The sequence below is a fragment of the Eulemur rufifrons genome, chromosome 29 (assembly GCF_041146395.1).
Source record: "Eulemur rufifrons isolate Redbay chromosome 29, OSU_ERuf_1, whole genome shotgun sequence".
NCBI classification, from domain to species: Eukaryota; Metazoa; Chordata; class Mammalia; order Primates; family Lemuridae; genus Eulemur; species Eulemur rufifrons.
Window position 1 is genome coordinate 23,529,315 of NC_091011.1, and position 60,948 is coordinate 23,590,262.

At 47.1% G+C, this 60,948-nt stretch overlaps 1 protein-coding gene across 1 annotated transcript; it reads right to left on the minus strand.

The window, feature by feature from the left end:
- Positions 1–36,944: 36,944 nt before the first annotated feature.
- On the minus strand, positions 36,945–58,778 carry MTURN (maturin, neural progenitor differentiation regulator homolog). Its single transcript, XM_069462026.1, has 3 exons — positions 58,541–58,778; positions 48,222–48,344; positions 36,945–37,934 (listed from the first exon to the last, which is right to left on the minus strand). The coding sequence occupies exons 1-3, from the start codon at positions 58,700–58,702 to the stop codon at positions 37,824–37,826; spliced, it is 396 nt and encodes a 131-aa protein (XP_069318127.1). The 5' UTR covers positions 58,703–58,778; the 3' UTR covers positions 36,945–37,823.
- Positions 58,779–60,948: the final 2,170 nt, after the last annotated feature.

The window sequence follows — 60,948 nt, forward strand, 5'->3', positions numbered from 1 at the left end:
CTTAGTGTTTTAGCACAACAAATTTTAATTTTCACTCACATCTCAGTCCAATGAGGATGGGGATGTGGTGTGGTAGGAGAGACTGCTCCATAGAGTCACTCAGGGACCCAGGCTCCTTCCCTCTGTGGCTCTGCTACCCTCTAGGGTTTCAGAGTCTCCTCCTCTCTGCATCTAGCCAGCAGGTGAAGGAAGGGAGAGAGTGTGGATGATCGCACGGAAGGCTTAGGAGCCAGACCTGGGAGTGGCATCCAACACTGCCGCCCACATTTCACTAGCCAGGACAACTCACATGAGAACCTAGATACCAGGGGATTAGGAAATGTCGTCTAGCTGTGCCCACAGTGGGAGCACAGCACATGGATATTGGTGGGCACTAGCAGCCTCTGTCTCAAACTCCCAACTAGCTCCTTCTTTTCGATGTTTTAAGTTCATTCTCCCTGAATAGAGTACGTGATGGCCCATTCCTAAATCCATACCAGGTTCCTGGCCAGCCTGTGGTAGCTTCATCACAGGCTCCTGTTCTCAAAGCTGCGCACCTCATGGGGCCAGACAGACGCTGAGTTTTCTGCAGTAGTATGGAAAGTAGCCCCTCCCAGTTCTGCAACACACTGTCACCTGGGGATGGGGGAAACCAAGCAGCATTGTTTGGGCACCTCACCTCCACCCTCCATCTTCCAGTCATACCCCAGTATCACAGGTCACTTTTTAAAAACAACTCCTCCAGCTCCTCCAGTTTTTTTTTTTTTTTTTTTGAAGACAGAGTCTGACTGTGTCGCCCTGGTTAGAGTGCCATGGCATCAGCTTAGCTCACAGCAACCTCAAGCTCCTGGGCTCAAGCGATCCTCCTGCCTCAGCCTCCCGACTAGCTGGGACTACAGGCATGTGCCACCATGCCTGGCTAATTTTTTTTATATATATATATATATATATATATATATATATATATTTTTTTTTTTTTAGTTGTCCAGCTAATTTCTTTCTATTCTTAGTAGAGACGGGGTCTCACTCTTGCTCAGGCTGGTCTCGAACTCCTAACCTCGAGCGATCCTCCTGCCTCAGCCTCCCAGAGACTCCTGCAGTTTTTGTTGTTAATCCTTCTTTCTTAGAAGGGCTCACAAACTGTCCTTGGAAGCAGAGAGGGGCACAGCCCCCCACATCCCCTCTCCTGACCTAGAACTCCCCAACTCTAGGCCCCGCCTCTCCCTCTCAGCCAAAGCAGAAGGCTCCAGGCCTTTCACAGAAATCAGGCATCTCTGGGCTTATCGGCCTCAGCAGGTCGCCACACAAACCAGGACAAGTTTGAAGTTCGTTGTTTAGGTGAGGCAAGGGGCATCTCGTTCATCGTCCGTAACGTCCTGGGTTACGTACAGAGAAGGGAGTGACTGAGTGTGTGAGCACAGTGAAATCACATGAGCTGGATTACAAGGCAGTGGCAGGGCACAGAGCAGCCTGACTGAGCTTTGTGGCCACACAATGATGGATCCGGTATTAGGAGGTGAGAACCGGACAGGCTTGGCACAGGGACTCCGGGGAAAGGGCAGATCCTAGAGGCGTTCCTCGGGCCACGGCAGCAAGCCTGCTGATAGGCGGCGTGTGTTGGCGTCCTTGGCAAAAGGACTTCTGTTGAATCTGAAGTTTTTCGGGCTCTTTTGAAAATACCAGTGTTAATCCAAGTCTGTTACCACCGCGTTTTCGTTTCCTCTTCTCTCTGACGTGTTATATTTCTTGTCACCCACACTAGTCCCAAATGGCTTACCTGCCATTTTGCATACAAGCAACACAAATATTTTTAACCACAGTGAGGTCACATCCTAACATTAGTAATAGGCCTTTTGTTCATTTTGAGTAAAAGAAAAAACTCCCCAATTTTTCACCTAGTTCTTCATTAGGCTTCAATAAAAAAATAATTTGGTTTTCTCCTTTAATATTTATTAAGCATCATATCATACAACCATTTCTCTGAGGGTTCAAAGGATTTTGACGAAACATCCACCCCAACTCTCCCTCCTTTTATCTTTTGCCTTTATTGTCCTTCCGCACTGCTTCCCCCAAAGAAAGTCACCCCACCTGTCAGTCAAAATCCACAGTGGTGCCTTTCTGAAATGGCCGCACGAGTCTTGCCCTCTTGCTCCATGGCAAATCTGTCATCCAATAGCTGGTTATTTTTCTTCACCTGCATAATGAAACTTATGATTTATTACAAATTTGGTCCAAGGCCTAATTTCTGTCCATAAAGCCCTGTCATTCTTGGATGAACTGTGCTGCTAAAGGGCCAAGATTGTAATGAAACACTGGCTTGTTCCCCACGGTGGGATTTAGGAGACATAAGAGACGCTGTCCGCAACAGTGAACAAAGAGGTTTAGAACACGCAGTGTCACCCTCTCTGAGCTGTCGGCGCAGTTTGCCTGCTTTCAGCCACTGTGCTGACATTCCCAAGCCTGGATCCTCACACGCACACTAAACAACTCGTCTTGAGATGCAGCCAATGCCCTTATTTCAGATCTTCCAAAATACCACCTCTTCCAAGAAGTTCACTGAAATTAAGTGGAAATGAAGTAATGATCTTCCTTCCTTATCCGGCTGCCTTGGAACAGTTTCCAACCCCACAGCACCGAAACTAGGGCAGCTACTTAACTTCTTTCATCTCCAGATGGATCCGTGTATCTATAAATGTGTTACTGTCACATTTTCTAGAACATAAATGGCTGAAGACATCAGAAAGCGCTGACCCAGAAGATATTAAAGAGGAGGAACTTTGCCTCATTAAACTTTGGATGTTCTGTAGGGGTCGGTGCACAGTAGGTATTAAATAGTTGGTGGATGAATTAATTTAATAATGAATTGGCTACTGGTGTTTCACCTGGAAAGCCACTGAGGCACTTCATATGGTCTTTTAGGGCACTGAAGTTTGTGCTTGTGTTTCAAAAAAAAAGAAATGACGAAGAAAAAAAACAACTTGGACCTTAAACAAATAGTACTGAGGCCAGAAAAGCTCAGCTGCAGTGAGTAGTGGCAACAATCCAGCCATTGATTTCTTAGTATCTGGAAATGTATAGGGATGATGAGTCGCTGCCTCTTAGTGATTCCAGATTGCTGCTTCTCAGTCACTTACCTTAGAGAAGCTAATATTTCTCCTAACCCCAAACCATGGTGGTCAGAACCACAGAACAACATGCTGTAACAAGAGAGGATGCCACACAACACTTCTCAACGTGTGTCCCACCAGCAACAGTCCTGGGATCTATCAGTGTCAGAGTGTTTGGTGGCCATGCCAATTTAGTCAATATCACATTATAAATAGCCCCATCGGGGCCACGTACGATGCACTGTGGTATATTAGAGACTCTGGGAAGTTGACCTGCTAAATATATTTGACCACAGAATCCTATGTCTAAATAATATCTGTTACTTTTGCACAGAACCCACTTTAAGAAACATTGCTCTGCCCTGAAGGCCACTGATGGCCCTTTTCGTGCACGTGGAGCAGGGATTTGCAACCTGCAATGTGTTTGTGCCAGCAATGGCATGCAGGCCCCTGGCTACCAATACATCTTCCCTTCTCAAGAAAGGTGACCCTGACCATCTGCTGTAGGAGTGTAGACCAGAAGGACCAGAAAGTAGGAAGCTTGACAACGGCTGGCCACTCTCGGGGGGAGCTGCCAAGCCCCAGCTGGGCCTGAGCGTGCACTGGTGCCTAGAGTCACAGCGATGCTCTGTCGGCCAGGGCCAGACCCTCGGCCAGCCACAGGGATGGGCAGCGGCCCTGGAAGCACCTCTGACACTGACATCGGGGAAGATCAGAGACTGGCACATTTCCTGCAAATATTGGATTTACGGGAATATTCGTGGTATTTGCTGTTACTTTGAAATAGGTCCACACCTATTAGACTAGATAGGGAAATGTACACAGTTTTTGCTACAAAATTCAAATAGTCTCAGGAGTTACGCAGGCTTCCAGGGCAAAGCCTGCACCAAACACCAGCGTGTGAAACAGCTTCCCCGACCCCGAGTGCGGAAGCTCCCCCGTCCTGCTCCAGCATGTCCTCCTGCTGTGGTCTGGGGCTGGATGGCATATTTTCTGTTGTGCTTCCCCCCTCCCCTCTGCCCTTCCACCCTGTGTCCTCTCCCCATCAGTCAGCTTGACGCAGTATCCTGGGAAAAGATTTATGGAGTCAGTTCTTGGTTTTTGGTTTCCAAAAGCCTATGCCTCGGGAGCGCGCACAGACAGTGGATTTGGGAGAATACCTGATGAGGGGACAGAAAGTTTACCCCATCCCTGGTCGCTCACGCAGACTGAAGTTTTCCAGGTGGGGAAGGAACGCACAGGAGGAGGAATGGCAGACACCGACAGGTCGTGGGGAGGCGTGCAGCCCCCGCTCCAGACTTGAGACTCGAGACTCGGGGAGGGGTCGGGATGAGGGAAGGACGTGAAGGTCAGAGGGGGCAGCCTGTGCAGAATTGTGGCAGTGGCAAGCTGGCACGGCAGTCTGCAGACTTTTCCGAGTTCTCCATGACAGTGGCTGGATCATGGGTGCCCAAGAGCAGCACCAATCTAGCGCAATGGAAGAGATCAATGGTCACTCAGCAGCAAATCAACAACCACAACAGCAAACAACCACAATCCAGCAGTCCGAAGGGACAGCAGAGACCTCAGCGGGCCCCCAAGAGAAGCTCAGCCTCACAGGATGATTCGCGGGCCCCATGCAGACCTCTGGCCTGGAAACTGGTTCTGGCTTCCTTGCTCCCCACTGTCCCCCGGCCCTGGTCCTGGTCGATGCCAACACGGACTGATGCCCATGGAAGCCAGATGCAACTCCCCCATCCAGAGGAGGAATGTGAAAGAGGGGGGAAATCTTTTTATCTATCCTCATTCTTCTGCAGTAGACACAAAACAAAGTGATATCTCAATAAATTGTCTTGTATTCAAGAAGATATTTTCAGATTCTCTAGAAAGGATATAATCTTCTATAATTATTAGACAGAGAAGCGAGTTCCAAAGTGGAATCTCTCACTCCTTCTGCTCAATGTGGCCCTCTCCATCTTCTCAGCTTCTGCTGGTCCTTCCCTATTCAGCTCAAGTGCCACCTCTTCCAAGACACTTAGCAACATTTAGCAAGAAGAAGAAAAAAAAGGACAATAGCCAATATTTACTGAGCACTTATAGTGTTGTGAGCACTTTGTGTGTTGTATCTCATTTAAACCCCACAACAATTTTACGAGGTTGGTAAAATTATTATCTCTTTTTTATAGATGAGGAAACTGAGGCACAAGAAGATTAAATAAGTTGTCCAAAGTCACACATGAAGCATCAGCACTGGGATTCTGCTTTCAGAGCCCTTGTGTCTGAGTTTGGGTTCTCCAAAAGTAGACCCCAGATAAGAGATAAGGATTTGGGTACAAATGGTCCTAGGTGATCCCAGGAAACCCAGGTGAGGGGGTGGAGGAGTGAGGCTGAGGAAGGAGGAAAGGCAGTAGAAGGTGCATTTGTGGGCAATAGAGCTAAACCTACCAGGCACCTTCTAAAGGGCTGAGAAAAACATACCTTAGAACCGTGCCATCCAGGAATGAGGGAGCCTGGGTGCTGAGACTCTACATGCAGCCCTTCATGTGTTGAAAGTTGGTCCTCAGAGTCCCAACCTCTCAGCACTTCCAGCCTGTCCCAGGCTTGGGCTAAGCACATACCTATGCAGGTGCTTGAGATGTGCTGATCAAGTGCGTGGAAATGGTCCTGTGATGCAGCAGGAGACGTCCAGGGTGGGGCTTAGAGGATGTGAGCTGGGCACCAACAGTGTCAGCTGTACCAGTCACTCACCCACCCACTATGCTCTCCTGCCTTCCTGCCTTCCCTCTATTCTAACGGCATTTAGCACATTATTGTGAATGTACCGTCTGCCTGCCTGCTTAGAATCAATCAGAACTCTTGCTTGTAAGTCAAGAAAACCCCAAGTTCCATTAACCTAAATAAAAAAGTGAGGTTGTTGGTTCATGCAATTATGAAGTTGGACATCCATCCACCTGGGAGGAGGGACAGTTCAAGCTGTGTGATCACACTCTTACTCTGACTCTGTCTCCTCATTTTTTTAGATCCCCTTTCTTCTGCGTTAGCTCTAATTTCAGGTAAGCTTCTTCCATGAAGAGGCAAAGGCAGCTCTTAGCATCTTCCTATCTTGCTATCTCCAATGGTAGGAGCACCTTCCTCTTTGGTCCCATCAAAAGTCCCAGGGAAGGATTTAAATGGCTGAGCTCAGGTCACATGTCCATTTCTAAACCAATCACCATGACCAAGGGTGTATAATACTCTGATTATCCAGGCGTGGTCACGTGCCCATCCTTGGTGCCAGGGAGGTGACATTAGCTCTGATGCAGCCACACTGGTGACAAGCAGGGTTGTCCTCATACAGAGGTAATGGGCAGGCAAAAGTATACATCCACTATGCTTCTCTTCGTGGCCACACTGCAACCTCCTTCAGTGTAAGGACTATGTCTGATCTCACTTCTTTTTTTTTTTTTTGAGACAGAGTCTCACTCTGTTGCCCAAGCTAGAGTGAGTGCCGTGGCGTCAGCCTAGCTCACAGCAACCTCAAACTCCTGAGCTCAAGCGATCCTCCTGTCTCAGCCTCCCGAGTAGCTGGGACTACAGGCATGCGCCACCATGCCCGGCTAATTTTTTCTATATATATTTTTAGCTGTCCATATAATTTCTTTCTATTTTTAGTAGAGGTGGGGTCTCGCTCTTGCTCAGGCTGATCTCGAACTCCTGAGCTCAAACGATCCGCCCACCTCGGCCTCCCAGAGTGCTAGGATTACAGGCGTGAGCCACCGCGCCCGGCCTGATCTCACTTTTAATTCGCAATTCCTTACCCAGGACATGACACAGAGAAAGTGCTTCCTTAACTGTTGTTGAACGAATGAATGAGGCTCAGTAGCATTCTGAAGAAAAATATCTACAGGGTTTCCAAAAGGCTTTATGAAGTTGTTTTCATCCTGAGGTTAGGATTCTTCTAGTGTTTGTCTTACCTGGCACAGGTGTCCTTCAAATTCAGGCCCACTCTGCCTTCAGTCTCCTGCCAGCCCCTGCTCAGGCCCAGCTCTGCCCTCTCCTTGGAGCTCGCTCTCTGCCTGCTTTGCCTGGCTACTCCTATGTGTCCTTTGGGTTTCACCTTGAATGTCTCTTCCTCAGACACATTTTCTATCTCCTCAATTAGGGTAAGTGCCCCTGCTATAGCCTCCCAGGGCACCTCACCCTTTCCCCTCTTCAAACCCATCATTTTATTGTAATGACTTATTCCATCAGGTACCTTCTATGCCACGCTGTAAGCTCACTGACACCAGCCAATTCTCCAACACCAGCTGGGTGTTCCACAATTCAACTCAACTCTGACACCACCGAGAGTTAGTGCAGACCCCACAGGTCAAGGGCTCAGTCCCACAGACTACCCCCACTTCAGATGCCAGCTGCAAGTCCCAGGCCACCCCTATTTCTGACTGACCAGCTATAAATCAGGGGTTCCCACAACCTGTTCCTCCTGTTCGACAATTGCTAGAATGGCTCACACGGCTCAGTTTACTTACATTTACTGATGCTAAGGCCGAGGGAAAACTTCTTTGCCCTCTGAAGTTTCGCTGAAAATCACTGACAAGAGGCAGATTAGTAGGAGAACAGCATATAAATTTATTTGGTCATAGTGTTACATGACATGAGAGTCTTCAGAATGAAGATCCAAAGATACAAGGGAAATTGCCCATTTTTATGCTTAGATTCAACAAAGTATGGACAGCCGTGTAGAAATGTGATTGGACAAAAAGGCTATGATCTAATGCTAACAGACTGAGTGGGGAAACCCAGCGAGGCCTGTCTGTGTAGATTCTTCCTGGCCTCTCTGAGCAGTGTTCCTTCCTTCTGGTGTGGGGCAGGACCCTCTCTGGAATGGGGGTCTTACGACCGACAGTCAAACAAGTAGGTCAGATAATTTCTTCATGGCTAGTTTTTACACCGGAAACTGGAGGGAAAGTTAGTTCAATATTTTTAGCCTTTATGGCTGGCTTTGGGGAAAGGGGTTCTGGTTTCTATGGCCCACCTTGGGGAAGAGGGATTCTCGTTTCTATGGCTAGCCTTGGGGAGAATGAGACTGTGAGACAGGAGGGCAGAAGGTCAGAGGAAAACTTCTGCTTCTAAGACTGCTTCTGAGGTCTTCATTTGGGGTATTGTTTTCTGAGTCCCAACACTGGTTTATTACTATATTAAGGATACAAATGAACAGCCAGATGAAGAGGTACATAGGGCAAGGTCCAGAACAGTCCCAAGTGCAAGAGCTCCTGTCCCATGGACTTGGGGTGTGCCCACCCTCTCAGCACATGGGTGCATCCACCAACCCGGAAGCTCTCTGAATCTCATTGTCCAAGAGTTTTTACAGAGCTCAACCTCCAGCCCCTCTTCTTCCCTCCTGGGAGGTTGGTAGGTGGGCTGAGAGCACCAGCCCTCCAGTCCCTTGGCCTTTCTGGTGACCAGCCCCATCTGTGGTCCCACTCTAAGTCACTTCATTAACATAGACTTGAGTGTGATGGAAGGGGCTCCTTATGAATAATAAAAGGTACACCTACCAGGAAATTCCAAGAATTTGAGGAGCCCTGTGCCAGGAACCAGGGACAGAGACCAAATATATTTCTTATTATACCACAGGAACACACTGACCATGCTCACAGCTGTGTTCTCCTGCCTAGCACAGCACCCGGCACACAGTAGATGTGCAGTCTGTATTTGTGAAATGAATGAATGAGCCAACAAATGCATCCATTTATTTCTTTGAAATGCAGAAGAAGCTCCCCCAAGCCTGGGGCGGCAGAGCTGAGCTCTGACCCTGGAGCCCACTTAACTCATTAAAAACACCTCCTGCCAGTTTTCCAGGAGTGCCTCGGTGGATTTGTAAGAGAAGTGTCTTTGGGTTAGCTTCCTGAATGGCTGTCCTAATGGCTCCCCAGGGAGGCAGCTGTCTTTGGGATAAAGGGGACAAAGGCTGCCTTGTTTCCAGGCCAGCCCAGCAGCTCTCCCTCCTGCTCCTCCTGGGAAAGGCAACCTCAGATGGGGCTTCAAGGAACTCCACGACGGTGGCCACAGGACTCTCCCGAAAAGCAGCCTCCTAGTAAATGAGTCACTGAAAACAGAAACCCAAACCCACCTGGAAAACAAAGTTAAATGGGATTGTACAGTCTCGACATGGAAGAGAGCTGCTTTCTTCCTTTTTTTTTCCCTGAGAAACAGCTTCCCAGAGATACCAGGGTAGAATGGAATCAACACAATTCCAACCAGAGAGTCCCTGTCAGGAGGCTGGGGGATGGGGGGAAAATAACCACATTAATGATTCTGTTCTGTCACTTTCCCATCTGTTGTCTAAATTTAAAAAAATAAATTAAAGATAGGCATATTATTTCTGTTACTGCCAAGACCAAAAAATCATGACTACTAATATAAATGAGAAACCTGGATTTTATTTCACTGATAGTAATGATCAAAGGATTATAAAAACAGGACATAATAGTATTCAAACTAGATAAAATTTGAATATATTTTTCATCAAATAATGTAAAGTAAAATAAATACTAAAAATCTCAAAATTTAAAACTTTCATGTTTTCGAATATGTATTTTTTTCTAAAAATTCAAAATTTATCTTTAAACTTAAGAGGCAAAATGCAAATTATAATACATGAGTGTCTGCTGTGGTCTGAATGTTTGCATCTCTCCAAAATTTACATATTGCAACCCTATCACTAAGGCAATGATATTAGAAGGTGGGGACTTTGGAAGCGGATGAGGTCATGAGGGCTCCCGCGATGGGATTAATGATCTTATAAAAGAGGCGTGAGAAGCTTGCGAGTCCCTTTTGCCCTCCTACATGTGAGGACAGACAAAGGGCTCCATCTATGAGGAACACTGAATCTGCTGGCACCTTGATCTTGGACTTCCCAGCCTCCAGAACTGTGAGTAACAAATTTCTATTGTTTATAAATTACCCAGTCTAAGATATTTATCTTTGTTGTAGCAGCCCAAATGGACAATGTCAAATGTTTAGATTGAAATCATTTAAATAAAATCATTTTAGAAAAATAACACTACTCACAACTCTAGTGTTCAATATCCACCTAGTTGCCAATATTAAAAAAAGTGTCACAATTCATGCATGTTATACCAAGACCTACATAAAAAAAAATCTTAAGTAGCATGAGTTGTTTAATATTGCAAACTGTTTCCCAGTTGCCATGTACATCTGTGTAAATATCATGCCAATCTGTGAGAACCCAAGACCCAGAACCAGGAATTGAAACTCAAAGAGAAGTAAGGCCGCCTGCCTCCACTGGGAACTGATACTTTGTTATGCAAGAATTCACTACATTTATGCTGTCTGAGAGGAGGATTTGACAAAGTAACTGATCTGTCATTTCTGTTTTCCTAGCACTTAGGCTAATGCTCCTCAACACCCCCAGGCCATGCCTGCCCACATGAGCAAAGGCAGAAGTCCCAAACCTTTCCGCATCCAGAGTTAGTCCTTTTGTTTCCAGGACACCAGGCAGATGTGGAGATGGGGGGGGGGGGGGAGCCTGAGGCCTGAGGGGTGCTTATCAGGATAGTGGATATTTAAGGATATGGATCGCACTCTTCCAATGCTAGTTGCCAGATCCTGAGGGATAGAACAGCCATGTGTTCTTTAATACATTTATTTTTGTGTTGTTTGTGATCCTGAACACATCTAAAGCAGGAGTTGGCAAACTTTTTCTGTAAAGGGCCAGATAATACATATTTTTGCCTTTGTGGGCCATGGGGTCTCCTTTGCAACTATTCAACTCTGCTGTTGTAATGCAAAAGCAGCCAAAGAGAGCTCGTAAATGAATGAGTGTGGCTGTGTTGTAATCAAACTTTACTTACCAAAGCAGGATTTGGTCCAGTTGGCTGGCCCTTGTTGTAGCTGTAATGCACAGGGCCCTGGGCAGGGGCCTCTCTTGCAGGCAGTCCTGAATTTTCCATTTTTATAATCCCATGATTTTAAGCATTTCTAAGCCATGAGGTCCCAAAGAAATATAAAACCGTGTGTTTATCACCAAAATTTCACCCAATTTTTCATAGCCGTGATGAGAATGCTGATCCTCATAGTTGTGTGACCTTGGGCAAGTTATTTAACTCCTCTGAGCTTCAGCTTCCTCATTTGTAAATGGGTCGACCAGCTCCATCTAGCTCCCTCCCTGAAAGTCAAAATGATGATGATGATGATGATAACACTTCTCATTCACAAAGCCATTTAACTCTTATAAGAATCTTATGAGGTAGTTAGTATCAACCCCATTTTTACACGTGTAGAAACTGGGAGGCAGGCACAAAGGGCGTTAGGAGTTTGCTGAAGGACTCCCAGCTGGTAACCAGCAGAACCAGGTCTCAAAACAGAGCTCTCCAATCCTAGCATAGGGCCACATTTACTCCAACCACTCAGGGTCTCTATGTAAAATATTAGGCGCTATGTAAAAACAGTGCTTTTTGAAACACTGTTTTATTCATCTTGGACTCTTAACCTTCTGGATGATACATCTCCTAATATTTAAACTTACCATAAGCACTAGACATTCTCTCATGATGCCTGTGACATATTTACGTTATTAAGGAACAACTATTTATACCTATATCTTGGGTTGTGCTGATGGGAACAGAAAACATGCCAACTTTATTAATATCTCCCTGTTCATACAGGGAGCTCATTGCCAGCTCAGCAGTGAGTTTCATAAATACTACTTCCTCTATTATCTTTTCCAAAAAATGGCTCTCACCTGCACAGGTACAACATGTACTTTGAGGAGGACATTCAAGAAACTCTCCTGTGCTTGATGAGGTTCAGTGATTAGATCTGGTGTTACCTCGTTTGTTGTAAATTCCAACTTAAAGTTGAATCTTTTTTGTTTCAAAGAATTAAAATTTGTCAAATAGCTCTTGAAACTGGGCTATTTGACTCTTAAGGTTTAGAAATGTTTTGTATTTTGCTTGTTTTTACACTAAAGGATGTAACAAGAATTATGTCCATCAGTCATTAAAAACTTAATTCTTTCTGACTTCTTCAGTCCTATGAGCTCTATGCTTCCTTATAATTCCACTTAACTGTTTTCTCACAATGTTGCCCTTTCTCACATAGATTAGACAATTTTAATCTCATAAAGCTGTGCTGTCTAACACGGTGGCCACAGATCACACATGGCTATTTTGATTTAAATTAGTTAAATTTGATAAATTAAAAAATTTCTGTACAACAAAGGAAATAATCAATAGAGAAAACAGACAACCTACAGAATGGGAGAAAATATTTGTAAACTATACATTTGAGAAAGGGCTAATATCCAGAATCTTCAAAGAACTCAAACAAATCAGAAAGAAAAAAAACAAATAACCCCATTAAAAAGTGGGCAAAAGACATGAACAGAGTTTTTTCAATAGAAGACATACAAATGGCCAACAGGTATATGAAAAATGCTTAACATCACTAATCATCAGGGAAATGAAAATTAAAACCACAATGAGATACCACCTTACCCCTATCAGAATGGCCATTATTAAAAAATAAAAAAAAAAAAACAACAATAGATTTTGTCATGGATGCAGTGAAAAAAGAGTGCTTATACACTGTTGGTAGGACTGTAAATTAGTACAACCTCTATGGAAGACAGTCTGGAGATTCCTCAGACAACCAAAAGTAGACCTACTATTCAATCACGTAATCCCACTACTGGGTATCTACCCAAAGGAAAAGAAGTCATATCAAAAAGATACCTGTTTATCACAGCACAATTCACAATTGCAAAGTTGTGGAACTAACCTAAGTGCCCATCAATTCATGAGTGGATAAAGAAAATGTGGCATATATATACCAAGGAGTACTACTCAACCATAAAAAGGAATGAAATAATGTCATTTGCAGCAACATGGATGGAACTGGAGAACATTATCCTAAATGAAGTATCTTGGGAATGGAAAAACAAACATCACAAGTTCTCACTAACAAGTGGGAGCTAAACGAGAGGTATCTATGGTCATAAAGTGGTATAATGAACATTGGAAACTGAGAAGGGGGGTAGGGTGAGGGATAAAAACTCACCTACCAGGTACAATATACACTATTCTGGTGACCAGCACACTAAAATCCCTGACTTCGGTACACAATTCATCCATGTAACAAGAATACTTGTACTCTCTAATATTTTGAATAAAAATTATTAAAAATTAATTAATTAATTGAAAAGTCCCTTCCTCTAGCCAAACTTGAAGTACTCACATAGCTACATGCGGCCAGTGGCTATACTGTATTGGGCACCATAGATATAGAAATTTCTATTATCATGGAATGTTCTATAGGACAGCTCTGTATAATGGATTTAGAAATCAATTTTGACAAATTTCATAATCTGGTACAAAATCATTTGAAGACTGTTCATGACCCACCTACCTTACTCTTTTATACTACCCATACCAACACTAAGACCAAGGCCAAGACTGCCAGTAATAACATGTACCACTTGCTAATTATATGTCATAAGCCAAGCACTGAGCGAAGCCCTCAGTGTATATTATCTCGTTGAATCTTTATAATAAGCTTGTGTTATTATTAAGACTTATTCAGAACTTGAGGCCCAGAGTCACATAATAAGAGGCAGATTTGATCCTGAACCCAGGTCTTCCTGGCTCCAGGTCCTAAGCTCTTAAACACTCAGCTGTACCAATTCCTCCTCCTCTTCCTCTTCCTCCACCCCCAACTCTGATGTGGGCCTGGCCAGACAACCTGGGGATAAGACCAAAGCTAAATGCCATTCTGTAGGGGTGCCCTGCCAAAGGCAAGGGCAGATCCGGGCGTGAGTAGGCAGCATGAATTATATTCGTGGGGGTAATTAACCCCATCCAGTTTCGTGCCAAAATGAAAGCTGGTCTTTCATAACAAACTACTGGGACTTTTCACAAACCGTACACTTTTCCACTGGACATAGCCACATAAGAATAATCACTAGTGGGTCTGCTAAGATTGGTGAGTAAAATTTGACATTAACCAAAAGAACAGAATATAGGGACTCATTATTATTATTATTCTCTTCATTTTTTCTTTTTGAAAGCACTTATTTCTTTCTACACATTCCTTGGGCCAGCTACAATTACAGTCTGTCTTTCAAAAATTTTCTCTGGGCCAACTCGGAGAAGACTGGCTGCTGCCACTCGTTAAAAGCAAACAGCCCATATGTCTGCCTGAATGTTGAGTTATTACTTTGAGGCTTAAATTTAGCTTTGTTTTTAACGTAAACAAATCTGCGATTAGACGGTAGAGCTTTGTGTCTCTAGGAGACAGCCTATAGCTTTTCTCTAGCTTGTTGTGAAAACTACATTTTCGCATCAATCATGGATTTTTTCCTACAGTCTTCCTATTCCTTTCTTCCCTTTTTCTTTCTTCTTTCCTTCACATGTGCTGTGGTGTCGATACAGTTTGTCCCCACAAAAACTATTGCTGAAATTTGGTCCCCAGTGTGGCGGTGTTGGGAGGTGGGGCCTCATGGGAGGGGTTTGGGTCACGGGGGCAGATCCCTTATGAATAGGTTGGTGCTGTCCCCGTGGCAGACAGCGAGTTCTCTCTGGTGAGACTGGATTCGTTCTCTCGGGAGTGGATTAAGTTCCCACGAGAGTGGGTTGTTATAAAGCTAGGACGTCCCTTAGATTTTTTCCCCTTCACATGTGTCTGCTTCTCCTTTGACATTTGCATGTTGTGACACAGCAGAAAGCCCTCCCCAGCAGCCCAGAAGGTGCCACACTCTGTATAAATTACCCAGTCTCAAGTATTCTGATTATAGCCACACAAAACAGACTAAGACAGCATGGTTCCTTAACACTTGGCTTTTCAGTGGTCAAGACTTAACCTATCTATTAGTACTTTTTGAATAGGTCATAACTCTGCCACGTAAATCCAACTTGGAACAAGTAAGACTAAGAATTTTCCCCAAAAGGAGTTTTCATGGACAGCTTGCTAAGCCCAGGGTTCAGGGGAAATTTCCTTGGAATCAAAAAGTGCCATGTGATCTTCAGGATCTAATTCAGCCCCCTCAAACCTCCTGTAAAAGCAAAGGAGCAAGATGGCAGAACAGAAGACTGAGCGACCTCCCGCCCTCCCTCCTAGGACCGTGGTTCTCTTGAACCTGAATATGGTGTTTCAGATCCAGTCATTAGACCATTCACTAAATATCCATCTGGCCTACCAGTCACACTGGGTAATTAATGAGCAGTAATGAGTAAGAACACAAGAGCAGACCAATTAAAAAACCTCCACCTATTAGTCATGTTTACAATTTACCAGTTATCACATATCAGCCAAATCCTGTCTACAGTCAAGAATTAAAAAAAATGTCTATTGACAAGGCAAGCTTTTGAGATCATGATGTCAGAATTGGGTTGAACTGCATGAGTCAGAGCGGAAATTCAGTAGGTCAAGAGACAGAGTGAATAATACAAGACAATAAGACTTGGAAGAGTCAGAACCAGAAGGGCTGGGACATAAAAGAATCACGTGGACAAAGCTGAATTTCATGATTTTGCGACTTGGGCAAAACTGTTGCTAGACTTATTAATGTTGAGTACACTGCAAGCTTTGAGGGTCATGGACCCTGTGTATTTTTACTTGCTCCTGCACCAAGCAGAGGTTGTAACCGGCTCTATGAAAAAATTTCAATGACCGCTATGTTTATTTTATAATCTCTTCTCTTAAACACTTTGTGAGTTGTTTCCCAGAAATGGCAGAATTTTTACAAGACAAAGGAGTTGAGATTTTGAAGGCCCGAGAGCAAGATTCCTGATGCCAAGAATCACCATCCCCCATAACCTGCCCCAGTGCACGTGACCTGCCCCAGTGCACGTGACCTGCCCCAGTGCACGTGACCTGCCCCAGTGCACGTGACCTGCCCCAGTGCACGTGACCTGCCCCAGTGCACGTGGCCCCTCCTTAGAAAGCCCATGATCTCTGTTGGTCAGGGAGATGGAGTTGAGACTCTCCCGTTCTCCTAACACGTCTTTTGCATCAGAATCCCTTTCTTCCTAGGCTCTCCTCATTGTCTCAAAAGTTGGGTGTTTGTGCTGGGAGCAACTGGATCTACGCCAACACCCCTTGTGATTTCGATAACACACCCAGCCAATAGCAGGCATTCAGCAAGTGTTTTATAAGCTAGTGAAGTACTGAATAATCAATAAAGTGAAATTTGTCTTCTTGATCAACTTTTATATTCTTTGCCATACGAACTACCTCTCTTGGTCAAAAATCTCCAGCGTAACCTGACATACCTTTCAGACCTTGAGAAGCGGTGGCCTGTGACCCAGGCATTCCTGTTTTGTTTTTCTGTTCTTCATCAAACCTCAACTCTCTCAGAACCCTTTCTCTCAGAGCCAGTTCATTACATTAATTTATTTGTCCTGGGTCAATGAATGCAAATGAGTGGACCTATCCCTTAAAATATGTTTTCATTTGAACATTTTAACATCATGGTTAAGAGCAAGGACTTGGGAGTCAGACCTGGAATCTGCCACTTAATAGCTCTAAGACCTTGAATAAGCTACTTAGACTCTATCAGTTTCCTCATCTGTAAATAAGGGATGTAAATAGAACGATACCTACCTTAGAGAGTAGATGTGAGCATTAAATAAAACTGCCCACGTAGAATGGTTAGTACAGTGTCTGTCGTACAGAGAGCGCACAGTGAAGCAGCAGTTCTCAGAGTGTGTTCCCATGCTCCAGCACGAAAGCATCACTGGTTATGAAAATGAAAATTCTTGGCTCCACCCAAGACCTATTGAATCAGAAACTCTGGGGGTGGGGCCCATCCCTCTGTTTTTAACAAGATTTCTAGGTAATTCTGATGCGAGCTAAAGTTTGAGAACCATAAATGTTAGCTGTAATGATAAAAATAAATCATAATAGCTAGCATTTATTATAATGATGGGTTGATATTATGATTAACTTGACAGGGGCCATATAGAATATCACTTTAGTTCAGTTGTGTTCCAACCAAATTCTGGGAAGCTTGAGGGGTCACAGAGATACATGGAGGCCATTGCAAAATGTGGAGGGGCAGATCACAGAGAAGCTGTCTCCCAGCCCTGCTGTGACAAGTGAGCTCAATCTTGGATCATTCGGATTCAGACTCCACCAACATTCTTTGGGAACTGTGCTGAGCACAGGGCCTTGTGTTGCACATCGTATCAGTCAGTCCTTACAAGGAGTTATTTTTCCTTCTTTTCAGATGAGAAAATGAAAGTGAAAAGAAGTGAAGTAACTTGTCCAGGGTCACCCAGCTAGTGGAGCTGGGACTAGAAGCCAGATCACCTGATTCTGAGATTTGTTCCCACTCTCCAAGAGAATGTCTGCTGGTCATCCAAGTGGCCAACATCGCCACACAGGGCATCACCCCTGGGCTACGGGGCAGCCCTGCAGGGATGTCAGGTCGTGCTCTTGGACCAACGAGCAGCAGCCAGCTGGCTTTTGCTCTGCCACTTGCTCAGCGCCAAGTCCTGGAACGACATATCGGTTCTTTCCAAAGTGAGTTATGGTCACGAGGAATCAGAAAGCCCCCAGATTCCGGAGTTCAGAGGGGCTTTTCCATATTTGCTAAATCAGTCCATCTAGGAAAATGATCTCAATATACTGGATGTGTAGGAGTAGTGAGTACAAGAATCTGAATGCCAACCCCATAATCAGATGTATTACATAGTCTTAAGCAAGTCAAGTTTAGCCCTGTAGGCCTAGGTCAAATGCCTAACTAGATGGCCAAACATATTACTTACCATCCAAAGTGAACTTTGAAACTGAGTTAGAGGATACTGAGAGATATTTAAGCTCCTGGAAAAGTTGCACCAGATAAATAGTCTTGTCATTAACTGCAGTATTACTTATTCATTTATTAACCCATTCCATAAAAGCGCTTAGGATGTGCCAGGCATTGTGCCAGGAATTTGGGGTAAAATGGTGAGAGAGACTGTGTGGTTTCAGCCTTCGCGGAGCCTACAGTTTGGTGGGGGTAGGGAGTCAGTGGGAAGGGTCCGTCCTGTGCTGATTACACAGACGTGCTGTTAAGTATGACGTGTTAGGCACAGGGCTAAGTGCTGCACACAGGTTATTTCCCTTACTCCTCACAATGGTCCTATGAGTTGGAAATAAAGATGTCCATATTACAGAAAAGGAAACTAGGCTCAGAAAGTTCAAGCAACTTGCCAAAGTAAACTTCACCGTTACTAAATGGTGGGATCTGCGTGGTTTTAAGCTGTGCTGTTAGCATCCATGTGACAGGTAGGTATGTATGTGTGCACCCACGTAGAAGGAATCTCTTTTTCAGTGCTTAGGAGGATATCTGGCCTCTAGTGAGTTTTTAATAAATATTTATTAAATAAGTATACCCATCTGGGGTCAAGCTAGAGACAGAAAGTCCCAGAGGAGGAGATGAATGGGGGTCATGGAAACCAGAGTGACCCCTCTGAAGAGTAGGAGCGCTGGAAAGAGAGTCCACTCAGCAGCAGCCTGAGAAACAGGCTTGGGAGCAGAGGGGTGCCTGAGATGGGGAAAGAGGGCTGACATTTGTCATCTCCCCCAGCTGTTGCTGCAGAAGGACATTCTGCTGGTGGGAGCCTGGTCTGTGTCCACTTAAGTGGCTTGGAAGAAGGTGGCTCACACGGAAGGCTGGTGTGGTGGTATCTGGCTCTGTTCCACCCCTCTGACCCACAGTGGCAGTGTTACATCAATGGCAACTTGCTGGGCTGGGCAGAGAGAGATGATGTGCCTGTGGTCTATGGGGTGTAGGACTGGTTCGAAGGTGACAGCCAGTGTTATCAGCATGTCATGTTATCAGCATGTCACCATTTACTCCTCCCTTCATCACATCAGCTACTCAGCTTTAAACCACACTCTGAGAAAAATATGCTAATTTGGAGGGCCCACTTTTTGATTGTTAAAACCAGATTGCTCAACATCTCTGGCTAACAGAGTTTTTAGTAGAAAGAATCACATAAAGAAAGTAATATCAGGCCAGGCTAGGTGGCTCATGCCTGTAATCCTGGCACTCTGGGAGGCTGAGGCAGGAGGATCACTTGAGGTCAGGAGCTCGAGATCAGCTTGAGCAAGAATGAGACCCCGTCTCTACAAAAAAAAAAAAAAAAAAAAAAAATAGAAAAAATTAGCCAGGTGTGGTGGTGCACACCTGTATAGTCTCAGCTACTTGGAAGGAGGATCCCTTGAGCCCAGGAGTTTGAGGTTGCAGTGAGCTATGATAATGCCACTGCACTCTAGCTAGGGTGACACAGTGAGACTGTCTCAAAAAAAAAAAAAAAAAAAAAAAAAAAAAAAAAAGAGAGAGAGAGAAAGAAACAAAAAGAAAGTATCATTGTTCCCTTTTTGTGCAGGCTGTAGCAGGGCACAACCTTTAAGGATCCAGGCACGCATGGAAGGAAGCACCCAAGCACTGGAGGTTGGCCACCTGGAGCTCAAACCCCAGGTGTGACATCCTGTGGTGGGCTGACGCTAAGATGGACCCTGTGATCCCTCCTGCTATTTGCGCCCCGTGCAGCGCCTCCCCTGGGGTGTGGGCTGGCCCAACAACTTGCTTCTAGCCAACAGCATACAGCACAGGTGATGGGATCTCTTCTGAGGCTAGGTTCCCAGAGGCTGTAGCCTCTCTTACCAGCAGACCCTTGGCTGCCTTCAAGCAGCTGCGGTGCACAGGCCCAGGTGGCAGGGAACTGGGGGTGACCACCAGCCAAGAGCTGGCAAGGAAATGAGGCCTCTGGTCTAACTGCTCAAAACGAACTGAATTGTGTGGACAACCACTGAGTACCTCGGAAGCGGATCCTTGCCCAGCTGAGCTTTCGGATGAGACCCCAGCCCTGACTGACACCTTAACTGCATCCTCATGAGAGAGCCTGAAGCAGAGGGTCCAGCTAAGACGTGCCCAGATTCCTGACGCACAGAAACTGTGAGATAATAAATGTGTGCTAAGCTGCTAAATCTGCGGTAATTTGTCACACCACAATAGAAGATGACACTCCCCATCTTAACTCTCAATTTTATCATCTGTTAAAAGGGCAGGGATAATAATAAAAGTGATAATAATATCTGCCTTTGGGGAATTAAATGAGAAACTGTGTAAAAAAATGTACAAATGTTGAAGTCCCCTTACCGAGCAAGGAGGGTGTCTGGTCTCTGCCGGGGCTGGAGATTGAAGACCAGGGCAGGGGGTGGAGTGACTCAGGCATGGGTGGGGTGCTCTGCAGCCACAGAGCCAGCAGCAAAGGGGCCCAGAGACAGGCTGCCAAGCGAAGGCAAAGTTGGGAAACCCGGAGACCACCAACAAAGTTCAGCAAGACAGAGCTGTAGATTCCAAGGAAAAGCAGGGGGCAGTGCTAAGACTAAGGTGGAGAAAGCCCTTGATCAGGCACCAGTGATGCCAATGGATGGGGAAAGTTGGTTAAGACACTACACTTGTGAAGATTCATAGCAGAAATGGATTTGTGTTAAAGGCACAGTGTCTGGGTGCCACCACAATGGCTCTAAGCCCTCACCCTACCTTATTAATGGAACTCTTCTCCCCACCACTCCCAAATCCCAGGGGACTTGTCTTCAAATGTGATTCTCCACCCAGACCTCTTGTCCCAGCTGCAGATTCCTCTATCCTACTCCCTGCTCAGCATCTCTAGAATCTAACCTAGAACTTAGATTCTAATGGGCATCTGAAATTGAACATGCCCAAGTCTGAACTCTTGGTATTTCCTCCAAACTCTGCTCCAGCTGTGGCCTTCCCCAATTCAGTCTTGCTCTGACAGCTTCATAGGAAAATGTGATGATGGATGATAAGAATAATCTTATAATACATTTTGTAAAAGATGCAAAAATACAGATTTAAGTACATAGAATCCAGACAGTCTCTGATTTATGATGGTTTGACTTAATGATTTTTCAACTTTGCAATAGTGCAAAACCAATGCACATCTGTAGAAACCATACTTCGATTTTTGAATGTTGATCTTTTCCCAGGCCAGTGATATGTGGTAGGATACTTTCTGGTCATGCTGGCCAGCAAGCCATAATTCCCAGTCAGCTCTGCAATCACAAAGGTAAACATCCCACACTCTATGGTGTACTGTATTCAATAAATTACATGAGACAGTCAACACATTACTATAAAACAGGCTATGTGTTAGCTGATGTTGCCCAGCCATAGGCTAATGTAAGTGTTCTGAGCACGTTTAAGGTAGAGTAGGCTAAGCGGTGCTGTTCCGTAGGTTAGGTATATTAAACCCATTTTCTACTTATGATAATTTCAATTTATGAAGTCGAGGAGCATCTGTTTATAGAGTAAAAATCTAAAATCTCCCTCTCTCCCTCCTGCTGTCCTCACTCCACTCTCTTCCCCAGAGGTAACCACTGTGCACCATGGAATGTGCAGTCTCCTGGACCTTATAAAAATGAAAATATACATCGCTTTTGATATACATGCTATTGCCCTACCCGTATTGTTCCCTGACATGTTCTTTGCAAGCAACCATGTATATTACAGCTGCTTCCATTTAAGAACCTGCAGGTCTCCCTGCAATCACATGCCGTGGCTTAACCTTTCCACTGTTGATGAATGGTTAGCTTGCTTCCTTTTCTTTCTTTTGTTCTTTTTTTTTTACTGTTCCAAGCAATACTACCATGACCACTTCTCCATAACGTGTGATTATTTCTTCAGGTTAGATTCTTAGAAGTGTGAAGCCAAAGGGATTGCACATAAAAACTTTATGGAGACTGACGAATGATCTTTTAATGTGGCTGAACCCATTTACATCCCCACCCGGAGTGCGTGCCGGCACTTCCGTGCCGACACTGGACACTACCAACCTTCTAACATGTGCTGAGAACAAGCTCTTATTTTAATTTGCCGTTCTCTGATAGCTCGAGAGCTTGACACATTTTCATGTGTTTACTGGCCATTTGTATTTTTCACTCTATGAATTGCCTCTCTGTATCCAGGGTTCATTTTTCTATTGGGTTATTTATCCCAAATTAGTAGTGGAAAATCTGAGGGCTGGAGAAATGAAGGTAACCGGCTTGGACTCCCACAACTAGGAAGGGGCTGGGCTGGGACGTAAGCTTGGCTCGGTGTCTCCCAAGTGCTCACTCAAACACCAGGGCGGTTACGCTGCCTTCTCAGATGTGGCCGGTTAACTGGCCAATGGAAACCTGGCTGCGTGAGCAAACCAGTATCCCTCACCACAGGGGTAGCCCTTCCTGCTGTCACCTGAAACAACCCAGCTGTACGTTGCAGCATTCATGTGCCACCAAAGAGGCCCCGGGAGGTCGGGGAGTCCTGGGGAGGCCGGGCCTGCGGGAACGATGGGCCTTCCCATCAGTCCACCTGGCCAACCACCATGACCGTGGCCCTGCAATGGCCCTGGTGACCCACTCTGCTGCCTTTTGTGATCATACTGCCCCTAAAGACGCAGGCAGCCAGAGCTAAATAACAGCCCATGGCTTGTGGCCATTTCCTTACCAAGCCAACTAGAGCTAGACAATCCCTGCCTTTGGGTGCAATTCATTTTCCAAAACCCAAACCTAAAACTCCAGACTGCTCCCTGGATTTGGCAGCGCTCAGCCGTGAACGTGGAGAGGGAATGAGCAGGCAGCTGCTGCTGTCAACTCCTCTGACATCGTGCCAGGGCCGCCCTACCATTGTTTGTGACAGAACAATGCCTTCTCTGCCAGATAGGTCTGCATGCCCGCCCCTTGGTGTCTGTCAGGGACCCAGCTGGTGACTCCTCAGCAGGCCCGGGCGCGGTGTGCCGGAGGAAGGAATGCCTTCCCTATAAATAGCCGCGTGCGCAGGGCTTCCACGGGCTGGCGGCCTCAGCAGCATCTGCACCCGCTGCATGCACAGCACGGGCCCAGCTGCAGGCGCCGGCGCGAGACAGTCCTGGGAGGCGGCTGGCGCTGCTGGGAGGCAGCTGTTCAAATCCCACAGCCTGGGGCCAGCACAGACCAGCCTCGGCAGCTGCGGTGGTTTCACACGGAGCCCTGGCAGGTCGGAGATTTTGTTTGCCTGGCAAGAAAATGAACCCGGTTCTTTTCAGCACTCCAGACTCGCAGGACCCATCTTGTACAGTGATGCCAGTCGTGTTTTTGCAAACTGGTTATAATGACCGTGACTTGGGGCTCCCTGAAGTCAACACAGACCTGCCGGAAGGAGATAACACAGGTGTCATCTGATCCCAATCAGAACCCAGTTCTGCCACCCAGTGGCCCGGCTCCGGAAAGGGGTCAGGGCACTACGCCGCTCTCTCGAGTCCAAATCCCCATTCCCATCGTCGGAAATAGCAGGAGACGCCACTCAATCTTCCACGGGGTCTGAAGTGGAAGGGTCAAGTCTGTGGTTGGGGTGACCCTGCCTGGTAGCCAAGGCCCGCCGGAGCAGTCACCAGGGAGAAGGGCAGGCCTGCCTGCCAGCCGAGGGAAAGCGAGTCACAGCAGTAACGAGAAGGGGCTGTGAACCCAGGAGTAGGAAGCGAACACCAATTAGAACCAAGTAACTGAGAAAGGGAAGGCAGATGGAAGCAAGAGACAAACAGGGCTCTGAAGACGCAGAGGCTCAAAGGCCAACAGCTGCCACGGAGTCAGAGGCCGCACTGGTGGACGGGCCCCGGGAGGTGCTCAGGAGCCCACCCGCCCACCTTGAGATCATGAAGTTGTGGGCCTGGTGGCAGACGGTGAGGATTCATGGAAGATCCTCATAAAGAGAGTGTTTGAAAGGAGGCCTCATGGTGCCAGGGTTCCTGTGACTCTCAGAACAGGTGACCAGGAGGTTGGATGTGTATGGTCCTAGATGTGGAAACCTAGGTGACTTCAGTGGAGCAATGCCACCCCAGTCTCCCACACAGAGCATTTTTCTGCCCCCAGGCTGTCCCACTGGAAATGGGCAGTGTCTGAGCCTTCCTGGAGACAGTGTATAGGGAGGCGGCCTTGGAGGGCAGCACCAGCCTCCAGAAAGTACTCTCATGCCTGGACAGCACCTACCCCAGGTTGCAAACTGCACAGAAAGCAGAGGGGCCACAGCACGCCTGCTTGCCTTCCCACAAATGTGTCTAGGGCTGTCTGCTTCATGACTTTCAATCTGCTGATGACATGGGGTGGGAGCACAGAGACCCGCACCATCCACCCACGCATGCTCCTATTCCCTGCTATATCCAAGGAGCTCGGAGACCTACCAGCGACATTCCCGCTCCCAGAGGCCTGAGGACAAAGGCAGACTCCCAGGGGCTGTGTCTTGGGTGTTCCAACTCACAGTGCATGAGGGTGGGCTGATCTGAGAGCCAAGCAGACTCCCCCGTCCCTGGGTTGAAGGAGTAACATTGCCTTTTTCTTTCCACATCCCATTCATTCATTCACTCATCAACTCACAAAGGTTTCCTGAAAGCCAGCGCTGCGCTAAGCACTCGGGACCCTGTGAACAGGACTGCCTTCACGCAGCCTACCATCCTGTGGGGCAGAAACAGCAACAGAGAAACACGTGCATGATGACATATTTAGATAATGACGTCTGCCTCTGTCCTCTTCTGCTAATTGTCACCTTGAACTGGCCAACCTGATGCTACACTTGTGTCACGGAAACTGCGGTGAATTTCAGGGAGTCCTCTGATTGCAAAGGGCTTGCCGGTCCTTTCGTATTTTCCTGTTGGGGCCAACAAATGTCCTGAGGGTAGGGTCGTAGTTTTCAGATGTTATAGAACACTGCTGCCAAATATAATTTGGCCTCTGCTCATTATTGTTCCCCAAATGCCATGTCCCAATGGGACATCCTATGATGAGAGACACTAGGCTTTGGAGTCAGGTGCAACTAGCTTCTCCTCCCAGTGCTGTCGCTGTGTGAGCTTAGAAGGGTGACTTTCTTTCCTCCAAGTTTCCAGATGTTAGTGGAGATAACTGTGGCATCTCTACAAGGATTTTTCTCTTTGTGGAAAAGATGTATAAGAATCATGAAGGCATTTTGCACAGCACCTGGCGCCATCACCTCGAGATAAATCTTGGCTTCCTCTCGACACGGTGAATGGTGAATGACCTGCCGAGCTTGGAAGCCGGCTCAACCCCAGGGTTTCTCAAAGTGTGGTCCATGGACCACCTGCATCAGGACCACCTGGGGTGCTTGGAAACACACAGCTTTCTGTGTGCAGCGGGCCCCTGGGGTGTGGCCCAAGAACCTACATGTGTCACAGGCTCTTCAGGTGGTCCTTGGGAGCCTTCACGTTTGAGATTTGCTGGTCCACAGTCTTGACTGGTGGCCTGGGCTGTTACTCTGAGGGTCAAGAAATCACTTTTTAATGGCCAGCTCTAAACCTAATAGTTTTACAGGTATGGAGAGTCACCTTGCCCACAACATCCCACCAAAGTACTTCTCATATGGAAGAGACTTTAAATCACCCAAGACTGTAGCCTTCCTCTGCCCTGGCTAAACCACCTCCACCCAGCACCTGGGGTCACCCAAAGGAATTACCCACCCTATTTCCGAGGATGGCAATTCCCAGCTTATGTCCTTTCTGGACACACTGGTGGGTCAGGAGGGTGGATCTGCTAGGATCTTGCTTGTAGGGGGGGCCCAGGAGCCTCCGTGGGCAGAACTCAGCTGAAGGGAAACATGACAGCCCCACAGACTGGGTTCACAGGTGACAGTGGCGAGGATGTATGAAAAGGTGTTTTGAGTCTGTCATTCAGAGCAAAGCCCAAGGTTTTGGATTTACGTTCCTTTGGTGAGTGGCTGGAATGAAAGAGCTGAAAGTGCATGGCCCTCACTGGTGTGGCACTCTCTGTGGTCCCTGGCAACGGCAGCCTGGACCACGAACCCGGGGCCTCACTGCCTCGCACTGGCAGCCCTGGGTCAACACCGGCGGGCGGCGGCAGCAGAGGGGACTCCGTGGGTGGACGGCCACTGTGCATGTCGGCGGGCACTGGCGCGTGCTGGGGTCCCACAGCATCCGCAGAGGCAGTTGCTAGACAGAGCTGGGAAGGACACCGGGTGCCACAGAAGACGAGCTTGTGAGACATACATGAGTCAGCAGCCCCGGAGAACCACCCCTAGAATATGTGGGAGGAATTGAGGAGGACTGGGAATGCCCAAAGTGTTAGAGAACTGTGAATTTGTGACTATTGATGTAACTCTCTTCTTCCCCTCAGGCTGGTGTGGTTTTGGGAAGATGGGTGACATCAGTAAATGTTCTGAGGCTGGGAAACAGAATTAGTCACCCTGCCCAAGAGGATGAATTCCCTGATTTCTGCCTCCTTGGTGACATCACTGCTCCAAAGAGTAGCACATGACGGTGCCAGATGAAAAGTTCTATTTCTAGAGGATTCATAAAAGTGCCACTATTTTGGCAATGGATTAACAGACCAAGGTCACTGTATTTCCCAGCAGCTGCTCTGCTCAGCTCCACATCAGGAATGCTCTTCCTAGGCGGCAGGGAGGCAGGGGACCTTCAGGGAGATGAATTCTGAGTGGCGAGCAGCACACTCGACGCGGCATTTGTTTTCTTTTATCAGACTTCTATCTGTAGTCACCAGCACTAGCTTCCAGATTGAATTTTTCAAGAGCATGTGGCCAGTTTTGTTTGTGCTCTTCCAGAGTTTAAGAGTATGGGGTGGGAGCGGGGTTGGAAATGCACCCCAGGGAATCCTTTCGTGCACTCAGCAAAGGCTTGGCCAGAGTTCTGAAGACACCAGACTCTACGGACGGACTTGATGAGTTCATTAGCATCGACCTAGCTGACATTTTTGGCTTGCTCTGGATAACAGACTTTTTTTTTTTTTTTTTTCCAAAAGCTTGTAAAGGCTACGTGGAGAAAATTCTTCCCACCCACCATGAAGAGGACACTGGTTTGTTTCCAGAATCAAATCACTCACTACCTCACTTAGCTGTTCCTGTAACCAATGACAGGAGTTATCTAGGAGCAGGCCAGGGCAGGGAATGGAGTCTTTGAAGGAAGGGGGAATCAAAGGAGATCAGGATGGTCTAGCTCTACCACCGAGCACAAGCCCCTCCTCAGCTGCATCACCGTGTTAGCCTGGGGGAGGGACAGGCAGGAGGGTGGGAGAAGACAGGAGAAAGCAGGCAAACCTGAGAACGGCCTGGTGAGGTCTGGTCAACTCTGCTTACACTTGGCCAAAATGGGGACAAAGAATGGTTGAAGCCGGCTCTCGTCCTCCACCCAGAAAACGTGGCCAGGTGGGCACCAGATGCTTCCACCAATTAAACTGGTTGGCAAGGGCCCTGGAGCTGAAATCTCCATAAAACACCAAAGAAACTAATGCAAATTGAAAGATAACTTCATTCATTCTTTTCCCCACTGTTTCATCATCCTCTTCCTCACTCTTCCATGCCTTCCTAATGGGAAGGAAGGAAAGGGACTGCTACAGTTAGTGTCCAGGGTTCTCTCCAGCCCCTGCCAGAGCTGCCACTCATAAGCCAGATGGCCAATGGAACAGGTTACATCACAGTCACTTTTCATACCGGGATTTTTCTGAGTACAGTTCGAAAACCAAGGCCACTGGCAAATATGAAGGCTGTGCTTTTGAAGTAATCATGCTGTCTAGCACAGGATTTGATGATACCTCATACTAAATGCAGATGACGAGCTCTGGATTACAAAGTGCTCCAGGCCAGGCAAGGTGGGAGAGGAGAGGATGGAGGGATGGAGGGGAAGCCGGCCCAGGGCCATGCACCTGACAAGGTGCAGCATCCAAGATGAAATCTCGCTGCAGAGTGAGAGCTGAGGGGAGGCTGTACACTCCATGGCCTTTCAGTTATTAGATTTCCATTTCTGACAACAGGGAATACTGAAGTCAGAAATTTGAAAATTCTGACTTTCCAGACCATTCTAAAGTGGATTCTGCACATGAGTTTATATTTTTTTAGCCCCTGCAGCCCCAAGCTCAAAGTGCTCCGTAATATTTCTGAGTAGCAGAAACTAAAAATCTAAAAGCCCAAACCCATATGGGAAAGCAAAAAAGTCTGACCCAGAAAACCAACGTTTCTTTATCACCATGTGACACCACTGTGCCCTCCTCTCTCCAAAGGCAGCTCAGCTTTATGCTCTGTGGAGTGTGTTTCCAAACCCTTGCTTTTGACTCATCCCTTCCACGCTCCTCTCTCACCGGTGCATCATTCGGAGCACAGAGAGGCGCTGCCCCTGGGCGGTGTCCTCTCCCTGCAGCCACTCACCAGCGAGCCCACACTCCCACCCCAGGGCAGGACCCGGAGGGCCCCAGGCACTAGGGAACTGTGTGAGGACACTCAGAATCTTAGAAGCAAGACAAACAGATTTAGGGCACCAACATTTCGTATGGGACACTGATCTGGGCAGCTTTTCTTTCCCTGCGTTAATGGAGGTAACAGTGGCAGGGATGATCCAACCCAGCAGGTGAGCTCAAAAGCAAAGGGAGTGTGTCTCTGAAATGCAGTTCCCAATTTCTACTCATCCTTCTGCAGAACGTTTAAGACAAGCACGGTGATCACACAGCAGTGGTGATGCCGAGGCTGTGTGCGCTGCTGCCTGGGTGGGGAGGGGAAAGGACAGGGCTGGGAGGCTGCAAATGTACTTGGATGGCTGGGGCGGGGGCTGGAGGGATGTGACTCAATTGCTCTTCCTCAGGTACCAGCGCACAAGGAGAGCTTTCTTCCTGCTCTCAGGCCTTGACAAGAGTGAATTTCTGCTGCTGGTTGTTTCACGGTAAGTTTGGGTAAAATTCCCTTCATTAAGAGGAGGGAGACACTGTCTGTAATGCCCTTGTAAAGGGCTGTTCAGAGGACGAGATCTAGAAAGCAGTGTGCAGAAAAGAAGGAAAACTGGTTGTTTCCTCTGCCTTGCCCCTGCCCAAGGATCCTCTGATTTACAAACCTGTTGCCCCAGTTCTTCCGGCCACTTTCAAAAATCCTTGCAAGTGCATGGAAACTTGAAAAAAAAAAAAAAAAGTAACTATTATCCTCCTAATCCACCCAGAATGTCCAGCGTGATCATGGGCAAGGCGAGGAGCTGGGGAGACGTTCTCTTCATTCCATCCGGTGCTTGGGCAACCACACAGATTAGCAGACTTCGCTACATGAAGTTTAAGGGCCTCCGTAGTGTTGTGTGACAAGAACCAGCGATTTCATTAAGAGTAAGACCAACCCCCATGGCATTCGCTATTCAGAGCAGAGTAGTTCAGAGCTCTCTGAAGCCAAATTGCCTGGGTTTGAATCCTAACTGTGGCACTTATGAACTGTGTGATCTTGTGAGAGTTACTTAACTTCTCTGTGCCTCGGCTGTCTCATCTGTAAAGGAGGATATTAATAGCTACATGATAGGACCATTGGAAGGATTAAATGACTTAAAAGGAACTTAGTACAGTGCCCGGTACTTAGCAAGGACTACATAGAAGTTTGTTAAAGTAAGTGTTTGTAGGTAATGGCACACACAGCTTGGATGTTCACTCAGCTCTGTTGGCTTCTTAACAAAATTATTGAAAGTCATCAGGCTATTCCATACTTGCAAACACAGTCTCCACTAGCCAGGATCACAGACTATCATTTCAAAAGCTAATGAAACTGCTGCTAAGCTGCCAAGTGTTAAGATGTTTTCCAAGTGTTAAGATGTTTTTCTGGGGAGATGGGGCTTCCACTGTGCTTGGGACGTGTTTGTTGTCCTTCCTACTGATAACCCTTCTCAGCAAGTCCTAGGTCCTAGGCTCGTCCAAATCAGTCAGCAAATGACAATCTCCCATACTGTTCGTGTCATGGGTCACGCCTTCCTCAAGTAGACAAGATCACTAAGAACCCCTGCGCGGAAGGGGCAATGGAAAGAGAAGGGAGGGAGGAAAGCCTTTACATGGTCCCCTTCCTGCTCCTCTTGGGGCTAAAGGAAACCCGCGGGCAGCTCTGGGCGGCTTTGTGGACTCCCAAGGCCACTGCTGGTTCTGGATTTGAATTCAGGGTGTCTGTGAAGCCTGTGGCCACCCCTGCATGGTACTCTTGGTGCTTGCACCCTGGGGATCCCCAGGAGTGTCTACCAGTTTTTCGGGCTTCCAACTGAGTCAAATCTGGCCACAGCTGAAGTTGCTCGAATCCTCCCCCACCCCACCCCTAATCTGTACTGGCCTCAGGGAGCCAGATTTTGGTTCTAAGTAGATACCCGCGGTTGCAGTATCGCCATGGCACCGCACCCCGAAGTTCTGTAGGAAGTCGAGGTACAATAAAGCCCATGGGCTAACAAACATTTCAAAAGACGCCGGAATGCAGAGCAGCCTTTGACCCTGCTCCAAGCAAAAATGCAGTGCGCCTCCCGTCCCGTCTTTGGCACTGCCCCAGCCCTTCTCAGTGCAAGCTAAATGCCACACTTGATCGTTGGGTCAGTAAGTCACGTTTATCGAGCTGACATGGTGTGATAACAGGGGTGCGGAACTGCAGACAGGTGGGCGAGCAGGGGAAAGAAACAACCAAGTCAAGTGCTAGGGGTTTATGGATAAGGAAAAGCATTCTAGTCTTCCTCTCCCACACGCAGCCGGGCTCCTCACACCTCCTTCCCCATCCCGGCCGGCTGTGAGCGCCTTCCTTTCCCAAAGCTCCACAAGGACATACCCAGCACACGGAAGCCCTTTCTTTATGTGGTGCTGACCTCTAGAGGCTTCCAATTAAAAAGCATCCCCAAGGACCAGCTTGATTTTACTGGTTTAGAAAACGAGGAGAAAGTATCTCTGCTACTTTAAATGCTCCCTCAAAGGAAATGTCTACCTTGTTCTTTGGCTGCCTAAACACTGCTCGCCCAGATTATTATAAATGTCATTGTTTTCTACTCCAAAAAGGGGAAAAGGTGGGTCAGAGATAGAGAAAGTATTTGTTTTTTGCCTACTACGGTGCTAAGAGGAAAAGTACAGTGCCAGCTTTTACAGGATGCATTTCTTGACTTTCCAAATTACCAGGGGGCCAAGCCTGCCAAACAGAGAAGGGAATGTTTGTCTGCCCCCGATTCAGCAGGGCACCAAGCAAAACTATCCGCCAGACACTCTGGCTCACGTACGGCAAGTTCATTGGTCCAGCCGCCGTGCAGGGTCCAAACACTGGGTGGTGGGCTTTGCTTTGCTCATCTTGGCGAACTTCAAACCATACATGTGCACAACAAACACGGGCCAGTGTGGTATCCCGCTCGGCTCGACTCTGGAAATGTGCCTCACTTCTAAAGAAAATGAGACCGTTTAATTACATGCCGAAGCAAAGCACCCCAAATCTTCCTATTTTCTTGTAGCTTCTGATTCCTTATTATTGATCGATCACAAAGAGAAGGGACGTCTAGGCAGGCAGGAGAAAGCATTCAGGGACGCTGGCACTTGGGCTAATACACATCCACAGCATCAGCAGGGTCTTCATTTCTAAAAGGGGGTCCTAGAGAAATGGGTTCAAAATCAGAGCAGCACAGTTTTGCCAACACCAGCCTCCCAGCCTGGTTTTGTGAGACAGTGTTTCCCCTGTGACCGGACTTCCCGCCCTCCCTACCCACTCCACTCACCAAGACAAGGGACATTCTCACGGAGCTAGTGCCTGAAGGGAGCTTCGGGAAGGAGTCCCCCACTCTGACTTTTACAGATGAGGAAACCAAGACTGGGCAGGGTGGGCAGGCGGAGGGGACACATGTAGGGTCATCCCGTCGGTCAGGGGTGACTCTGGGCTGGAACGTCTCCCCCCAGCCAACTGATTTCAGAAGAATTAACTGCAAAAGGGGAAATGTGGGTATTTCTAACACTAGTCCCTGCGCTTAAAGGGGCCAATCTGCATTTTGTAAACTGCATCTGCGAGAGTGATCCAGTAACAGCATAAGAAAGGAATTCTCACGAGTAAGTGAGGCTTTGTGTGCACCACGCTGCCTGCCGCAGTCGGGATCCTAGACGGGTGCAGTCTGGAATGCGTACGCACAGCCTGCCACTTGAGTAAAATCCCCGCCACTTGAGTAAAATCTCTGACAACAGGCGTGTGGAAAACGAAGAACCACAAATGAAGTTATCTAAAACACACACACAGGCCTCTATGCTGTGCTCATTAAGCCAATCTCAAATCTAATTTAATCTAGGGAGACCCATTCATTTGGAGAAAGAAACTTGCCCTTAATCAAATAATGGAACTTACCACCAACTTCCAGATTTATTTAAAGGCCCTTGTTTAGTGAACAGCAATAGCTAGGAGGAAAGGAGTGGGGAAATGGTGTCATGTCATCACAGAAGGAACAGAGAAGACACATTTCTCATTGGTGCCACAAAGGATTCCTAACTAGGCTAGAAAAAATCGGGTTCTCACACACAAAAGTAAAGTACTGGTTTGAAGGCGGAGTGGAAAATTACTAAATACCAGTTAAAGCATCAGAATGGATATATGAATGCTCGCAAACACATCAGTCATTTCCCTTTGGGCCTATGTCAGTGCTTCCCGTCCCCTCCCTTGGCCCACCATCCCACCATCAGTAAGGCCGATGGTCCTGACTCCTTGTTTCTCATGTACGAATCGCGTTAGGTGTCCTTTAGGGCCACACACTGTGGACAGCAAAAAAGAGGCCAACACCACCAGAGTTTGGAAGGCTCTTTAATAGCAAGCGTATGGTAATTTCATCGAGGGATGAGGCCCTCCCTCTCAGGGGAGGTGGGGTGCAGGAGAGGGTGGGGTTCGATCTAGGATTTACACTGTTTGAAGCATCTAACAAAGGGTGACAATTTTTGGCAACCCATTTCACAGTTTTGTAATTTACAAGAGATTTCTTTGAAAGGAAATATGAAGGCAAAGAAAGCACACATACCCTACACGAAACATTTCTTGCCTAAAAAAACCCCCAACAACTGTTCCTTGCTTTTGCCTCTTGTGTAGATGGCTAAATTTTGCTCTCACACACAAATTAAGACTGCATGGCAGAGAGTTCAGATCTGCCCTTGCGCTGGAGATTTCTACCCCACTCAAAAGCCGACATGGCACAGAGCTGCTCTGCATCCTCACCTGCCTGCAAATCAGAAGGTGCTGGGGGGTGGGGGGTGGGGAATGAATCTGGAGAAACAAAAAAACAAAACAACACACCAGGAGAAGGCAGTTCACAAAGAACTGCCAGCTTTCTCTCTGGTACCAAACAACCTGAATACAGTTCTAAGCAAATGAAATGTTTATTTTTATGTGGCCTGGCACACACTTTTAATTGCCTGTGCCCGTTCAGCCTTATAGTGCTTTAAATGGGGTTTCTAATATGAAATGCTCATAGATACTGTATTTTTGTAATCCAAATTTAAAGAAAAATACAAAAGACAATGTGTTATTTAACAATGTGCCCAGTGAGCAGGAGCTATAGATATTTTACCATGGACACCGCATTACCGTGGACACCACAGGCTACTGGCATTCTGGCAAGGTTTAGAATTACTCTATAAAATCAAAGACTTCAACTTCTTGTGTCATATCTGTTATTACAAAACCAGGATAATTCATTGGGTCTTTATGAAAGAGGATTAGTTTTTAATTAAAAAAAAAATTTAGGCTTCTCTGAAGACTAAGCAATTAGCAATGGCATCTCTTTGGAGTTAAACACTCACTGGAGGGAGGGGGTTTTAGATCCGCTTGAGTTTGAATTGTGCTCTTTCTACAACCTTGAAGCCAGGTGGAGTAGGAGGGCCCTGCCCTCTAGCCTGAGGGGGCATTCCTGACCACAGCCTCCTCCCAGCCACCACTGAGACCCAAACATGGCTCATGGTTTACCTGCCAGGGGATCGGAGCCCCTCTCAGACCTGTCTGCACAGACAGGCTTCTCTGGCTGGCAGCTGGTTTTAAGGAGGGGAAGAACTCCACCGGATTAGCAGGACTCATACTGCCTCCTTGGCTGGGGGGCATTTTTAAAGACACAAAGCCACCGCCAATAAAAGGCTCTGCCTCTCAACAGTCAGTCCCTTCGAGGACAGAAGGCCCCTCGTGAGGGGGCCGTGGAAACAGTGTTCCTGGGTCTCACATGATAACTGTCAGGCTCCGACTCTCTTTTTCTGCCTTACTCCTCTCCCCCACCCCAAATTAAGTCCTGCCTGTTCCTTCGTGCCTCTCTCTGTGGGAAATCAGATTTGTTCACATCAGTTTCCCAACTTGTGAATTTTACCATGCTAGGCATATTCCTAAAATATAAATTCTGATGACGCTTGGGATCACAGCTCCCTTAGGTCCATACACTTTGTGCTCTTATGAAACAGAAACAATATTCAGAGACATATTGTGCTAGAGAATGGTTTCTGTTTACACACGAAAAATGACAGCAACTACTAGAGGAGAGAGGTTTTCATTTAAGTACACTGGAAACCTAATTCTGGTACCAGGACATGGAGAATCCTTATGTAAGAGACTTTTCATGGTCCAGCTGTGGAAAAACAGAATGCACCATGTGCTGCTAAGGGCCTGGGAGTCGTGAGTGGACACCTTATTGCAAATGAATCCATGGTGGTGGCAGGCACTGCGGCTCTCACCTCCCTCCCTGGCTCCGTAATTCACTGATTCCCTGACGCCTGCTCCATGTTATCGGGCAGAGGAAAGCACCCAGGTAGCCCTAGGAAAAATGTCTCCATCATTCACTCAAACCCAGGATGGTGGTTTTGTAACGTTCTCACAGGCGTGAGCTCCGGTTTCACACCTGGCCCACAGCAAGCAGTGGCAGTCAAGCATTCCCCATGCGCTCACTCTCTCATTCAGTCTCTCTTTACTTTCCCTGTCGCTTTCTCCCTACTAGATGACATGGCAAAAAAGTAACAGTACTCATCTTTCACTCTCCCAGCTATCCTTCATGCAAATCTCCTCTCAGGTTAAATGCAGGCCATTTCCAAAGCCCCCGTCTGCCAGGGGACAAGGAAAAGTTGTGCCTCCCACAGGCAGAGCATGTACGATTGAGACAAAGATGCCTTCTGGGGCCTCCCTGTACCCTCTCGTCTGAGGAACAGAATTTCGTCAGCTCCACAGGATTGGGTGCTGGGAGTCTAGACACTCGGAGATCAACATGTTCTAAGGTACTTCTGGGGCCAACATCCTAAGGCCAGCATTGTGCCAAGATCCCAGATGTACTTCCTTCTTGTGTCCCCAAGAGTGTCCTTGACCGCTGCTCCTTATACACACACACATGAGGCAGGCAGAGCGGGCAGTGCTTACAGCGGGAAGGGCACACACCCTTTGTTCACGGACTGGTTAGGTGACTTATCAAGGTCATGCAGTCAATGGCAGAGTCCAGACTAGAACCCAGGTGTCTCGCCTATGTCCCAGGTGGTGCTCCTCCCACCACCCTGCTGCCACCTCGTGGTGAGCGTTTGTATGTGGGAAAGGTCAGGAACACGATTCAGCATGGAACCATCTGCACAGCAGAAACCACGGCTGCCTGACCTCACTGCCCACCGGGTGAGGCTCTGCACCGGCACAGCCCTGGTAGGAGTATTCATGGTGCGGGAAGGAGGGTGTCCGTGTGCACGTGTGTGCAAGCACCGGGGGGATACGCAGGCAATCGTAGAAAAGGAAGTTTTGGAGGAAACAACCCTATTTGTTAATGCCTTTTGGGTTTTGCCATGGAAAATAAGTAACATACAGCTATGTTCTCTACGCCCTACCCCTGGGGCAGAACAAAGACCAGAATTCTCATCAACCCACTGAATGGCTGAGTCTATCTCAGCTTAGTTTTTATAAACAGAGAACATTAACATGATAATACCGACATATATTTGGTCAAAGTCTAAACACTTTTTCGACAAAATACATTTTATGATAATATCCATTCAATTTCCAAACATATGTAAATTTAGATTTTCAGCCTATAAAATTTTATAAAATTCCAGTTTACCTTCCAATGGAGCAAGCTAGTCAAGCTTCTCGATTTCAGGTGCAGAAGTCACTCTTGTAGCCTACTGTGTTAAAATGGAGGTTACCACCCCTGGGCGGTACCTATTAACACATAACCTACAGCTCCCAATCCCCTTTGCTCATTAACACGGCCACTCAGAACGCAGGCAGGGCTGTGAAGGTGGGATGTGCTCACCCCAACAAAATGCTAAGTTTTGCTTTGCTAACAGGCTACCAGGAAGGAAAGTCATTATACTTGAAATTAACCTTTAATATGTTTTTCCCAAGAAAAGAAAAGATGTGAGTACTGAAGCACAGATGGAAACCACTGTGGTATTATTTTACCCGATGACTTAAAACTGCAGTACACTGTTTTACCACGAGCAGCCAAACTCCGCACAGCACCAGTCAATTAAACAGAAAATGTGGAGACAATCAGGTCTACACCGACATGCCTGGAAGATATACAAGACTCCCATAAGTTCTGTGGCCTCTGCTGCTGCTGCTGTTGTTTTCAAAATTCAAAACTTCGACAACCTAATGGGCAAGTGTGTGCACATTTAAAACATTCCCACCCCAGATGCTAGGTTTAGTAAAGTGTTGTAAAGGAGGCAGTCCACATCATAAGTTATTAGAACCAGAGATGCGGAAGGTCCGAGAAAATGAACGTTTCAAATAATTCCATGTTAGCATTACAAAGGACTTCCCCAGTAAGTAGTTTTTGGCTAAATGATGACAGCAGTATTTCCAATTACACAAGTTGTTTCTGTGAGTTGTCTGAGTATCTTAATCATTAAAATGTCCCCTCTTTTAACCATGCTAGCCCATGATTAAAAGATTCCTACTTTCACGTCCCTTTAAAAATTTACTGTGAATAAGGTCCCTCGAAGTAGTTGATTACAATTTTTTAATAAATTACACAATGGGATCCTTTTCTTTTTTTTTTAAATAAAAGATTAAGAAAGTAAAGAAGGATTCCATCATATTTTTAAAAACTTTTTATCTTGGTTTATTTTCCTCGTAAATTTACGTATGGCTTCAAAGTTTAAGTAAGTGGCACTTGGCTTCTGGATGTTTCCATGATCTATCAAGTTGCCATGTCATTATAAAGAGAGAAGGTAAATAAATGCTTCATTTCATATATGGGACGGTTTATAAACATTTTAAAGAAATCAATAATTTATGTCTTTCAACCCATTTATATTTCCATGATTAGACTTTTAAAGTGGCTTTGGAATTAGCATGTTTTGAAACAACTGAATAAGCAAGTAACATTTACACCTAACCGTGAACCAGTTGCTACATACCCAGGTACTCCAGCAATGGCAAAACATCTAAAGGCTTCTCCGCCTCTCTTATCCTCTTAATCCAAAACTACGTGATTATCCTTTTCTGCCCTTGTATTTGCACTTGTGCAGTTTAATGACTAGATATTAAAACTCATGCTTTATAAGCAAAACCTTTCACTTATGGACACTTAAAAAGTACATAAAAAGTGCAGACTGCATTTCTTCTCTGCCGTGCTTTCCCTCAGTAAGGTCACCTGTGAGGACTCAAAGCACATCCGTAATACATTCAGAGTTCTCTACATTCGAGTCAGCGAATGTTAATTCTCCAACATAAACTCAAGAGAGAATAGTCAGCCACAAAATGGACTCTAAATTCAAAATGGCAAAGGCTACCGAGACAACTCCATAGAAACCCCACTGAAGCAGGAGTGAAATTCAGGTCACTTCTGAGCAAAGCTCATCACAGATATTTTGTGGTCGTTAAAAAGGTATTTCGTTTTAATTTGGATGCTGGGAGCCAGACGTCCTGTTTCAGAGTGCTAATGCAAAATGCTAACCCAGGAGCACGCAAGCCCACCTAGGTACCACAGGGCTCACTCTCCTCCTCCAGTGAGAGCCCTCGGAGGTCTACTGCTGACTGACCCCCATTTGGGGGTGGTCCGCCTCTGGCTCCTCCTCTTCCACGTCTGCACTGTACTCTTCAAATGCATCATCGTCTGCATCCGGAAGCCCCAGTAACTGCAGGGAGAGAACGAGAGAGCAGCTGTTGAGTGCCAGGTGGACCACAGGTAGGAAGACAACCAAAGGCATCTGATCCCAATTAGACAGCACTTTACACAGAAGCTACGGATGTCCTGAGAGAGTCAGCTATTCCTACAATTATTTTGCTAAACTTAGACAGAAATGTCAGTTGGTTTTATTGGGAAGCCTGGAGAGTCTCTATTTTTAAATATCAAAACACGGCACCACATACCACACGTGCGCAGAAACACAGTATCTGTGTGCGTGCACACACATCCAGGTTGTTAGCAGTAGCATAAGATGAACAGTGCTGACTGTCCCATCAAGATGTCAAAAATCTATTCTCTATTTTCTCTCCTAAAAACACATGATGCTATTATTTATAACACACCTCTAAAAATGTGGAGACAACTAAAATGTTCAACAGAAAAATGGTTAAATAAATTATGGTGTATCCGTAAGGTGGAATCTTATATATGCACTTTAAATGACATTTTTGAATAATTTAATGATATAAAATATGCATATAAGTGTAGAAAGAGCATGACAAAATTCTACTTCATTACAATAGATTTTCTTAAAATTCATATAAATTATATATATATATACACACACACACACACATAGAAAAAAAGACTTCAATGAAATACATCCGTATATTAAGAGGTTTTTTTTTAGACTGTGGGATTATGAGTTAATTTTTTTTCTTTTTATCTTTTCATATTTTCCAAATGCTCTATAAAGATTATCAGGGAAATTCACAATAAACATCTGTTCAAAGCGCTGGCTGGGCTCTGGTTAGAGATGCAGCGCCATTTGCTAGGCCTGTTCAATACACCGCACTCTCGTGCAGGCAGGAAGCCACAGCCTTTGGCTCTCCCAGGCCTGTCTGAGAGAACCAGGCTTCCATCTCCTAGCTCCTGGACGAGAGCTACAGTCGGCTCGTGGCCGAAGAACATCTTTACAGAGGGTTTAATCACTTGTAGGCAACTTCACTGAGTGGCCCTAGTGACCCAAACACTAATCGCATTAAGACACTAACAGTGAGACCGGCCATTCTGTCGTTCTGTTTCTTTTGCTCTGCCTCCCTAGCATCATGCCACCCCCTTCCTCCCAATCCCTCCCAGTACTGACATGGGGACAGGGCGACCAGAGTCCCTTCACTCTGAAGTTCTCCTGCTGTAGCTCGCACAGAGCCCCACAAAGGCACTTAGGACAAAATCGTCGGCTAGGCACTGTTGGTCACACTCTGCACGTGTCCTGCCAAGGTGCGTACAGCCTGCTGCAGACACGCGCTCTCCCCTTAGAGCTCAGCAGGTGCAGCTGCCTCAGACAGACACCGCTGACGTGGACAGGAAGGGCCGGCAGAGCGGATCTCAGCTCGGCCATCCAGATAGGGTACAGCAATCCCGGGTGGGAGAATGGAGAAGCCTCTTTTACTTGCTACAACTCCTTTCCAGATTTTAATGGATGGAATAAAAGACAAAGTTTGCCTCCAAAGAGAGAGAAAATGAAGGCTGGTCACAATGAACATGGATGACTACTATTTTGGTGGTCAGTTTTTATTTGAAGAGCTATATGACAAAGCAAGGTCAAAGTGTCAAGTAAGTAGTAACATTTAAAAAGCTGGTAAAACATAAATATCGTTGCCACCACCAGGAACTCCAGAATCTCCTAAACAGCAAAAGAAGATACAGAAATCCAACAATAAATGTAACTATTTGTTGCACTGAAGCGTATCATTTAAAAGAGAAATGGCCAATGGGCTCCCTCTCACTTAACAGAACTGGCAGGTGGTGGCTGCCTGGAGCTTCAGGAGGACGCTGAGGCCCAGTGGGAAACGTCACGTCTGCAGTGGCAGCCATGGATAAAGAGGCACAGCTGCGGCAGGCGTCTGTGTACCTGCCATCCTTGTCCTAAAGAGACGTGCCATGGATGGTTCTTCTCCATGGTACACCGAGGTGATTCACACTGACCCGGACCATCAGTAGCATCAGACACCCTCCTCTCTGCAGCTCAGAGAGCCCGTGGAAGGGGCCCCAACAGGTCAACCCCTCCCTTCTCTCCTCCTCCCTACCCTCCCTTAAATGTGAATCCAAAGCACCTAGTTCCAGGTCCCAGCACATCAGCCACATGGGATGCCATTCCCTGAGGCCAGAAGTATTCTGACTGCTCTTCCAAGAGCTGCTCACCCCCTGCCCTTGCAGAAGCGGGAAGGAGAAGCAGTCCTCTGTGGCCTTCCGGACTTTTAAGGCACCTTAGTGCAGGGGCTGCAGGTTCATCGAGAGGCTGTGTGGAAAACACACCGGGACTGGGGGCCAGAAGCCAGGGGTCTAGTTGGGGGCCTCTGCCAAGTCCCCACCTCTGCTGAGCCTCAGTGTCCCTCTCTGTAAAGTGGGAACATGACACCTGCTCCACCTCACACAGTAACTATGGAGATTAAGTGAGAAAGCGAAGGTGGCCGGGATCTGCAGACTGTCGAGCCTTAGGCAAATGTATCGAGCTGCGTTTTCTCACTTCTTGTGTTTAAAGCACAGTTTGATGATGCAGAGTCACTGCTGCCTCCATAGACTGACTGCCTGCGGCCAGGCTCCACCTGCCTCTCCTGCTGGGTTTGCCTTGGGGCTACCTCACTATGCATCAGGCTTGCGGTCAGCATTCCACTGAACCAAACGATTTTGTAACGCTTCAGATTTAATAATAATAGTTAATATTAACTTACCATCTACTAGGTACTGTCTTAAGCAGCTTTACACACATTAATTCCTTTGGTCCTTGTAATAACCCTGTGTGGTAGGTATCACCATCATCCTCCTTTACCACAGACCTGGACAGGTTGAGGACCCTGCCCAGCATTGCCCAGTCAGTGGCAGAGCCAGGATTCAAACCCAGGTCATCTGGCTTCAGACTTCACACGCTTAACCACCAGGCTACCTGGGAGACTCCCGTCTAGCTGTCAGTGCTGTTCCTGTTAGCTGTAGGTTTCAATGTTTTCTTCTGGGGACCACACCTTTTAAAAATACAATATGCAATGTATACATGCTAATGTCTACATTTATGAGGAGGTACGGTTTGGAAGCATGTATAGGAAGTACCAGACTAGAATTTGCCTGGAATTCTAAAGGATAGCATTCCCACCTCTATCCCCACTCCCATCTATGGTGGGCAAGTCTACATTTCACTTCTCGGTCCAAATTTTCAGCAGGCGAGAAGATGTGCATCAGACACGGGCAGCGCAGGCGGACAGGCAGACGGGGAGGAATCCTGCAGTCCTTGCTCCTGCTGCACCCACACATCCTTACATGTAAAAGGAGATGGGCCAAAAACCCTGAAGTGACTGCTTTACGTAAATTATTCCTGACACGTACAGTCATTCATTCCTATTTCAGGGAAATTTTTTCAGTTGACTATGGGGGGGGGAAATGTCTTTTTTTTTTTTTTCACACCAAAGAAGAGTGTTGGCATTTCCAGGGTCTTGCTGTCCACAAGGACTTGTTCCTCTGGGCTATCTACGATCACATCTGAACTGCTGGGGCCCATCCATCCAAAGAGGGTTGCACTTGAAAGGCAGAGCTGCCAACCCTTGAGAATTAAAGTTCTTCAGACCCAAGAGAGAGAGTATCAGTTATCTGTAAGACCCACTCCAGGTCTTTTGAACAAAGGTGTAAACCACTTGGGCCACAGTCAGCTGGCATTTAGCATCCGCCATCTTGAAGGGGGCACTCACGTGGCAGTGGGCTGGAGCATCTTCTTAAAGGAAGGGGAGGAGGTGTCTATGTCCTGGAGAGCAGAGTTGGTCAGCTATGGCTTTGGCTCATCTAGTGAGTGCCCTGTGGCTTTACAGGTCCCTGAACGCTCCTTCCACAGCTCCCTTCAAGCAGTATTTCTCATCCTTCACGTGTGTAGGTGTGTAATTCACTCAGATCTACCTAAAACGCAGATTCCGATTCAGCGGGTCTCATGTGCGACCTGATTCTGCATTTCTAACAAGCTCCTGAGTGATGGGGACACTGCCAGTCCCGAAGCCAGATTCTAAAGCATCTGGGAGTCTGACAGCGCTGACCTAAGGATCATGACGCTGGCAGTAACGCGAAACCCGTGATGTGGTCTGGTCGGTCAGTCTGTCTTCTTGACGCTGGAGAAAAAAGGGGGCAAGATGGATGTAGGACCAACATGGGCAAGAGCAGTAGATGCTCTCTTACTTTTGGGGGCCATTATACTTTCTAAAAAAAAGAAATTTTGAATATTCATGACATAAGCAAAAACAAAAGCAAAAGATAAACTTAAATTGTCAATATTCAATGTCTATTATAAAAACTCACATGTGTGCATAATCTTTTCTCATCAGACTTTCTGACTCATTGGGGCAGCTTCCCACGGTGGACTATAGGAATAGAAGAATTGGACTTTTTCTGGACCACAAAGGATTTTCATGTGGAGTTTGATCCCTGTTTCCCTAGCCACTAGTGGCAAACCAAAAATATCAATCTTGTTCATGCTGGTGAGTTAGAATTAGGGGAATTTTTTGGCAGAAACACCTCTACTGCTTGAGAAGAGAAAGGTGAATCACACAGCAACCCCAGGAAGAGGACCAGGATCGTGAGAGTGGAAGCCACAGCGACCACAGGATCTAGCTGCAGGCTGGGCCGTCAGAGCAGCATGAACCAACGAGCACACAGACCTGCACCAGCAACAGGTGCCTGCTGCCCTCCTGCCCACACTGCCAGTCCGGGGGGAGAAGGATAATTCTCTAGGAAAGCAGTAATTCCTGGCTATGCTCATAAAACTTTCAGAGAATTTGAAAGGGCAAACATAATGTTTAGTTTTGCAGCTAAACTGGAAATAGTAGGCTAGCTCTTCTCTTATAACCTGTTTTTTAACCGGGGCTAAGTCTGTCAGTTGTCACTAAATAAAAAACATGAAAACCTTGCAGGGGAAAAAAAATGAATGGCACGATCACCATTATTTAGGGTCATAACCACTGTTTTATTATCTAGCTCAGTCAAGCGAAGACCAGCAACCATCAACTGAGGGTCACACTTAAGAAAAATGCAGAGCTCCGACGACTGTCCAATTCACATTTACCAAAGCTACTGATGGGTGTCTCCAAAGCCATTACTGGTAGTAGTGCCTGCTCGTGGACAGCAGTAACAGCCTGCTTGGCATTTTCACTTGCATACACATACCACTTGACATGCCAGCAAGAAAAAATAACTAGGTCAAAATCATACCTCTCTGAGAGGTCATCATTAGCAAGATAGGAAGTCACTGGAGAGGAGCAGAGTGTGGGTCCCACTCGAGGAGGAAAGATGGTTGGCCACTTCCAGAGTTATCTACTCATCCAATAAACATTTCCTAACACCAGAAATTGAGACTAACCTCAGCATGGTGTCTTTTGACTTTGACAGTCCTTTGTGTTCTCAGTCTGATTTCGAAGCTCCCCATGAATCCATGAAGACGGTGAAACAGGTAATGCCCCCATTTTAAAGATGGGGACACTGAGGCTGAGGGATCTGCTAGAGGCCACATGGCCTGGGAGCAAGGCAGGGCAGGGTGATCCACCTTCCCCCGCTGGGGACATTTCTAAAGAATTTGAGGTGAGGCAGCCGAGATGGGCCCTTCCTGGACTCTCTCCCTGGCCAGCCCTCCTCCTGCTCTGAGCATGTTGAGGTCATGCCATTCTTCAAGCCCCAAGTCCTCGTGAAGCCACGGCCTGGCTCTCTGTGCCTCAAAGAGCCCACTCAAGATGATATTCCTAGCACTTCTCAAACATCATAAATGATACAGCTTCTTTAAAAAAGCATGACCTATTTTCTGATTATGCGATTATAGAAAACTTAGAAAGTATGGAAAAGAAGAAGATAACTATCCATAACCCTGAAGCTCTTTGGTCACATGTCACTGTGGGAAGACAGGAGCGTCCATTCATTCTCAAGCATCTAACACAGCAAGTTGTGTGGATTAGGAACTCAATGAATGTTTATTATTTTGCCAAAACCAATGCTGATAAACTTTTGCCTCACCCCTCCAATACCTTTTAAAATCCTTTACCTTAGTCAAGCATGCTGAAATCACTTAGCAAATTGTTTTCTCTGTCCACTAAAAACTAAGATTCCCACAAAAGGTTTCACTAAGTCCTGCTCACTTCTCAACAATATTTTATCTAGTATCCACATCAATACTAACGTGTATTTAGTGCTTACCATGGATAACACACTACACTGAGTACCCACCAAAAATTACATTGTATAATCTGCATGGTAACCCTAAGGTAACTATTATCAGCAGTTTCCTAATTTTACAAATAAGAAACTGAGAAACAGAGAGGTTAAGTCACTTGTCTAAGGTCACACAGCCCGCAAGTGGCAGAATTGAGATTCAAACGCAGGCAGCCTGCTCACAGAGCTTGGGTTCTTCATATCGGTAGTATCCTGCTCCCACATAACTGGGTTAAGAGAACACAGGCAAAACCTCCCGTGGTACACGCTCACAAATGTCCTCTCAGAAACAGCTCCCCAAAGAACCAGCAGAGTGGAATACGCACAACAGGGAATGGGACTCCTTCACTTCTGCACAGCCTGGAGCAGAGGGTCTGGAGCCAAATAAATGCTCTGTCTTATAACGTGGGCTCTCTCTGTCCGGTTATGTGGCTGTCTCTTCTCCCAGAAAGTCAGCGCCTAGAGGGCAAGAACTGACTCAGCTGTCTGTGTCCTGCCCCTCACCCTCTGAGGTGGTGTTCTGGAAACAGCAGGAGACTGATATGTTTTGTTGAAAACGTGACAAAGAAGTAGAGGAAAAATAGAGGAGTAAGATAGCTAAAAAGAACTTTTTTTTTTCTTTTCAAACCCAACAACAGAGGGCTTGGTGGGGAGGGAGAGCTTTGACTGAGATGTTGTTTCAGAAGGGGGCAGGCAAGGAAGAGAGGGGGAGAGTGCTCAGCTACAAAGTCTGCATGTTGAACACCTGCACGGCCTCAGCATTGCTGACGGGACCGCTGAGGAAGGGCAGAGGCGACCCGACTCTCGGCCTGCGGATGCAGGAGTGCCCAAGCTTCAGCAAAGTTAATTGAATTTGCTTGACTGATGCCCAAAAAGACAGCAGAAGGCTGTCAACAGACAGGTGCTTATCTCTCTGGAGAGACTGCATGAGTAGGCGCTGGGGCTGCGGCAGCCAAGGGAAAACAGGGGTTCAAAGCCAAGGACAGGGCTGTTCTCAGACAAGGCAAAAACATTCCTCCCGGGGCTGCCCCGCTACACACACAAAGCAGCTGCACGAATGGATGAGATCACCACAAATTTTCAGGGAGATGATGTGCAGGTTTTATCCCCATGATAAGCTGTAGCATTTGGGTGTTTCTTCAACAAATAGCGCAACTATGACAACAGCAACAAAACCCTTTCCTATGTCTTATTTCTAAACCCAAGGCTCCCTTATAGAAAACAAGCACTTTTACACAAATGGCACCCCTGGGAAGAAACGCACTATTGAGTGGAGAAGGACAGGGCAAAAGTTTCCCCACTGATCTCCACAGTTCTTTATTCAGACTCTGTGACACTCCCTCTCCTCCAATCTGGGACACATCCTACCTGGGAGAGGCCCAAGGCCAGCATGCGCTTCACCTTCCCCAGCCCTGAAGCGGTGTCTCCTGCCGGCCTTGCCCTCAGGGCAAACAGGCCCAGCCAGAAGGTGGCCAGCATAAAGACCTTCCCCACCAAAGCAGCACAATGCCAGGTCAAGGCCTCCTCCACTCAGGAGCAACATCGCTGCCCACAACATAAAGCTCCACTTTAGAAAGGAAACCTGGGCCGGCGCGGTGGCTCACGCCTATAATCCTAGCACTCTGGGAAGCAGAGGTGGGAGGAACGCTTGAGGTCAGGAATTTGAGACCAGCCTGAACAAGAGCAAGACCCCGTCTCTACTAACAATAGGGAAAAAAATTAGCTGGGTGTGGTGGTGTGCACCTGTAGTCCCAGTGCTCAGGAGGCTGAGGCAGGAAGATGGCTTGAACCCAGAAGTTTGAGGTTACTGCGAGCTAGATGACACCACTGCAGTTTACCCAGGGCGACAGAGCAATAGCCTGTCTCAAAAAAAAAAAAAAAAAAAAGAGGAAAGGAAAGGAAAGGGAAGGGAAAAGGAAAAGAAACCTAGAAGCCAGCAACATCAAATCAAATCCGTGTGCCCAACCCCTCCCCATTGCTCCAGGGCAAGAGCCCAAGCCCTTCCGTGACTACAGGGCCCCGTCATTCCAGACTCATCTCTCACTGGTCCTGACCTCCACTCCCCTCTTCAGCCACATGCTCCCCCTGTTCCTCGAACACAGGTGTCCCCCACCCTGAGGCCTTCATTCCTGCTGTTCACTCTCCCTAGAAGGCTCTTCCCCTAGGTTTCCTCACGGCCCACTCCTTACTTCAGGTTTTAATGCAATGTTACCTTCTCAGCAAAGTCTGCCCTGGCCCTTTAATCAAAAGTTTCAGGGCCCCTGACACTTCTTACCCCTTTATTTCTTTTCTGCATGGCATGTATCACTGACACGTTGTATGTTGTACTTATTTATCTTGTCTCCCCCTTACTAGAATGCAAGCTCTATGCGATCTAAGCTTTTCATGTGTTTGGTTCAGGTGCTAGAACTAGGCAGTAAAAGTGCCACGTGCCTAGGATTATTCACTAGGCACGTGGGACAAACTGGTATTTTGAAGTCAAATGTCTATTTTGAATGACCCAAACTGGCTTAGAAAATTAACAAATAAAAAATGAACTGGATGGACAAATGATACGAATCAGACAGAGTGACAAAAGCCACGGAAATTCTATTTCTTATAATGGTGGACTAAATGCGACCAACTCTTCCACTAAGAACTATTAAAAAAGCTGGATTAAATATGAAAAATATCTTCCTAAATATATTGAAGAATTAGAACCAGGAGAGGTAAGCAAGCCTAGCACAGAAAGCTGCTTTTTGCCCGAGGGCATCTGCTGACCTGGAAGCAGCAGCTAGAAACCTTATTGCTTTCTCGGCCCTCTCTAAGAGATCGGGGACCAAAGTCAAAGCCCAAGGTCTTCCAAAGGAGCACACTATGCTACATAGTCCCCACTTTAGGCTGGGCCCCCAAAGTCCACACCCTCACAAGGATGAACTGAAAGAGACCAGATCCGCAGCCCGGCTTCTCATCCCCAAGCCTGCAGAGAACCGCGAGCCTTAAACCTTCTCAAGGTGGTCTCAGACTGATAGCACCCTCACGTCCTGGCAGAAGCAAACAAAAAATTCTGGAAGAAGTTACTGTCATCTTAGGCCTCAATTTATTCCTATATATAAAATTTCAAATACAATAACCTACACATAGAGATAATCCAACACACAAAGAAACAAGATACCAGGCATGAGAACCAGCAGAAACAAAAGACAAAGCAGACTTAGAAAGCGCAACATCAGACAGAGTCTATGCCCAAAGAAATAAAAGACAAGCTGCAGAACTTCAACAGAGAATTAGGTAGCATTTTTTAAATGTGAAAAATAATTAAAATACTTAAATAGACATTCTAGCAAATACCATGGAACATGTGGAGTATTTAGGGTGGGCAGGGAATTGCGCTTGGGGGAAGTGTTGGGACACTGGTAATCTGACTTGATCTTCCAATGAAGAGAGAGGGAAACAGGTCATCTTCGAAACAGGGGTGAGTGTTCATTTTGCAGGTTTATCAGCTAGAATGAAAACAGGCTGTCAGCTAGTCATAGAAATACAGATTCCTAAATCCCAAAAGAGAGGGGGGAAAAAAAGCAAGCTCTCTATTAGAGACTTTTTAAAAAGAGAAAAAAACAGACCCAATATTGAATTTCATCCTTCTCCATACCCACAAATGTGGCGGTATAACCTTAAGTAGCTTTCCGGCAACCCCTAAATATAGGCCCCACTGTTATAAAAGAACCTCCATACCACTTGCAAGCATGTTGGTTTGAAGTCTGCTGGCAGAGAACAGGAATGCTCAGTTGTCTCACAAAGGATCTGTTTGCTTCCTCCCTATCAGGGATTCTCAACTCAACTCAAGTGATGCTAGAAATAACCATCATCCCTGCGACAAACAGCTGTGTCACACCCGTCCTCGTCCCTGTCCCCCTCCCCGCCGCCCTCAGCCTCCCCACACTGGCTGCTATCTCTAAGCCACAGGGCAGACAAGAGAAAAACAATTAGTCATCCCAGGTTTGCCCACCTTCCCCGACACCCTTGGTATTCAAAACACAATCGCTATAGAAAACAAGCCATCTCCCGGAGCCAAGCAGGCACCTACAGGTCTGAAAGACTTGAAGACTTTTTCCAAGACTTCGTGGAGTGTCTTCTTGCCGCAGGAGGAGATGTAATCCTGTGCTAGCTGCAAGAAAGGCAGGCAGTCCTCGCTCTCGCTCCACACGTGCTGCATGCCCACGGGTGGGAGGGAGAAAACAAAGACACACACGTCATTACACTCAGTGTGAGATACAGAAAGCCAAGCAGAATTTTTAAAAATTACATAAATTTGTAGACGGCCTCCCATTCCAGAGTAAAATCCATATAGTCATTCTTCACTGTTTGCACTGTAGGGGATCAAAAAAATGTCTAATCCATAGAATCCCCCCAAGCTCTGGGTCTGTAAATTCACCTGCTCTGGTTGCCACTGGATCTGCTCGCACGAAGCAAAGGGGGCAGTGGGGTAGACTGTCCTCACCTGGGATTTCCACGGCTCACCTTCTCATGCAGGCTAAGAGTGGTTTGCAGACAGGAGGGAGGACAAGCCAGAGCCTTTGCCATCAAAACCCTTAACTTTGCCTTCAGCTATGGCTGAAGGATCAATTAAGCATGTTTGTAAGCACTAACTTGGAACAAGACATTCTTTACCCAGACCAGCCTGTGAGTGGGGGTGGTGGTAAATTTACTGCAAAATGAAATGAACTTAGGGGAACCCACAAAGTCATCTCTAAGTCACCAGGAAACGAAAGCTTTGCTTTCCTTCTAATTCTTTTAAGAGGGCATCTTACCCAAACATCACTTTGCAATGTAACACTTACTGAGAAGAGATTGGTTCTAGGTTTTATTTTTTTCTTAAGGCTGGGTGAGGCTTTTTTCCACACGAGGATATCCATTTTAGCACATCTTTAAGACTAGGCATGCCTCTCCCACAAATGTTCAAAGATCTAGAACGAGAGCCCAAGACACAGGCCTGAGTGATCTCAATGCAGAAGACCCTACTCTGCGTATTTAGCTAGGCAGAGGCACCAGGATACCAGGATCACATCATGGTACCTGTCAGGTACCAAGAATCGCTGTTTAGGGGGGACCAATCAATGACAGCTCCCCACTGGCAAAATAGTGTTGAGGCCTGGAGAGAGGAAGGCATTTGGCAGGTAAGAGCAAGACGCAAGGGCTAGGCACAGGTGACAAGATCTATTTGGAAAGATAGTCCATGGCAAGCACATACTTACCCCATCTAGTAATACAAATTATGGAGGCACTGCCCAGAAAGTTAGATGCCTGTCACTCAATAAAAACATTTCATCTCCTTCCCTCTCATGCAGGATTTCCAAGAACTAAATCTATAGACTTAAAATACTGCTCAAATCCAAGCAAAAATAACTAGGTGGTAACATGCCACCTTTATACCCCAATTATCTGCTTCATAATTGTAATGGTCCATTTCCGACACTAGTTACTCTCATTCCAGCAGCCTTCTTGAGTGGCTTCCTTCTCGACCTAATAAAGACAACATCCAGGTGCTCTAGGTTTAGAGAACAGCTCAAATGTTCTTCCCTATTAATTGAAGACCCCTAAAGCTGTCGAGCCACTGAAATGTCATTTATGTAATAGTCTCTTACATTGTACAAAAGTATAGTAGTACAAAGTACTTTTATATCCATTATCTCACTTGATTTTCAATCAGTGGAGAAAGTCCTACTTTAGTAAGTTCTGCTCAGCATCTATTTTCATACTCAAATGTATAGACGTTCCAGTGTATTTCAAATTATAATCCAAGTTAAAGATGAGATTAACATCTAGCACCACACTTTAAGCCTGCCTTCTATAGACTTGTGAAGGTTGGAAAAGGAGTTAAAAGTTAAGTGCCTGGCACAGCGCCTGGCTGGCATGGATAGTCAGTAAATAGGGGACATGAGCACCTTCTTTCCCCTTTTACATCTGCAAGAGGGTCGGGGAGCAACAGGGGGCGTTGAGCTTTCTACCTGCCACAAGGCTAAGGTCACATGATGAGTAAATCAGACACCCAATGTGACGTCACTGAGAACACTACCCAAAGGACATGGTGACATTAATTCAGAAGTAGGTATAGCTGTGAAAAACTTGTATATCTACTTTTTTAAAAAGGACATTTGGGCTTTAAATTACAAAGTTAGCTGAGAAAAAGCATATTGCTCAAACAGTAACAGACTTGCAACAGATCCACACCACTTGGTAATATGACAGTTTATTTTTTCACTTTTATCTTTTTTTAGAGACAAGGTCTTGCTCCGTTGCCCAGACTGGAGTGCAGTGGTGCAATCATAGCTCACTACAGCCTCGAACTCCTGGCCTCTGGCAATCTTCCTGCCTCAGTCTCCCCAAACACTGGGGTTATGGGCATGAGCTACTGCACCTGGGCTAGACAGTGTACAATCTCATGAAGAGATTGTTTGTGCCACAATTTCCATTACTCCACTTTTGGAGTTGTTCATTTATGGACTCCATGTTGGAGAAGGAGGACTTAACACTCACTAAAGGGCCTTCCGTCTAAATTTCCTTCATTGGGCTGTCTCTCTCTCCTTGGATTCCCAATTTTGTTGGTTTTGTGGATTAAAAAAAAAATTAACTGAAATTTGTCCACATGATAAAGTGAAGGAGCACAGGGTCTGGACTCAGATAGACCCAGATGTGCAGGGCCACCTAAAAGACATCATTTACTACCTAATTGTTTTATATCCATTGTATCTCATAAGAAGAAGAATTCAATTTTATTTAAGCCTCTTGCTTCCAAAATTAATCAAGGCAGCTGTCAAAGGGTCATATAATACAAGACAAGATGAACCAAAAAATAAGCCTGCAGTTGGGGGTTAAAAAAGGACAAAAGAAAAATAACGGAAGGAAATAAGATAAAAACCAAGAGTGAGATTAGGACAGAGTGAGGTATAAGGGCCTGGCTACCTGCTACAGATGGGACCCAGATTTGGCGCTAGAGCTTTCTAAGTGGGACGATCAGTCCAGTGAGGCAGTGTCCACAGATAAAACAGGCTAGTTCTTCAGGAAAACTGACAGACAAGGGGCTGGGGCCAGGAGGGTTAGGAAAATATAGGGGCCCTTTCTAAAACTATGGGGGGGCAGGGGGAACATCTGGGGGCAGGGCTGAAGTTCCTGAAAACACGATTTGGGATCTAGTTTTGTACAAACAGGCAACTGGAGACCCAGAGTCCTGTGCCACTGGGCGTGGCCACAATAAATTCAACTTGGAAAATATTTTAAGCATGTGTAACCAAACACCCACTTTGGCCAGGAAAAGACTATGGCAGGAATCAGAGAACTTCTAGCTCTGAACAATGCAATGCCAAGGCAAATATGGATCTGGGGGCAGAGCGTATTGACTTTCCAATAGGGCAGCAGTTAGGGACTGGCAGACTGCAGACCTCCCTGTGATGGTGACGAGAGGAGAAATGCCAGGAGAGGCTACACGAAGTAGAGGAAGGCAGGGGGCTGGAGCTTCAGAGTGCACCAGCATCACCCGGAGGCTTATTAAAACACAGATTGCTGGGCCCCACCCCCAGAGTTTCTGATTCAGTGGGGTGGGGGGAGGCTCAGGCGGCTGGTTATCCGAAACCACACTTTGAGAACCACGGGCAGAGCAGAACTTGCGCTAACTACATATCTGAAGGGGGTAGGACATTTAAAAATCTTAATGGAAGAACTTAAGCAATTGCCATTACTGACTACAACCAACTGGCCTCCACCATCCCTACCCTGAGCGGCCTACTCTTTCCTACAGAAATCCCTGGTGTGAATTTTGATTTGCATATAGGCCACCTGTGACCCTTGTTTCTATGAAGTTGGGCCAGAATTTATTATAAAAGCTTGCCTAGTTTAAGACAATATAACAATGTCACCTGCAAATAGGAAGATGAGCACCTGTTTTTTTAGAGTGTAGGTGAGAATATCAAATTTACCAAAAAGTGGTATTTGATCATTACAGTAATTCAATCCTACAAAAATGTGGGGGGCACAATCTACATGCTCCTGCTGTTGGCAATTCTGGTGGGTATGCTGCTGCGCTTCCTGCTGAGGCAGGGTGGGGGTGGCAGGGGAGTTAGGAACACACCTCTGTTTCCCTCCTTGGACACAGTTATCTGATGGCCCTTTGGGGCCCTTGCTCTGTGTCTCTCTCCCTGTAGTACTGAAGTGTGGGTTTCCCTCCACTCTCAGTACTGGGGGAGTCCATTTTGAGTTGGTGCAGCTTAATCCCAAATGGATTCCTGTCCTCAGAACAGATGGCAGGAGAAGATAAAAGCCACCGCCACATCATGTCTCCCTGTTTCTGTGCCGGGTGGGAAGGGCATGGTTGGCTAGATGACAGCCAGCCTGCTCTTTGTGTACCACTGACCTGTTCCATCAGGGTAGAAACTGAGGCTGAGAAAGGCTAAGTAACTTGCTGGTGGTGGTACAGGGAACAAGGGGCAGAGCAGAACATCAGCAGAGGGGCATGTGTTTCCAACACACTCTGTATGCGATGTTTTTTTGTATGTTTGTTTTTGAGACAGAGTCTCACTCTGTTGCCCAGGCTAGAGTGAGTGCCGTGGTGTCAGCCTCGCTCACAGCAACCTCAAACTCCTGGGCTCAAGCGATCCTCCTGCATCAGCCTCCCGAGTAGCTGGACTACAGGCATGTGTCACCATGCCCGGCTAATTTTTTCTATACGTATTTTTAGCTGTCCATATAATTTCTTTCTATTTTTAGTAGAGACGGGGTCTTGCTCTTGCTCAGGCTGGTCTCAAACTCCTGACCTCAAGCGATCCTCCTGCCTCGGCCTCCCAGAGTGCTAGGATTACAGGTGTGAGCCACCTCGCCTGGCCTGTGTGCGATGTTTAGCCTGAGCCTCAGCACGTAACGTGTCAGGCACAGGGCAGTCCTAAAGATGACAGGAGACAACCTGTAGACTGAGTTGTCTCCCTTCAGCAGGGGCCCAGTAAATGCTTATTCCTATCTATTTGAACTCGTATTAATGTAACTTCATTCCCCTCAGGATTACCATTCCAAGAATATAAGAGGACATAATTTTTCACCCAAAATAATCTCGATATGAATAGTGCACAGCCATTGTGGAATGCCTTGCAGTCTATATGCACAACCACATGAACTACTCCTCATTTAACCCTCACAATAATACTAACATAATATAACTATCCCCATCTGGCAGGTGAAGAAACTGAGGGTAGAGTTTAAATTAGGCAAGAAAGTACCTTCTCTCTACTATATCACCATATAAACATGACTCAATCTCATTTAAATAATATTTTCTTTCCTCAAAATGAAAAGGTTGTTATTTGATCACTTAGTTAAGAATAAAGTCATGCTCAGACTACCAATGGGGAAAAAATATATATATACATATACAAACACATATAAAATTAAATCACACAGTCCTTCCATAAATAAAGTCTTTTTCTTTAATAATAATAAGGTTGCTATCTTTGTTTCTGTATTGAGGAGGGATTAAACTATACAAAATTTTAGATCCAAACATGTCTCTGATGGGCTGACAGAAAAGGCAGGAGAGTAACAGTCCCTCCTTCTGGCAATCACTGGCGTCCAGGCTGCAGGGGGGCAGGCAGTGCTCCTTGTTCAGAGAGCTCCTTCCTCCTGGCCTGGGCCGAGGCAGGAATGCAGCTGGTGCTCACACACCCAGGAGTGCCCTCTGTCCATCTGGCCCATGAGCGGCTCCTGACACCCCACTCCAAGCCTGACCAAACCCTCAGGATCTTCCGAATTGGCAGAAGAAGGGAACGCTCTTGGCCCCCTCTCCCCAGGGCCAGGAGCCTGCCTGTCACCCCTGTAGAGCCAGAGGGGTGGCCCTGCCTTGAACTCCCTCCACACACAGGCCGCTGGCAGCTTCATTTTACCCCGGGGGTCTGACCGTGGTGGTCCACAGAGAGAGGCCCCAGTCCGGGAGGCTGTATGGAAAGGGACAGCAGGGACAGGACATCCTGTGAAGCAAGACCAGGAAAGAGTGTGCAAGGGCCCCAGGTGCTCCAAAGTGGAGGGAAAATAAAAAGAAGTCTTTGTTCCTAGGCCCCTGGAGCTACTGGCCTGACCCTGCCTGTGGGCTGTTCTGTGCGGTGGAGGGGACAGGCCTCCGGGCTTGGGCTCAAGTCCTGGCTCTGTCACTTCTTGGCAGTACAGTCCTGGAGGAGGCCCTTAAAACCACTGAGCCTCAGGTTCTTTGCCTATAAAGTGGGGGTAATAATACCTGCCCCACTGAATTTTTGTGAGGTGCAATAAGAAGCCACGCTTGAACCCAGTCTGGGTTGGGTCCCCTGCTGTCACTCGTGTGATGCTACGTATTCCATATAGGACTATGGTTCAGGATGCTCTACCATATTAGAGCTGGTGGGAAAGTTAGCAAACCTTGCTGTGCCTCAGCTTCCTCATCTGTAAAATAGGGATAATTTTAGAGACTACCTTGAGAGATTACTAAATGAATTCATATGTGCAAAGTGTTTAGAACAGAAAAAAGTGCTGATACTTAGTAAATTAAACATAAGTGGTAGTTCTTATTGTTGTTCAAAGCTGAATTCTTAAAATTTAACATCTGTCTTCTACAAGGGCTGTCCAGAAAGTATTCAGCCATTGTTAATATAACAAGAACATATTACATGGCTGGATACTTTCTGGACAGCCCTCTATACCAGACTATAATTCATTCATTCATTCTTATGAATATGTATTGAGCACACATCATGTTCTGACACTGTTCCAAGTGCTAGGATACAGCGATAACATAGACAACATCTCTGTTCTCATGAAGCTTTATAGGCTAGAGGGGAGGCAGAAAACAAAAAAGAAAATATTAAGTACTAATGAGTGCTTGATAAAAGAGGGCGAGGAGAGGAAACATGTGGTTAGGAGAGTTTCTCCTAGGCCTGAATGGCATAAAGGAGCCAGCCATGTAGTGATCTGGGGCAAGAGTGTTCTAGGCAGAGAGAACAGCAAGTGCAAAGGCCCTAAGGCAGGAATGAGCTGGCATGTCTGAGGATTAGAAAGGCCACTATGGCAGGAAGGCAGAGCAAGTGGGGGCTTGAGGCCAGGGCAAGAGTTTAGGTTTTATTATAAAAAGGATGGAAGTCAGTTAAGGCAAAATGGGGAGTGGTGGTAACATGATCTGGACTATATTTTAAATAGATCCAAAGTAACTGCTGAGTGGATACTGGCTTAGGGTGAGGGGTGGGTTACAAGCATGGAGAGAAGTTAGGAAATAAGACGAAAAATGATAGTAGCTTAGACTAGTGTGACAACATGCGGTGGAGAAAAACAAGTGGAAAGTGCATATATTTTGCATATATTTTGATGAATTGGTTGCAGGGAGCAATAGAGTAGAACTAAGGCTGTCCCTTAGCTTGTTGGCTTGAGCAACTAGATGGATGATGGTAACATTTGCAGAGGTTAAAAACAATAAGATGAGCTATAATATCATTTATTGAACACTTAAGTACAAGTTAGGCACTGTTCTCAAACAACCCTGCTGGAGAGTCCCTAATATCATCCTCCCCACTTTAGGCAGTATTCTCAAATCTCAAACACCCTTGCTAGGGAAGCACTAATATTATCATCCCCATTTTACAGATGTAGAAACTGTGACATAGAGGGGTTAAATTTCCTGAAGCACACAGAAGTGGGGAGCTGGGGTGCAAACCCATTAGTCTGATTCTAGAGTCTGTGTGCCTAACCACTATACTACACTGTCTCTTGGCTACTAGGTAAACCGGCTCCAGGAGTATGAGGGCAGAGACCCTATTTGTATTCCAGATAGACCTGGCCTGGTACAGAGTAAACCCTCAATAAATGTCTGTTGAATGAATGAATGACATGAACGTACTTTGTAAATTAAGAAATGCTATGTAAATATCCTAACTGTTAATAAATCTTTCAAATAACGGGAATTCCACTCATCTCAATTTTTTTCTAATGCTTAACAACTTTTCCTTGGAAAAGGAAAAGAACTGAGGTAGGACACTTATTAGAGGCAAATAGCAGCTTGACAACCTGGCCTGGGACAGATTCAAGAAATTTGGCCAAGAAAACTCCCTCGGCTGGCATCTTGTCTGGTATAGCCTCCAGGAACTTTGGAAAGTTCCATTTTACCCAAGGAACTATTCCCTCACCCTATCTTCTATCTTCCTATCTATTCCCTTTAAATTGTCAGTGAATTAACACTTGAACACTTAGAAGGCTTTTCTTCCTGCAGGTGGGAAAATATTTAAGATAAAGGCCTGATTATATAAATAATGTCTCTGAATGACGGTTTGATATACATATTCAAGGCAAGAGAACAGCCTTGAATCTTCCTTAGCCCACTTATTCTCTTTGAAGTCGTTTCTCTGGGTATGCCCCCCTGCAGTCCCAGCAGGGAGTCTGTGTGGGATCCTCCCCCATAAGATCCAGAACTACCAGCGACTCTTGCCCTATTTTACACAGAAAAGAGGGGGAAAGGACACTGGCAGAAGAAGGAAGACAGATCTGGAAGGGACTCTAATCAAATCCTAACATCTTACAAGTTACATGGACTCCGGTGCCCTTTCCGGGATATCCTGGGGGCTTTCTAACACTTTTGTAATGGAGTGAATCCCTTTTCAAAGATCCCCCATTCCTCCCAATACCAAAAGACACTACTTATTCTAACTACAGTCAAGATGTGCTTACATGTATTAATAGCTCGCTTGCTCTTCACAGGTATCCTGTGATAGAGACATTCTGAGGAACCCCATTTTACAGGTGAGAAAATTGAGGCCTTTAAAAAAATGAGACAAGCTCTAAACTCTGGGTAACCCTAGGTCTCTGATCCCAAATTTGTGGGGCCCTTGCTCTGGGTCAGGGACCGTTACGTGCTTTTATCTACATAAACAACTGGGCGCCGGTATTATCATACCAGTTTTTGGATGTGGAAATTGAACTAAGGAGGGCATTTGACCAGAGTCACAGAGCTAGAACTCAAATCTGGCTGTCACCCAAGGCCATCCCTCTTCTGGAGTGCCCTGAGGGCTCAGGTGTGTGCTTCTCCTCCACCGGGTAGGGATGGTGGAAGGGGTATGCTTTATTGGCCAGGCGTGCACAATACTTCACCTTGCCCGAACCAAGAAAGGCGGTCTTGCTGTCTAACTCCTTTGCGAACTTCCAGTGGGTGGTCGGGGGCCAGAACCACAGCCCAGCTTTGTCTCACCCCACCTGAGTAGCCTGAGCAAGGCCACGCCTCCGCACCGCCCCACCTCCGTCCACTGGGGCGGCAGCAGCCCCAGGCTCAGGCCAGCGACCACACGGTAACCCGGACCCACAGCCGCCTCCATCTTACATTTGGGGACCATTATTTATTCCCCGTCCTTACAAACACTTCAGGGAGTGCCATCCTCGCTCCGACTCCCCCCCTCCCACCCCAACTCCCCTGCCCTCCGCATCCTCTTCCTAAACTGCCAGCGCCAAGATCCCAAGTGGGCGCAGGATGCAAAGTGCAAGGTCTGGACGCCGCAGTTCCAGGTCCCCGTCCCTCCGAGACGGGGGGTGGGGAGATCCTCCCTCATCTGCGAAAGCCGATGGTCTTGGGCAGGGCCGAGGCTGCCGCCTTGGCCGGACAGAACCCACCCAGCTACATACACCTCGTTTGCAGCTCACAGAGGAACAGTGGGAGCACGGGCGCAAAGAGGAATAGGCGTGCCCCTGTGTGTGTCTGTGTTAGTTGGGATGTATGCGCACGCGCGCGTGCGTTTTTAAGATGCGGGTGTAATTTCGCAAAGAAGGTCCAGGAGATCGGGCATCGCCAGTGTGGACAGAGCTTTGTGTCCAAAGAGGCAGCGCAAGGAATAACACGGGGGCGGGGGAGCCGGGGTTCTCCGGGCGTGGCGATTCCATGAGTTGCGTCTGAGCACTGGGAGGGGTGCGGGATTCCTCACCCGGACGGGACGCCTGGGTGTAGGAAGCTCCGGACTTAGCATCCTGCGGGAGGGTCAGTGAGCCCCAGCCCGGGCTAGTGCGACGCGGGAGACACCCCCAGGATGCTCCAAGCTAGTCACCAAGCACTGGCCGCGGGGTCGCGTTCCCTCCCGAAACAGCGCTCGCAGGAGGGCTAAAGGCGGACTCCAGGGGGACACCACACCTCCCACCCCAACCCGGCTCCCCAGCCCGCCACCCACCAGGCCCCACCTGGGGCGCTGACAGCGCCGTGCCCGGCCCGGGAGCTTCCCTCGCAGAGCAACGAGCGCGGGGTGCTCGGCGAGCGGGTTACGCCCCCCCACTCGGTGCCCACCGCCTCCCCACCGCGCGAGAGCTCGGCTCAGGGACGCGGCCGCGGCGTCCACGCTCCCGCCTGCTCCGGCGGTCCCTCCCCCAGGCACTCACAAAATTGTCGCCACAGCCGTTGTCCGGACACAGCACGTAGAAGGAGACGCCGGGGTCGGCGTAGAAATCCATCCTGCGCTCGGTCTCCTCGGTAGCGATGAGCTCGAAGGGCGTGTTGGAGCACCATTTCTCCGCAACGTCGGCCAGCTGCTGGAAATCCATCGTGGCCCGCCGCGCCCGCCGCTCCCTCAGCCTCGGCGCTCGCCGCCCGCTCCCGCTCCCTCCGCCTCCCGCCCGCCGCCCGCCCTCCTCGCTCCTCGGCGCCCTCCTCCCGGGCGGGCCGCGCGGCGCGGCGCTCGGCTAGGCTCGGCGCGGGCTCCCGGCGGGCGGCGGGCCGGGCAGCTCGGCTCCCTCGCGGTGCCTGGGCTGGAGCCGGCTGGGACTGTTTACATGCGGTGTGTAACAGGGGCGGGCGGCGGCCGGGGACAGCGCGGCGCCGCGCCCGCGGCTCCGCCCCCGCCCCGCCTCCCCACGCCCCCTTCGGGCCGCCCGCTAGGCTGGCGCGGCCGGGCCGGGGCCGGGGCCGGGGCGCGGGGCGGCTAAAGGGGCGGCCGGCACCTCCGCGGGCCCCTCGGTGTTCCCCTCCGCTCCCGCCCCCCTTTATTTTTAAACGAACCTGGAGCATCCCGGGCCCTGCCGCACGCAGGGCCGCCCCTGCCCGTGACGTCATTGGCCCTAGCCAATCACCGCAGCCGGAGGCCTGCGCCGCGGCCTGCGAGCCCGGTGACGTCACAGCGCGGGCCCGGGATCCGCGGCTCGGCGGGTTACCGCGAAGCTGGGCGAGCTCCTATAGCCGGGTCGGCGTTTACGTCGAGCTAGCGTTTTCCCCAGGGCGATTTAAAGGCAAGGGAGGCCACAGAAATGCAGACAACTTGGACTTCTCTGAGGCTAGCAGTGGAAGGGCTGAGAAAATCCAAGGAAAAGATAATTTTTATATTTTCAGAAACCAAAGTTCTGTCCTCCGATTGATGTAAAGGAGTGTCTCCCCTGAATGCATTTACCAGACAGTAATATGAATGTCCATTTGGAGAGGAAGAGTTGTGTGTGTGTTTTTGTTTTTGTTTGCGTTACATAAAGCTGAATATTTCTTAGAAATAAGCCTCAGAAGACTAGCTTCACTATTACTCAGCTTGAATTTATGTTGCGTAACCTAAAATGGTCAGCTGCTGGTATGGAAGAGGAGAAAGTACATTTTCAAACAAGAATATGTGGCCCAGCGATTGCACCTGTTGATTGCTCATTGGCTGCTGGGCATGGGACAGGCATTACTGGATTGCAGAAAATGCATTAGACAGAGTCCGCGCCTGCAGCACTCGAATACTGCAAGCAGAGACACGTTATAAACATTCAATCGGCATTTTTCTTTGAAGTGTGTCCTCTCAACCAGGCACGGTGCTAGCCCTGGGGACATAGATATGAGTAATAGGTGGCACCACCCTCAAAGAGCTCACTCTTTAGCCAAGAGAAGCTCCTGGCCCATTGAACAACACACCCTTTAGTCAATGGAATAGATGTGATTCCGGAAAGTTTTCCGCTTTGCGTATTTCTGGAATAGGAATTCTTTTTCCCTTGACTCCCCTTAATAAAGCAAAGCTGCATTCCTATAGTGAAAGTAGGAACTCCATTTAATTTTCTGGTGGAGGAAGAGGTTAGGGTGCTCAGCCCAAAGGCATCCTGGGCTTGTGTCTTTCTGATCTTTTTCCTGTTGGGAGTTGTGCTTAACTAGTTAATGGTTCTATGTAACAATTTCCCGACTTCGTAATTTCCCCTCTTCCCTTAAAACAATCCATTTCAGTGAACATTTATGGAGCATATCTACTAGGTACCAGACAAAGGTGCACAAAGTCCAGTTTTTGGAATCAAGGAATTTATACACTGTAAACTAGGCAGGATTCTAAGATGATCCCCAAGATCCCCGCCCCTCTAGTGTACACACACATTCTCTCGGTTATTCAATTAAACACTAATCTAGATGTGAGGGATTTTGCAGATGTAATTAAGGTTCCAAATCAATTGACCTTAAAGTAGGGAACGTATCCTTGGTAGGCCTGACCTAATCAAGTGAACCGTTAAAAGGGCCTGGACTCTTCCTGGAGAGAAATTCAAAGTTTGAGGTAAGTTCATGCAGTGGAGATCCTCCACTGATGGCTTTGGAGATAGAAGGGGCCACGTGGCAAAGATCAGAGAGCTGTGTCTAGGAGCTGAGAGCAATCCCTTCCTGGTCTATAGCCATCAAGGAAACAGAAACTTCAGTCTTAGAATGAAAGGAACTGAATTCTGCCAACAATGAGCTTGAAAGCATATTTTTCCTCAAAGTTCTTGTTTTTTCCAGACAAGAACTGAACCTGTTACCATGATTTCAGCCTTGGGAGATGCTGAGCAGAAAACCCAGTTACGCCGTGGCTGTG

Bases quoted from the DNA above. Each gene is read 5' to 3' on its own strand.
- MTURN (XM_069462026.1), bottom strand. From the start codon at position 58,702: ATGGATTTCCAGCAGCTGGCCGACGTTGCGGAGAAATGGTGCTCCAAC. The intron at 48,345-58,540 runs GTGAGTGCCTGG...GTGGGCATGCAG, and splicing joins ACGGCTGTGGCGACAATTTT to CACGTGTGGAGCGAGAGCGA. The intron at 37,935-48,221 runs GTAGGTGCCTGC...CTCTCCCTGCAG, and splicing joins TCTTCAAGTCTTTCAGACCT to TTACTGGGGCTTCCGGATGC.